Source organism: Phascolarctos cinereus, unplaced genomic scaffold, assembly GCF_003287225.1.
Source record: "Phascolarctos cinereus isolate Bilbo 61053 unplaced genomic scaffold, phaCin_HiC Scaffold_4;HRSCAF=312, whole genome shotgun sequence".
Lineage (NCBI taxonomy): Eukaryota > Metazoa > Chordata > Mammalia > Diprotodontia > Phascolarctidae > Phascolarctos > Phascolarctos cinereus.
In genome coordinates, this window is record NW_027555847.1 from 625,255,385 (window position 1) to 625,327,473 (window position 72,089).

At 40.3% G+C, this 72,089-nt stretch overlaps 1 pseudogene; it reads right to left on the reverse strand.

The window, feature by feature from the left end:
• Positions 1-40,990: 40,990 nt before the first annotated feature.
• LOC110193273 (ATP synthase F(0) complex subunit g, mitochondrial pseudogene) lies at positions 40,991-41,382 on the reverse strand (annotated as a pseudogene).
• Between the last annotated feature and the right edge of the window lie 30,707 nt (positions 41,383-72,089).

The following is a 72,089-nucleotide window of genomic DNA, read 5'->3' on the forward strand; positions in this document are numbered from 1 at the left end:
GCACTTTACAAATATCTCATTTCAACTTCACAACGACCCTGTGGGTTAGGTGATTCTATTATCTCCATTTTACAGTTGAGGAAACTGAGGCAAACAGAGGTTAAGTGACCTGACATAACCTCTTGGTGTCCCTGGCAAATCTCTAAGATTGTAGGTTGCAGATGAGTTGCTGATCTGCATCATGATAGGAGTTTCCACATTGGGAATTCCCTACATCCATGAAAACACAAGACTATGCTCAGAACTGGATTTGAAGTCAAGAAGACTTGGGTTTAACTCCCACTTCTGACATTTTCCAGCTGTCTGATTATAGGCAAATACTTTTTGTTCCGAATGTCAGGTTCACTTAACTTCTCTGGGCCTCAGTTTCTTCATGTTTAAAATGAGGTAATAGAACCTACCTCATAGGATTATTATAGGCTTAAAGGAAATAATGCATCAAGTGCTTTGCAAACTAAATCACTATATAAATGTCGGTTTTTAGCAAGTTCCTCCTCACTGGAAGGCCTTAATCAAAAACTGGATGGCCATTAGTCAGATATGGCATAAAGGAGATTCTTGCTTAAATATCAGTTTGGTCATATGGTCTCTGGGGTTCCTTCTAGTTCTGAGATGCCATGATTCTTTTTCCTTTTATCTTTCTTTTCTGCAAGTAGCCTCTTTGTTATTGCACAGAGGATACAGGTATATCTCCAGTGAGAATCCAGTAACAGAATCTGGGCTTCAATAGTAGCAAGAGGGATTTAGGTTTGATATAAAAAGGAGAAGGCTGGATTGGGAGATAGAGGTCTTGGGTTAAAATTATGGCTCTGTTACTCATTCTTTTTATGTGACCCTGGGCAAGTCACTTAATTTCTCTGGGCTTCAGTTTCTTCAATTCTAAAATGAAGATGACCTCAAAGGTATTTTCTTTAAATCTATGATCCTATGACAGGTGAATTCATGAAGCACTCCATTTCTTTTTTAAACTGAACTCATCTTCTCCCTAAAACCCGCCTCCCCTCTTAGTACTTCACTATTGCTGTTGAGGGTACCAGCCTTCTCCTAGTCACCTAGGCTTGCAAAGTAGGTATAATCTTCAACTCCTCACTTTCTCTCCCTCCTTCCAATTATTACAAAATCTTGTCATTTTTACCTTCATAACGTCTCTTGCATATGCCCCCATATGTCCTCTGCCACAGGCACTTCCACTATTGAGATCCAGGACCTCATCACCTATTTTTTGTCGTTCATGACCCCATAGATCATCGCATGCCAGGCCCTTCACTCTTTCTCAAGTCTGCCCAGGTTCATGTTTGTTGTTCCTATGACACTATCTATCCATCTCATCCTCTGTCGTCCCCTTTTCCTTTGGCCTTCAATCTTTCCCAACATCAGGGTCTTTTCCAGTGAGTCCTATCATCTGATTATGGGACCAAAGTGTTTAAGCTTTAGCTTCAGCGTTTGACCTTTCAGAGAATAGCCTGAAAAAATTTATGGAAGTATTGGCTGAGTTGCTCTTGCTGTCCAAGGGACTTTCAGAAGTGACCTCCAGAACCACAATTCGAAAGCCTCAATTGAACAATTGTAGTCACCTGCTGGTTAATTTCTCTGCCTTAAGTCTCTCCCCACACCAGTAGATCTCCCACTCAGCTGTCAAACTGATCTTCCTGAAGTCTGACCGTGTTGTCCTCTATTCAGTAAACTCCAGTGACTCCCTATCAATGCCAGGATCAAATATAAAATATGTTTGGCAAACAAAGCTCTTCATAACCTGGCTTCCTTCTATGTCTCTAGTCTTTTTACAGTCTATTCATCTCTCTATCCAGGTGGAGAACCTGCAGCCTCGAGGTCACATGTGGCCTCAAGTGCGGTCTTTTGACTGAGTTCAAGTTTTACAGAACAAATCCTTTTATTAAGGGGATTTGTTCTGTGAAGTTTGGATTCAGTCAAAGGGCCACACTTGAGGACGTAGAGGGCCACATGTGGCCTTGAGCCTGCAGGTTCCTCAACCCTGGGCTATACTCTGTGATTCAGTGATCCCGGCTTCTTTGCTATTCTTCACATAAGACAATGTATTTTCTAGCTCCATGCATTTTCTCTGGATGTTCTCCATGACTGCAATGCTCTCCCTCCTCATCTCTGCCTTTTAACTTTCCTGGTTTCCTGCAAGTCCCAGCTAAAATCTCATCATCTGTAAGAAATCTTTCCAAATTCCCATTAAAGCCAGTGCCTTGCCTCTGTTGATTTTCTTCAGTTTATCATGCTTATACCTTGTCTGTGCATGGTTGTTTGTATGTTGTCACCCTCAGACCGTGAGCTCCTCAGCTGTAAGATCTGTCTTTTTTCCCTTTCTTTATCTCCTCAGAGCATGGCACAGTGTGCCTGGTGCACGGCAGGCTCTTATTAAATGCTTGCTGTCTGACTGTGATCCTATAAATGGTTAGAGAGTGATTGAGGACTGAAAACAATTACTAAGAGAAATGATAAGGGGCAGCTAGGTGGCACAGTGGATAGAGCACCAGCCCTGGAGTTAGGAGGACCTGAGTTCAAATGTGGCCTCAGTCACTTACTAGTTACACAAACTTGGTCAAGTTGTTTCATTGTTTGCCTTCCCCCTCCCTCCTAAAAGAATAATGGTGAAATTACCCTTTTGAAATCATTAAGAACCAGAATAATATCTGTCTACCTAGAATGGTTTAGAAAAGAAACATAGTATAGTGAAAGGTTTTTGTGTTAAGGGCCCCTTTGGCATTCTGGCAAAGCCTGTGGATTCCTGCTCAGAATGATATTTTTAAATGCATAAAATAAAATATATAGGCTGACAAAGGAAAGGAATTATATTGAAATACAGTTATCAAAATATTAAAAAAAAACAAGTTTGTGAACCCACGGTTATGAACTCTTGCTATAGTAGACATAGAATTAGAAAATGGGGTTCAAATCCAGTGGGACAGTAACTTCACCTCTATTGTAAAATAAGGGGATTGGACTCAATAAATGACCAGTAAGGTCTGTTTTAGCTCTTAACCTTATGATGCTCTGATTGAAGGCAATAGGATAGGATAGATGACCTTAAAAGGTTCATTGGATACTTGTATACCTATTAGCATAATTTCCCCCACCACAGTGTTGCTATCCTTTGAGCTGCCCTGGCCTGGAATGATAAATTTGGCTATTAGAAAAACCACCCTGATTTGCACTGCTTTTCCCTAACTTCCTGCAGGCAGATATTTGAATGCAGATGTTGACAGATGCCTTCCTGGTAGAACCAGAGATGTCTTATGGCAGGAATCCTATTGGGTTTCAGAATCTCTACCATGCTATATAGCCACAGTCAATGGAAATGATTAAATGTCTACCTATCCATGGTCCACAGGAAGAATTCACAGGAAGCATCACTGTTCTTCAGTGAATGTCAAAGATCCTAACCTCAGAGTGTTAGAATCAGAATAGGCCTTAGAGCTGGAAGATACCTTAGTTCTTCCTTCTCTTTTAATGAATGAGGAGACAAAGGCCTAGAAGTAGAGATGTGTAGGTAAATGGGTCTCTGGAAAAACAAATTGCAGGACACACTTTTAAGTTGAATTGGCATTTTTCTATCACTTTCTTAGGACTAGACAATCAAGAAATCAAGAAATCAAGCTGTGCTTTGGAGCATTGGTCAATTTCCAAGGCATGGGTAGGAGCTGGCTCTAGTATGCTCCTGCGCAGAGATGAAGTTATTTGCCTAAAGTCACGTCATTAGTAATAGAATCAAGAGTACAACTCATGGCTCTTTTTACACCACAAATTGTCCTTTCTCATGAGCAGCAAGAGAGCCAGCCACTAGTCAAGAATAGTGGAGTGGCCCTGAGATTGAATCCTTGCATAACCCTGGCTCAGCCTCTTAACCACCTTTCTGGGCCTCTGTTTCTTCATCTATAAAATGAATGGTCTGGACTAGATGACCTCCAAGGTCTCTTCTAGCTGTTAGCTATTACAGTTCTACATTTTTGTTTTAATAGGAGATGTCAGTACTTTAGCTGAGAGGAGATAATAATGGTAGAAATTCTGCTCTGTGTGTGTGTGTGTGTGCACATGCATGTTTATGTGTATATGTGAGACAGTGATATAATGTATATGCAAGAGAAGAGAGGGACAGAGAGAGTGCATGTGAACATGTGTATATTTGTGTGTGTGTATGTGTGAGGTACAGAGACAGAGAAAGACAGAGATAGAGAGGAAGGAGAAGCAGAGATAGTGATATAATGTATATGCAAGAGAAGAAAGGGACAGACAGAGTGTGTGTGAGCATGTGTCTATTTGTGTGTTTATGTGTGTGTGACACAGAGACAGAGAAAAACAGAGATAGAGAGGAAGGAGAAACAGAGAGACACACAGAGACACAGAGACACAGAGTGTATTGGGGAAGGGGGAGCTTTCTAGACATAAGCAGTTATTCACTTGTTGACATATACACGAGGCTGTCGATTATATAGGGCAATGGACAAAATCACTTCTCCTGTTTCTGCTGTGATTACTGTTTTAATTTTTTTAAAAAATAGGTCCTGAGGCTCTATCTCCTGTGAAGATGCGGAGGAAAGTGCATCAGAGGAAGCCACCAAAGGGAATGAGGAGAAACTGCTGTGGCCTTCATGAATCATGGTCGTCTTCAGAAGAAGAAATGGGAATGCTTGTTATTGCTAATTTCTCCTGCAGGTCTATGAGGGCACTAGATAATGTTATAGAAGGGAGAACCACAGACTCAGAGTTGGAAGGAATCTCAGAAGTCAGCCAGTCCTGCCCCTACCTGAATAGTAATAAATAGACAGCCAACCAGACAAACAGACACACCTGAAGGTAAATGGAAAGATCAGCAGGCAGACAGACAGACAGGAAGACAAGACAGGCAGAAAGATAGACAGACAGATAGGTAGATAGGTAGACAGACGGACAGGTAGGTAGGTAGATGAGTGGGTAGGTAGATAGATAGACAGACAGACATAGGCAGATAGGCAGATGCATAGATAAAGCAATCAGGAGTGATAAAGAATTCAAAATCCCAGAAAGAGCTGAGTTGGTTCCTCCTACCCCTCAGTTGGAGGGGCTTGTAGAGGATCCAAGAAAGATGAGCAGGTCTGCTTAGAATAGATAAGATGATAATATGAGATGAAGGGGGAAAAGATAAATTACTCCTTTTTTATTTGTGGTTTTCTCTACCAAGAGGAATAATCCATGCACTGGGAAGGAGAGAACAATCTGTAGCAGGGAGTAGAACCCAAGGCAAATGAGGAAATGGTAAGATAAGGTTTAGCTGTTCTCATCGAGTTCAGACTCACGTCATCTATGTTCTAGAAAACAGAAAGATCTGGCTGCAGTGAACTTCGAAAGATCTTGGAGAATGGAAGAGGTGCAGGGTTGGGGAGGGGAAGCACTGTCCCCATTTTCAGAGGGAAGAGAGCTAAGTCTGCAAACTATATACCAGGGGTGGGGAACCTGTGGCCTTGAGGCCACATGTGGCCTTCTAGGTCCTCAAGTGTGGCCTTCTGGCTGAGTCCAAGTTTTACAGAACAAATCCTTTTATTAAGGGGATTTGTTGGCTAAAGTTTGGATTCAGTCAAAGGGCTGCACTTGAGGACCTAGAGGGCCCGTGGACTTGAGGCGGCGAGTTCCCCATTGCTGCAATAGACAATAAACTACAGCATGATTTCTATTCCTGTCAAAATTCTAGCACCATTATTAAAGGGGTGACCTGTGAGTCTTTAGAAAGGGAAAATGTAATCACTTAGAAGTCGGCATGACTCATCAAGAGGACATCATGCCAAGCCAACCTCATTTCCTTTTTGGACAAGGTAACTAGGCTGGTAGATGAAGACAATGCTGTAAGGATTACCACCCTTAGATAATAATACTTAAATTTTCGCAAAGCATTTAATATTGTCACTTTTTAAAATTTTTATTATTATTATTTTTTTAAATATTCTCTCTCAGGTTATCCTTGTGGGTAAGAATGGGAGATATGCAGCAGGTGATGGTATAATTAGGTTGATTCAGAACCTATTGAACAGCTAGACCCAAAGAGTACTTATTAATGACTCAATGTAAATTTAGAAATTCTCAGTGGAGAGTCCCAGGGATCTGTGCTTAGCATCATTCTGCTTAACATTTTTATTAATGAATTGGATAAAAGCATAAATGCTTTGATTATCAAATTTGCAGATCACATAAAACTAAAAGGGAAATCTCACACATCGGGTGACAATCAGGACATGAGAAGATCTCAAAAGGTGAGAAAATCTAGACAAATGAAATAAGAGGCAATTTAATAGATAATGAGAAGTTTTATACAAGGATTCCCCCAAAAGTTGGGCTGTCCAAATACAAAACACCTAGTTCTAGTTGTCTGGATTGATTTTATTTGTTCAGGAAACTAAGCCACCCACAAGTCGGAGAGACCCTGACTCCACTTGGCTGGGACTTTTTATACCCTAAGCCTGGAAGCTTCATCAGGGAAGCTGGGGCAACCAGATTACCCGGAATTGGGGTGTGTGTGGAGAGGAAATCAGAGAAGCTGGATCATGATAACTCTGGTTCTATCAGAATAGGGAAAGTAAGGTGCTGGGTTATGCGTAAGCATCGATAAGTATTAATTAGGGGACTCCCTTGTCTCCTCTCAGGGAGCTTGTGCCAAGACCTTTTGCCTCCTTTTGTGAAACAGGAGGTTCATAGGATTATGCGATTTAGAGCTTTAGCATCTTAACACCTTTATTTTACCCACAAGGAGTTTGTAAGGGTCTGTCTGCTAAATCAGCCTTCTCTGACCTGATCTCCTTCCTAGCTGAGTGTTATCTTCACATCTTTAACCTGGAATTTTTGCATCTGTGGCAAGAATCACAAAAAAGTGGAGATGAACACAGTCAGGCAATGCACCCTCACCCAGGGAAGGAGGAAGCAGATCCCTGGGCTGGGTGAGGGGATGGGGAAAAAGGAACTCCTGTTTTTAGCACACTGGTATTCCTGCTAGCTAGAAGCTAGCTTGGTTGTGCTAGAATGTTCAGGCTTCATTTATTGGTGGGAGGCAGGCAAAGACCTTCAACCATCCATAGTCCTGGGCTCTCTCTTCTTTAGGGAGGCTTGGCCACCAAAGGAAAGAGCTGGGTGGGACTTTTTCAAAAGGATGGGAGATCAGGATGTAAGCCCCCATGTCCCGTAGCAGTCATGCTGCAAAGTGCTCCATACTCCTGCTGTTTCAAGAATCCTATAATGCTAGCCACCTCCTGCCAAGTCAGTTTCCTTTCTTGCTGAAGGGAGTGAAACTGAGGCTAGGGATGCTTACTGGAATAGAAGTTCAGGTGGACTTCCACTCCCAACCCTCTCATCATCATCATCCTCCTATGTGTAGCTCTTTAGAAACTCATCATGTCAGTGGACTGAGTACTAAACTTGAAGTCAAGAAGACCTAGTTCAAATCCCTCCTCAGACTCTTACTAGCCAGGTTGCTATTGGTCAGTCACCTAACTTCCCCGTAATATGATTTTCTCATCTGCAAAATTAAGGTCCTCTAAGATTCGGACTGGATGACTTCTAAGACCCCTTCCATCGCTCAAACTATGATCCCATCACCTCAGGGAGGAGGTGCTTGGCAGAAACCTTTGAAATTTGATATCCTCTAAGTTCTGGAGGGGCTGAAGTAAAGAGCCTTGTGTCCTACCCTGCATCCACTGCTCTGGTTCTCCCTCTTCTTATACTTTCCAGAGTATATTGTACCTTTCCTTCACCCCCATGGCATTCCCCATTGTATTATACTTTTTGTATATGTGCTGTATTCTTTTATGATGCTGTAAATTCTTCGTGGGCAGGGGCTGTGTGCTTTCTATCTCTATACCACCAGAGCCCAACAGTGCCTTGTACACAGCATACTTTTAACAGATGCTTGTTGCTACAGAACCATGTGTGTGTGTGTGTGTGTGTGTGTGTGTGTGTGTGTATACATACATACATATATACACATATATACATATATATGCATATATATACACATATATACATATATACATATATATACACATATATGTATACATGTATATATACACATATATGTATATATATGTATATATATATTTATATTTATATTTATATGAAGTTTAAATAACATCGATGGGGTTATGCTAATCTTGGAGATAGAGGTTATGCCAACCCTTTGAGAAAGGGCAGAGTCTGGGCTACAGGAAGACAACAGCATTTAGTCACCTCAAGCAAAGACTCAGAGGCCCTAGCTCTCCTCCCTAATCTTAATCCTGCCTCTGGCAGAGCCTTACCTCTGTTTACTAAGTTTCTCAATCTGTGCCTCAAGGCTCCATCTGCTAGTCATGGAATTGAAATAACAATAACAACAACAACTAGCATTTATATGGCACCTTAAATTCACAAGAGTCCTTTACTTATATTACCTTATTTTATCCTCACAACCATTATGTAAGATAGGTAAGATGGATGATCACTTCCAGTTTACAGATGAAGAAACTGAGGCTGAGAGAGATTGAGTGGTTTGCTTGGTCACTTGGCTAGGAAGTGTTTTAGGCAGGATTCCAACTCAGAGCACAATCTAGCCAATACACACCTAGCTTCCAGGTACATTGAGTTAAGAACGGGAAGGGGCCTTATTGATTCTACATTCTACCGTCTTATTGTACAGATGAGGAAACTGAACCGGGAAGGGGTTGTGATTTGCTTGAGGTCACACATTGAGCTAGTTGCAGAGCTGAGACTGGGTCTGAGGTCTCCAATCTCCCAGGCCAGAGTCCTTTCCAAAGTTCCAGGTCACCTATCTCCCACATCTGTCCTGAAGGGACATCTTGAGATGACTTCAAAGGCTCTTTTCTTGCCCTTGGGGTGAAGGAGAGTAGGCAGTCAATTGGAGACTGTGAGAAGGAGACTGCATGTAGAGAAAGTCTCCCCCACTTGCACTGGTTCAGTGTCTGGGCACCATGCCAGCTGTGTGGTAAAGAAAGTTAGGATGGCTTGTGGTTGGGAGGGATGAGAGAGGAGCCAGCTAGCACAGGTTTCCTGGTTACCTGGAGGCACCCTCTGTGGTGTGTGTCTGCTTGAAAAAGTTGTTGAAGCCCAACTGTTCACAGTTAAATCCACCACCTACCTGTGGTTTCTCGTTTATTAAATGGTTATAGAAGCACTGGCTCTGATACTGTTGTGTCACCTTAGGCAAATCACTTAATTTTTCTGAGCCTCAGTTTCTTTATTTGTAAAATTAGGATAATAACGCTGTCACAATCTCCCTTAGAGGGTTATGAGGATCAGGCAGTCATTTGGTCAGTCAGTAAGCATTTATTAAGCACCTACTGTGTGCTAAGTGCTGGGGTTACAAAGAAAGGCAAAAGGTAGCTCACAATCTAATGGGGAGGGGACAATGTGCCAACAACTATATACAAAAGAAACAGGAAATAATCAAGAGAGGGAAGGCACTAAAATTAAGAGGGATTGGGAAAGGTTTCCTGTAGAAGGTGAGATTTTAGTTCTGATTTGGAGGCCAGGAGGCAGAGATGAGGAGAGAGAGCATTCTAAGCGTGACAGAAAAGATATGAGAAAATGGCCAGAGCTGAGAGATGGAGTGTCTTGTTTGAGCAACTGCAAAGGAGGCCATTGTTAGTGGGCTGAAGAATATGTGGAGGGTTTGTAAGAAGCTTAAAAGGTAGAGAGTGGGAGGCTGGGTTATGAGAAGCTTTGAACACCAGAGGATGAAATGAGATAATGCACGGGAGGTACTGGGTAAACCTAAAACTGATATATTATTGTCTGCTCTTATTGTACAGATGTGAGTTATTATTTTTATTACTGACCGGCTATGAAGGCAGGGTGACCTAGTATAGCAGCTAGTGTGCTCGATTTGGGGTCAAAAGAGACCTGGTTTAAATCCTGCCTCTCACACTATTGGCTGTGTGACCATAAGCAAGTTGCTTAACTTCTCCAAACCTCAGTTTCATCATCTGTAAAATGGGGATAATAATACCCATGGTACCCACCTCACAGGGCGGTTGTGAAGATCAAATGAGATAATGTTTGGGAGGTGCTTTGTAAATCTTTAAGTGATAGAGAAATGTCATTTGCCTTTCCTTAGGCCAGAGATGTGAAGCAACTTGCGTTACATTTAGTAAGCAGTAGATAAGGAATTTTAACTCGGGCACTCAGTGTTTTCTTGATGAGGCCACACATAAAGTATCAGAGGTGGAAGGGACATTAGAAGTAATCTAGTTCAGTCATCTCATTTTGTGGATGAAGAAACTGAGTCCCAGAGAACTGAAAAATGTGCTCAAGCTCTCAAGACTTAATTCGGTGGATTGCTGAAAGCCTCGAGCTCTGGCTTCCAGGCTAATGGGACCCTGCATGGGGCTAATGTGTTGTCTTTGCTCCCCATACAGGCTTAACCTAAGGTGATGAGGGTGCTTCTTAAGCAAGCTTGTGAAGGGCAATGCGGCAGAACTGAAAGAGAAATGCACCTGGACTTGTAAGACCAGTTATATAGTTTTAGCTCCTTAGTTCACTATCCCATGTGACAGTGGGTGAGTCACTTGCTGAAACCTCACTTTTCCCATCTGTAAAATGGGGATAATAACTCTTGCACTGCTTACCTCCCAGGGTTGTTGGAAGACAGGTCCATTGTAAACCACAAAGAGCTATTAAAAAAAAAAAGGTGAGGTAATGTTAGCATAGGATGTGGTGCTGGAAGGGACCTTTGTGACGATCTAGTCCCACAGTTTCATTTTTCATCTAAGTAGTCATTTAGGTTTCTTGAACGTCTTGATTTTATCTTTACTTAGGAAGCTCTGACCCTGGGGAAATGCATCCCTCAGCTCATTTGCTTTCTGGTAGAAAATTATCTAAAAGGAAGAGGATTTTCTAAGCTGGAGTTGGTATTTCTGGTACCTCCAAACACAGATGCTCAAGGGGCTCAGTCATGGGAGATAGCAATATTGTTTTAAGAATGACTTCGAGTGAATGTGTCATTTTGACCATTATAATTGCCCAAATTAACTATAAAGGACATATGAAGAAAGATACTATTGGCATCCAGAGAAAGAACTGATAGATAGAAGTATGTACAGAACAATTTTACATATATGTGTGTGTGTGTATATATATATATATATATATATATATATATATATATATATATATAAATATACACACACACACACACACACACACACACACACACATATATATATATACCTATATACCTATTTGTGTCTAGTGTTAGCCATCTCTAGGGTGGAGTGGGGGGAAAAAAGATAAAAAGGAAAAAAAAGAAAAAAATTACATAATAACTTTATTATATATTTAAAAGGAATAGTAAGCTGTATGTAATCGAACTGCAATTTCATGTGCAATTATCTTTTTTATTATACTATGTTATAAAAATGCTTGTTTTATTCCACAAATCAAAAATTAAATAAGGAAGTTAAAGAAAGAAGATAATTTAGCTATCAGCCAATGTAATCATTTGACAGAAGAAGAAACTCAGGCCCAAGTTGGAAAAGCAGCTCTAACTGACTCTTTTCTGGAGGAGTGGTCCTGGGGAGGAGTGGGGGATAACTGTTCCTCCCTTTCTGCTATAGCCATCAGACTCACCCTAACATCCGTGAGTCCATGCTGGAGGGCAAGAGTCTGATTCCTTCTCATCTCTTGCCCTGGCCCGCTGGCCTGGCCTCACGCTGTGACTCAGTTTAGTTTTTATTGGCCCCTTGGCACATTAAATGGTTAGCAAACTTCACTGGAGTTACAAGTCTATTCATAATCACACTTCAAGGCCTAGTGTACTTAGAAAGTATCAGTGACACTTGCCAGCTTTAAAGGGGACCTTTCAAGTGGTGAGAAAAGGGGGGGTGTGGGTTTGACAACTGGGCAGGGAACTTGTAATTATTGCTATGTAAATGAGTAGCTGGGGCCAGCTTATGCCATAGCTTGCCTGTAGGCCATTATTCTTTGCCCTCCCTCACTGACACTGGACTACTTAACCCCTGTATAATTTTGTTTTGTGTTAATCTCTGAGGTCCTTTACCAATTAGGGATCTACAGGCCAGCAAACCTTTGAAATCCCAGCAACCCTCTTTCACCAGAAATATACTGTCATGGTTAGAAACATAGTTCTCCAAGCCTTAGAGTCTAAAGTGTGCTTATTTTATCCAAGAAACCCCAAGTGCATTTTCCCAGGGTTTTGCATATAGAGATTGTATGTGGGTCTTTGGGAAGGAAACAAGATGGGGACTAGTCAGTCAGTCAGTCAGTACACTTCTATTAATTACCACCCATGCATTAGGCACTGTGTTAACTGTTGGATATGTGAAAAGAGGCAATAAATAGTCACTGTCTTCAAGGAGCTCAACATCTAATGGGGGAGATAACAAACAAACATATGTACAAACAAGTTAAATACAAGAAAAAGTAGGAAATAATTAAAAGTGGGAAGGCCCTAGAATTAAGAGGGATTGGGGATAGAAATTCATTCAATATCTCTGAATTCATCATAGTGGTCAACAAACCTTAACTGAATGCCTGCCATAGGGAAAACTAAATTATTGATGTAATTTAGGTAGTGCTAAGCTCATATACAGAGGTCAACCCATAGTAACACTCTACCTCCATCATTAAGACAAAAAACATCTCCCCCTTGAAAAACTCCCTCTTCCCCCCTTTTCCTTTGGTGATGTTCATCTCTTCAAAGATGCCCCTGGGGTTTATTTTAGGATAATAGTTGTTTTTGTTGCTGCTGTTTGTTGGTCCTTCTCAAAGAGGAATTGGGAGGATGATGCCATGATGTGCAAATGAACTGGATTTAAGTGAGGGAGGACTGTGCAAAGTCACCAGCCTCACTTTCTCCTGAAGAGCCAGGGTCCATTGGCAAGATATAGATCAGGATGACTGGAGATGGCCCCTAGGATCATAGCATTTAGAGCTGAAAGGGATCTTAGAGGTCATCTAGTTGAATCCTGCTCATTTTACATATGAAGAAAACAGGCCTAAGTGATATGACCAAGATCGTACAGGTGTGTAAAGTGGCAGATCTGGGATTTGAACTCAGGTCATTTTAGCACTCTTTCTACAAACCCACACTGCTTTCATTTTCTTAATAAAGAACAGGCCCAGAAAAGAAGTAGCCTATGATAAATCACAAAACCAGTAAACCCTGATGCCAGAATTCAAACCCAAGCCCTCTAATTCCAAGTCTGCTGCTTGTTTCAGTAAGCTGCTCCCTCTGAATCAGGTTTCACCTGGATATACATTTAGGAGGAGAAGAAATGCTCCATGTGATTTGCTGCAGGCCACACAGCCCCTTCCCTACCCAACTCCAACTCCCTTGAGAATGTCCCCTTCTCAGATTCCTATCTCCACTTTTGTGGCAGGCACCTGAAGCTATGCCCAGGGCACATTCACACTTCTAAAATAGATTTTATTTAGTATCATTTAATCTTCCACCAACTGGGTCCCACAATTACTCCCCTTCACCTGCTCTCTCTGTTCCAGTCAAACTAGAGTACCACTTATTCCCCACAACGCCTTCCATCTGCTCATTCTGGGCCTTTCTGCTGGTGTCCTCCACCAACACGTAGATAGATAGATAAATAGAGGGACAGATGTTGGGACCAAATAAAGTAAATCTAAGGTGATTTCTGGAGAAGGAGGCCTTAGCAAGATCAAGAAAGGCCTTTTGAAGAAGGTGGTGCATGAGCTGGGCTTTGAAAGAGGGTGAGGAGTCTATGAAACATAAGTGAGGGGGAAATGCATTGTTATAGGCATGAGAAACAGCCTGGACCAAGGCATAGAGGTAGGAGATGGGTTGTTAAATGTGAGGGATGCCAAGTAGGTCAGTTTGTCTGGACGGTAGAGTTCATGAAGGGAAATAAGATATAATACACCTGGAAAGGTAGCCTGGAAGTTAGATTGCAAAAGAAGGGTTTTAAAGAAAGTGTTTTAAATGTTACCCTTGAATTAAACAGGTAGATGAGCAAATTCCATGTTGGAAATCTGCACTCTCTTCCTGGTGGCTGTTGAGTTGTGTCTGACTCTTCATCATCCCATGGACCTTATGGTCCATGGGGTTTTCTTGGCAGAGATACTGAAGTGGTTTGTCATTTCCTTCTCCAGTGGATTAAGGCAAACAGAGGTTAAGTGACTTGCCTAGAGTTATACAGCTAGTAAGCATGTGAGGCTAGATTTGAACTCAGGTCTTCCTGACTCCAGGCCCAGCGCTCTCTCCATGAGCCATCTAGCTGCCCCTCTCTTCCTGGTAGGTAAATGATAATAAGAACAGCCTCTTGCATTTCTGTGGCTCCTCAAAGGCTACAGAGTACTTTCTTTACAACAGTGTGAATATTATAATTATTTTACAGTTGAGGAAACTGAGGAAAGTAGTATGAGAAGAGAGTAAAGTAGTATGAGTATTATCCCCCCTAACATCTATTCAGATCTCATTGTGACTACTGGTTTTTATACATTAATAGAATCTTAGAGTTGGAAGGGACCCCAAAGGTTATCTAGTCCAAACTCTACTTACAACAGAATTTTGTCTAAAATACCTTCAACAGAGGTTAATTGGCTCTCAATCAATCAGCAAGCATGTACTAAGTACCTACTATGTACCAGGCACTATGCTCAAGGAAGCATATTTTTTTACTTCCTTTTTTTTGTCTGTGTGTGTTTTCTTTTGCAACGTGGCTAATATGCAAATCTGTTTTGTATGACTTTGCATGTATAATCAATATCAAATTAGTTTTCTTCTCAAGGAGGGGGGAGAAAATTTGAAATGATTATTCACATTTTTATATGTAAATGGGAAATATTTAATGAAATGATTAAGGAAATCATCAAACACACACACACACATATGAATATATATGGGTAGCTAGGTGGCACAGCGGATTGATTGAGTGCTAGGCCTGAAGTCAGGAAGACTCATCTTCCTGAGTTCAAATCTGGCCTCAGACACTCATTAGCTGTGTGACTCTGGTCAAATCACTAAACACTGTTTGCCTCAATTTCCTCCTCTGTAAAATGAGATGGAGAAGAAAATGGTGAACTGCTCCAATATCTTTGCCAAGAAAACCCCAAATTGGGATCACAAAGAGTTGGACGTGACTGAAACAAATGAACAACAATATATATTGAATATATGAATATAAGTGTCTCTGTGTCTGTGTGTGCATGTATACATGATCCTAAGGTTGCAAACTTGGGTGACTGGGAAGAGGGTTGTACCCTTGAAAATAATAGAGAAGTTTGGAAAAAGAAAGGTGAATTTTTGAGGGGATGCAAGCGGATTTTGTTTCAGACATATTGAATTTGATGTGTCTGTAGGATACCTAGTCTGCAGTGTTGATGAGGCAGCTGGTGATGCAGAACTAGAATTTGGAAGACAGACAAGGGTTGGATATACAGATCTGGGAATCATCAGAATAGAGGTGATGATTAAGCTCATGGGAGTTGGTGAGAGAGGAAGAAGAAGACAGACTTGGGAGATGCAATAGTTAGGCTGCGTTATTCAAATGAAGATCTAGCAAAGGAGACTGAGAAGGACAGTCAGACAGTGGAGGAGAAACACTAGGGAGCATCCCATTGAGTAAAGGCACACATGGGAGTTCTTGAATGTTCTATCAGTGGAGCACAAAAAAAGGTCCCTTCAAGTTGGAAAGGCCTTGAGTGTGTCTGGTGAGCAACTATATGTCTTCTGTCTAAGCTGGGAGAAGCTTGTCATTACACTGGTTTCAGGGTGATGACTTTTCAGGCACCATTTCTCTTGAAGACCATCTGCCAGATCAGAGAGAGGTTATGGTCTACCTTGAGGGAGGGAATATCCACCCTGATAAAATCCCAAGGAACGTACAGTGGAAAAAGCACCTGCTTTGGAATCCAACTTTGAATCTTGGCTCTATTATTTACTACTTTTGTAACCCAGGGCAAATCACTCAACCTTTGGTTGTCTCATTTGCAAATCAAAGAGGTTGGATTACATGCTCTTTCAAGTCCCTCCCAGCTTGGAATTTATGGTCCTATGAAGTATGGAAATTTAAAGAAGAGGAAACTGAGGAGCAGAGAAATGTAATGACTTGTCCAAAGCCATCTATTTTATAAGTGTCAGAGCCAGGTCTTCCCACACCAAGTCCAGTGGTGTTTTCTGTTCTGGGCCTCCAGAATTTGGCTTCGAAATAAGGCCATCCTGACCTTGGTTAAGTAACTTGCCCAGGGTCACACAAGCAGTAAGTATCTGAGGCCAGATTTGAACTTGAACTGTGCCAACCTCACTGTACAGTTTAGGGCCCCCATTTCTATTTGGGCTTGATATTACTTCTCTAAAGTACCTTCTAACTCTGAGATCCGAAGTAGTGTGCTACTGTGGAAAGAATAATCAACTTGGAGTTAGATGATCTGGATTCAGATCCTGACTCTGACACTTAATAACTCTGTAATCTTGAGCAAATCACTTTACTCCTTGGGGACCTAGTTTCCTGATTTACAAAATAATGATGATGAGAATACTTGACCTTGCAAAGGGTGTTATGAAGAAATTATTTTGTAAAAGTAAAAGTCCCATGCAAATGTGAGCTATTTTTATTTTTCTTATTATGATGAATCTGTTTCTATGAATTATTTCCTCATCAAACTGCAAATATACTAGGAGGGAGGGATAATCCTTTCAGCCATTAACACTCACCATCAGTGATTAGTTTATCAGATTAGTTAACAGTCACTGGGCCCTTAGGGAATCATGCTAATACCTTATATTTACATAGGCTTTAAGTTTATCAAGTACTTCTCTGAAGGAAGATAGGACCAGTATTATAATCACCATTTTACAGATGAGGAAACAGAGACTAAGTGAGACTTAGTAGTCTAGTGGTAAAAGCACTGGCCTTTTAGGTAGACGATGGACATCCAAATCATGGTTCTGCAGCTCAGGCAGATCACTCAACCTTTCACTTTTTGGTAAAATGAGGGAGATTGAACTCAATGAGATATGTCACAAACAGCAGCCTTCCACTCTGCCTACCCACTTGCAGAGGAGAAGCTAAAGGAAGGCTGGAGAATGCTCACTAGAAAAGTAAAGAACAGAAGAAGAAACTGGGGCAGGGTATCAGCATGTATGCATGGGGGCTGCACCAGGCCTGAAAGAAAGAGGACTGACATCCTTCTGGGACTAATCCAGTGATGCTGGTCTTCTGCTCTTTGAACAGGATGCTCAATCTCCTGACTCCAAGAGTTTTCACTAGCTGTATCCCATGGTTGGTGAGACTTACCTGAGATTATACAGCTAGTATACTAGTTGGGTTTTGAGTACATGATTCCTGACTCCCAGGCTATTCAGTTTCCCATAGTGCCACACCCACCAGGTGGAAGCCAGTCAAGGTGGTTAAGTTTGTATGGAAGATAGAGGAGGGGGAGGTCTTCCACTGGCCTAATCAGGGTGGTATATTGGGAGAAATGAGGCAGACAGTGGACATCAAGAGGATCCTGGGTATCTGGAAGGATTGGAGGCTCTGAGAACAGACTTCAACTACTCAACTCTGTTTGAGGCTCACCCTGCATAATAGCTACATTATGTCCCAAACGCTTTGCTTGGTTTCCTCCCCACAGACAGGGAGTAGTAGCTGAATGATACTTTAACAGGCAGCACATAGTTTTGGAAGGAGAGCGTCTGCCAATAATTCTTCTGTTTTGCTTGGTCAGTCAGCATGCACACGGATGGGAAGTCACAGTGCTGTTCCAAGGGGCTCTGGAATGCATGATTAGGGTCAACCAAGGAGGAAAGAAAACACCTGTCTGGTGCAGTGGACAAGCTCTGCTGCCCGTTGTTGGCCTCAGTTTCCTTGTCTATAAAGATTATATGACCTTTAGGGGCCTTTCTGGTTTTGATGTCTACAATCCTCAAAACTCTGTGTGTTATTTTTTCTTTCAGTATTAGTATTTCAGCAAATAGCATGTTCATAAACCAGTGACTATAGAACTCAAGATAAAAAGGATCTCATATAATTTCAGTGAATATTTATTCAGGTCCTGCTATGTGCCAGGCACTGCGCTAGGCACTGAAGTGCAAAGCATATGAGCTTATAGTCTAGTAAAAGGTGCAAGACAACTACACAGATAATTAGAAAACAAATTATATAATTTTCAACACAGAAAAAGTCCAAAAAAGTATTTAGAATGAAGAATTGAAATATGTTAACATGAAAAAATGCTCCAAATAATTAATAATAAAAGATACGCAGATTAGAAACTCTGAAGTTCTACCTTGCAATTACCAAATTGTCAAAGATGACAAACGACAAAAATAGAAATTATTGTAGGGGCTGTCATTATTCCTCCTTCATTCTTGAAGAGGACCAATGACATCAGGAGGGCGATGTCTTGACTTGCAAGTGAATTGGATTTAAGTGAGGCAGGACTGTGCAAGTCATCAGCTTCACTCTCTCCTCCAGAGTCATTGAGGTCCCTTGGCAAGACATATGTCAGGATGAATGGCTATGGCCCCCTGCGTAAGGGTTATGGGAAGATGGGCACACCAATGCACCATTGGTACAAATTAGAACTCAGGAATGTACACTAAAAGTCACTAAATTGTATATATCATTTGGCCCAACAAAATGGGACATATATCCCAAAGAAGTTGAAGGATCAATATATACAAATATATTCACAGCAACACTTTTTGTTGTAGCAAAGAACTGGAGACCAAGTGGGTGATCATTATTTGGGGGCTGACTAAACAAATCGTAGTATATCGGTGTATTATACAGTAAGTAATTAAGAAAGGGATGGATTCTGAGGAACCTGGGAAGATTTGCATGAAATGATTTAGAAGAAAATCATCAGAGCAGGAGAATGATTTACACTATGAGCACAATAATGTAAAGGAAAACAACTGTGAAAGAATTCAGAACTCTGACCAGCGCTACGACCAATTAGGACTTCAGATAAATGATGACGGAGTATGACTCTCACCTCTTGGCCGAGAGGAAGCTGATAGAGTACAGGTGCAGAGTGGAGTATGCGTTTTCATCCATATCCCATGTGTTGATTTATTTTGCTTGACTGTTCTCTCTCTCTCCCTCTCTCTAACACACACACACATACACACACAAAGGAGGGCTTCTATTTGTGGTGCTAGGAGGAGTTAGTGGGTATTCATAGAGACTTTAAAAATAATTAAGCAACAAAAATACACAGTAGAAAACAAAAAGATATTAAAAAGTGAACATGTAAGGGCAACTTTATTACTTCTATGTTAAATTTCAGATAAAAAACTGTTTTAATAAAACTTTATGGTTTCATATACATTATTTTTTTTTGTATATTCACAGGCTCCCATTAGATCATGTTTTTAAAGTTTATAATAAGCAATACTACTTTTTTTAAAAAAAAGATAATATCTTGCTTGGGAGGTCAGGAGAGGTTTCATAGAGAAGGTGGAATTTGAGCTGGACTTTGAAGGAAAGATTTGGTGGTATATTGAGAGATGATTTTAACCATTGAAAACACAAAGGCAAAGAGGTGAGATGATATTGGAGAATGAGGAGTAATCCAGTTTAACTGGAATGTGTGAAGGGTAGTAAATTGGGTTAAATGATAGCTACAAGGTGGGGGAACTTGAATGCCAGGCTAAGTAGTTTGTACTTTATTCAATGAGCAGTTGAAAGTTATTGAAGGTTTATGAGCAGGGGAATAACTCACTTAGACCTGTTCATTATAGAATCGCAGAATCTCAGAGTTCCAAGGGATCTCAGTGAGCACCTAGTCCAGTTTATATCTGAATAGGAATCTCCTTGCCAGCATCCTTGACAAGTGGAAATCAACCTACCCATAAAAGGAGAAGCCACTAGCATCTGGAGGCAGTCCATTTCACTTTTGGACGGCTCTCATCGTTCAGAAGTTTTTATATGAGTCAAGCTGAAGCCCACCTGTCTGCAGTTTCCAGATACTGGTTCAAGTTCTACTGCCAAGCAGAACAAGTCTACTAACCTGGCTTTAATTTGACAGCCGTTCAGACGCTTGAAGATGTGATTGTGGCTTCTCCTTCCCTTCTCCAGGGCATCTCTAGTGCCTCACACAGCGTCTTGGGTGATTTGCGGCCTTGACCTTTCATTCTTGGTCATCCTTTGCACGTGCTCCAATTTGCTGACGTAAATGGCTTGGACACTACTGTTGCTGACTTTAGAAATTCTTTTCATTTTTCCCTTAAGGACATTTGCCCCATTTCCGTACAGAGATGGGATGGATTGCTGGTTTTTGTTAACAACCTGACAGTTTTGCAAAAGATATAGAGCTGGGGTGGGGAACCTCCGGCCAGGCTGCAGGTTATGTATGTGTATATATATATATATATATATATATATATATATATATATATACATATATATATATATATATACACATATATGTGTATGTATGTGTGCATATATACATATGTATATATGTGTATGTGTGTATATATACACATGTGTGTGTATATATATACACACACACACACACACACACATATATATATACACACACATGTGTATATGTGTGTGTGTATATACACACACACACACACACACACACACACATATATATATACACACACATATATTTTTTTTAGGCAATTGGTGTTAAGCGACTTGCCCAGGGTCACACAGCTAGTAAGTGTCAAGTGTTTGGTCTGAGGTCAGATTTGAACTCAGGTCCTCCTGACTTCAAGGCTGGTGCTCTATCTGCTGCGCCACCTAGCTGCCCCTATATATATATATATATATATATATATATATATATGCATGTATATATAATAAGGACATATAGAAATCAATTACATTGTTGTTGTTTGTGCTTTGTTCTTGAAGAAGACCATAACATCAGGAAGGTGATGCCATGACCTACAAGTGAATTGGATTTCAGTGAGGGAGGGCTTTGTAAAGTCACCAGCCTCACTTTTTCCTCCAGAGCCATCTGGATCCAGTGGCCAGATATAGATCAAGGTGACTTGAGATGGCCCTGGATGCAGTGGAGGACCTTGGCCGTTTCAAGCTAAAGTCTTTGACAGGTGTCAGTTTGACTGAGGCAACACCCATTCAGAGATTAAGGTTAGGTAAGCAATGAGGCAGAGGAGGCAGCTAAGTGGCACAGTCAGGAGGACCTGAGTTCAAATACGGCCTCAGACCAAACACTTGACACTTACTAGCTGTGTGACCCTGGGCAAGTCACTTAACCCCAATTGCCTAAAAAAGAAAAAAAAAAGAAAGAAATGAGGCAGAGAATGGCCTCTTTTACTTAGTCAAAAAAAAGTATCAGTCTGGGAGGGGAGGGCACTAGTAGTTGCTGGGAGCTAGGAAAGACTTCATGCAGAAGGTGGTGCTCGAGCTGAATTTTGAAGGAAACTGGGGCACCCAGGAGGTAGAGGTGGAAGTGCGTCAGGAGAGGACTCAGAAGAGACTGAGCAAATTTAGGTACAATATGAAATCACAACATAGGCTATGAATACAGGAGACATCTCAAGCCAGTACATATTCAGGTGATACAGACTTTGAGTAGCATGAGTTCAGAAGTGGGTTTGGCCTGGAGTAGGCTGGGAGGGCTTTCAGAAGGAGCCAGTCCTTGAAGGATGGATTTGGTTAGTCAAAAGCAGAAATGCACTCCGTATGGGAGATGCCATTTAAACAAAGTTAGGGAGGTAGGGTTATGGGAAGAGAGTATCTCTGTTTGGTTAAATTAGATTGTTAGTATAGGGGATCAGTGGGAGACAAAACTAGGAAGGTAGGTTAGTCCTAACCAGTTCTGGGCCTTGAATGCCAAGGTGAGAGGCAAAGGACTTTCTTCTGTGACTTTATGAGGGATTTTGCTAGGGCTTGCTCTTCTACATAACAAAAGGCAGAGAAGGCATCAGGCCAGGCCAAGGAGCCAGTGGAATGCAAAGGAAACACTTCCAACACCAGGGAGTTGTGTAATCCCTAAGATGGCAGCTGGCTGAGGAGTCCAAACTGTGTTAGCCTCAGATTCATCATCCATCGTTTGCCCTCAAAAAACAGCAAACTCGGCAGCTTCAGGTGGCAAGGTTGCGACATGAGGCTGTTTGTGAAATATCTCTGAGGCACAGTTCCAGCCCCACCTGACCAGTTTTTCTCTTGCCAGTTTCTTCCAGTTCCCTCTACTCATAATTAACTGAAGCACATGGTACATGTTGAGTTATCTGAGGGTTCAGAACTTTGGGATAGGGTCAATTATATCACCCCAGTCAAATCAAAATTTTCGAAGTTTTAACCGGACAGCGAATTTTCAAATGAGACTTCCTAAGAGTGGAGGCATAATCACACCATTTATGATGTATTTTTACCCCAAAGAAATTCAATTCAATTTAGTTCAACGAGTGTTAATTGAGCTCCCACTATGTGCCAGGCAATGAGAATAAAAAAGACAAAAATGATATTGTCTCTGCCCTCTAAGGACTTACATTCCACTGGGAGGAAAAACATCTATACAGATAAATAAATAGAAAATGTAGTCGGAAAAAATGGAATCAGAAGGTCTGGGCTCAAATCCCATATGTGATGCTTGCCACCTAGGTGACCTTGGACAAGTCCAATGCCTCATTGAGTCTCAGTTTCCTCATCTGTAAAATTGAGGGGGTTGGATCAGTCTGAAGCCCTTTTTATCTCTAGACCTATTATTTTATGATCCTCGATACAAAATAATTTCAGGGAGGGTGGAGTGGGAGTGGGGCAAAACTAAGAAATATGAGATCAGGTGACCCTTGAATTGTGCTGTAAATGGAGCCAGAAATTCAGAGCCCTAGAAGTGAGAAAACTTCAAGTTTCTATCCAGTTGTTATAATTCAGTCTAGGGACAGTCCTATGAATGCTTTATAGCCACCTTTTGATGGTGAGTAAAGTGAAGAAGCAAGCATAATGCCCTTTAATGAAAAAGCAGCTCAGACTTTGTAATTGGTCTTGGAATGAAGTCAGATATACATACACATATACAGTTATACACAAGAGTGTGTGAACGCATAGGCTATGTAGATGACTGCTTAATATTCAGTTCAGTAGAAGAAAAACATCTGGTTATTCAATGAAAAATTTGTTCTCTTTGGTAGATTGCCTGAATTTTTTTCTCCTACCTCTGAGCTGGCTAATGTTGGGTAGACCCAACATGAGTCATACATGCACTAGGGTGTGCCTGTGCATGAGCACCCATACACACACACACACACACACACACACACACACACACACACTGACTGTCACCCAGCTAGCCCTATCACTGGGCCAGAATGCATTCACATAGTGGTTAGGGATTGACCCCTACTTGCCACAGATCACCTTTACAAGACACTTGGAGATTCTTGAGCACTAACAGTATTGGGCAGACTTACCTGAATTACATTTCTGTCCCCCGCAACTTTAAGAATTCACAGGAGACATCATTTCTCTTTGGAAAATGACACGCAACATACAAGAGTTGGAATCAGTGACCTGGCAGTTGTACCCAGCTCCCTGGAGCTCTGGCTTTCGAGTAGGAATGTATATTGTTTGTGGCCTGTCTGTCCAAATGTTGCATAATGCCTCAGGGTGGGGATGCTTCTTTCTATGTTGCAACATCTTGCCTCCCACCAGGGCAGTTTCACCTGCCAATAAATTCTTGAGGTAACCTGTCTTGACACTGGTGACTGTGAAGGAGGCTAGGAGAGTGTCCTTGGTGGGAAGGTTCAGTTCTCCTAAATGAGTCCAAACTGCCAAACTCACATTGCCAGTCTTTAATAGTTTGTTTTACCTGTTTCTTTTTGGCTCAGTCAAGGCTGTCTCTGAAACATTTCATCAGGGGGCAAATTCAAGTAGTGGGCCAAGAACTTGGGATACTTCACAGCAGCTCCAATTTTACAAGTTCTGGAGAGTGAGAGTGGTGTCACAACTCCCAAGGTGCCACTTCTGTTTTCTTATGTGAGAATTCAATTCACTATGCCCTTATTAAGTACCTAATGACATGGACTTTGTTTTAGGCATTAGGGATACAAAAGCAAAAATGAAGATGCTTTTCTACTCAAGAAACTTATGTTTTGATCACCTTATGTTTTGAAGAAATAAGAAAACTTTCTGTCTTTTAAAACCTATGCAGCAAGTGCTCACAAGTGTTCACAAACATGCCAAAAGGTTTGGTCCAACCATTCAGTCTGGCACTTGGGGTTTGAGCCTCAATTCTGGGAGTTTATGTTCCAATTCAACAAACACTAATTAAATGCTTCCTTGTTCAATAGGCTAGAACAGTTATTGGGGAATAAAAGAACAAAAGGAAAGCCATCCCTGCTCTCTAGGGGTTTACAGCTTACCAGTGGGTAGCAGCTAAATGGAGTTGTAGAGAGAGTGCAGAGTGCCAGGCCGGCAGTCAGGAAGACTCCTCTTCCTGTGTTCAAATCTGGCTTCAGACACTTGCTAGCTGTGTGGCCCTGGGTAAGTCACTTAACCCTGTCTGCCTCAGTTTTCTCATCTGTAAAATGAACTGGAGAAGGAAATGACTAGCTACTCTAGTATCTTTGCCAAGAAAATCTCAAATGTGGTCACGAAAAGTTGGATACACTAAAACAACTGAATAACAACTCTTGTAATAGGTTTTGGTCTATTTGGTCAAAGAAGTGTTGGGTAATGTTTTTATTTATTGTTAAACAGCTACCACTCCAATATCTTTGCCAAGAAAACTTCAAACAGGGTCACAAAGTCAGACATGACTGAAATGACTGAACAATGACAGGGGAACCATAAAACTACTTCACTTTGTGTGACCTTGAGCAAGACACAGATTCTGTCTCCCCATCCATAAAATGAAAGGGTTGGGCCGGGTGTTATGCATAGTCCCTACCAACTTGAAATCAATTATCCTGTGACCTTAATTTTAAATAGCACTTGAAGATTCATGAATCATTCCTTTCCTCAGAACAACCTTGTATTATTATTCACATTTCACAGATGAGAATACTGAGGAAGACAGAGGTTAGGTGACTTTCCCAGAGTCACACAGTTAAGTACAGATCTGAATCAGAATTTGAATGCAGGTCTTCCTGACCTCAAGTCTAGTGCTCCACTCAGTCCACCATTAAATCCCTCCCAACTATGTACATGGTGGAGTGGTGGGAGGTGATTAGAGAATCAGAAGTTTAGAAACAGGAGGGATCTTAGAGCCTATCTCGTGTGACCCTCCTCATTTTTTAATTTTTTAATTTTTAATTTTTTTTTGAATTAAATTAAATTTTTTTTTAAGGCAATTAGGGTTAAGTGACTTGGCCAGGGTCACACAGCTAGTAAGTGTCAAGTGTTTGGTCTGAGGCCGGATTTCAACTCAGGTCCTTCTGACTTCAGGGCCGGTGCTCTATCCACTGTGCCACCTAGCTGCCCCCATGACCGTCCTCATTTTATAGATGAAAATGAGGCACAAAAGTGCCCAAGGTCCCACAGGTATGAGGCGTTTGAACCTAGGTTATCTCAGCTATTTCCCTGAGTCTACGCTACCTTGGTTCCTTACTCTCTCTCGTCTCTCCCTTTCCTCTCCACCCTTCCTCTATACAATCAGTTGCTGAGTCCTGTTGATTCTACCTTTGAGGCATCTTGTGGATATGCCCCCTTCTCTCCATTGCCACTGCCACCACTCAGGTGTGGACCCTCGTCACCTCTTTCTCAGTCTATTGCAATAGTCTCATGGTTGCTTTCCCTGTCCCAGGTCGCTCCCCATTCCAGTCTACCCTCAACTATTAAAATGATCTTCCTAAAGCATAGGTCTGACGGCCTCTCATTGAACAAACTCCACTGGCTCCTTACTGCCCTCGGGATGAAATAGAAAATCCTCTGTTTGGCTTTGAAAGCCCTTTATAACCTCAAAACATGGCCCTGTCCTACCTATACAGTCTTAGGCTTTCCCCAATATACTCTACAACCCAGTGACACTGGTCTCTCTGCTGTTCCTCACACAAGATACTCCTTCTCCCGACTGGGTATTTTCTCTGGTATATATCTCTTACTCCTGGAATGCTCTCCATCCTCGTCTCTGCCTCCTAGCTTCCCTCCCTTCCTTTATGTCTCAGCTCACCTCCCACCTTCTGCAAGAAGCCTTTCTCAGATCTCCATAATGCTAGATAGAGCCCTCCCTCTGAGGTTACCTCCAATTTACCTGGGTGGGCACAGCAGTTTGCATGTGGTCTCCTCCACTGGAATGTCAGCTCCATGGTCACAGACTTTCTTTGCCTTTCTTTGTGTCTCCAGCACTTAGCACAGTGCCTAGGCCAGAGTAAGTGAGAAAATGATTGACTTACTGGGGAGCGGGCAGCAGCACCCAATAATACACCAAGACACACACACGTGTATGTGTGTATATGTATGTATGTATGTATGTATGTATGTATGTGTATATACGTATATATGGTGTGAAAAGAGGAGTTTAAAGTTCATCTCTTAATACCAGTAAATGGTTTGTGTAAAGGGAATTTTGTTATTGTTTGTAGGATATCCTTTTATTTATTCCAGAGTACTGATATTCCCTATTAACACAGACAATAAATTTTGGACATATTTAAAATATGATAGATTGCTTTAGCAATAGGAAACAGTATGGTTCATTGAACAGAGTCCAGGCTTAAAAGAATGTATGCACATATGTATGTATATATGTATATCTATATACATGTGTGTGATATATATATATATATATATATATATATATATATATATATATATATATATACATACATACCTGTATATATGTATGTATACAGACATATAGGTATGTATGGATAGGTATATACATGTGTATATGTGTATATATGTATGTGTGTGTATACATATATATATATGTGTGTATATACATATTTCTATAAGATTTGTTGACTCTGAAGGAACTCCAATATGTATGTTGAAGCCCTTTAACATAAAGAGGGGAACTGAGATGGAGAAGTAGACTTTGGGCCAGACACTGACCTCATAAGATCATAAGATCATACATTTGGAGCTGGAAAGGACCTTAGGGGTTACCTTGTCTAGTCTCCTTATTTTGTAGAAAGGGAAACAGATCTAGAGAGGTTAAATGAAGTCAGGGCTACATAAATAGTTGAATGGCTGAACCCAGATTTGAGCCAAGATTCTCTCACTCTAAGTCGTTCCTTCTCTCCTCTGTGCTGTGATGCCTCATTGAAAAAGGAGGGAGAAGGTACTGGGGATTGGTAGATAGTAACTCTCAGTATTAGCATTGGGTGAAAAATTTGAATCGAGTGAATTCAGAGTGAGTAATGTCAGTGGAAGGTTAGTCTAGATGTGGCAATGAAGATCAAGAAAAAAATCTGACTTCTGCTCTACAGAGCAGAGGTGACTAGAGATACATTTAAGTACTGAAAGAATGGCCAAGGATTTTGTGTCATCTGGGGGAAGTCCGTTCTCTGAGTGACCAAAGATGGAAGATGCCTGAGAAGGAAAGATCTAAAATGAAAGGAAGTTTGTTAATTACGGAATCAGAGTGCCAGAGGGCACAGTGTAGGTAGGATCTGGAGAGGAACACTGATGGGGTAGGGCTGAGATGGATGGAGAGGAGAGACTGGGCAGCAGTAGTCAGAAAATGATTTACTCTTACATAGCTGTGATTGGGAGAGTAAGACTGATAGCCATTGGGGGATAAGTCTGAGGTGGAAACAGGTCAACGGGGGATGGCTGGTGAATAGGACATTCCAAGTCACAGTTCTACCTTATAGGATTGGTGTGTTTAGCGTTGCTTGTAGTCTTGATGTGGCCTGGACTGTCTCATGGTCTCACTGTGGTCTGGCAGGACTTGAAGAACTCTGTCTTTTACAGTGCTTGGTTTGAGTCATGGAGCTGCTCCCAGCATAGTGGTCTAGCCTGTGATTCCAATTCCTTCCTTTTGCGTATAGGACTTTGCATTTATCCCTATTAAATTGCATCTCATTTGATTCAGTGTTCTTTAAGATCTTTTTGGATCTAGATTCTGTAACCAAAATTTTAGTAATCCTGCCTAGCTTTGTAACAACTTCCAATTTTGTGAATATGCCTTGTATACCTTTATCCAAGTCATTGGTTAAAATGTTAAATAGCACAGGGCCAATCACTAAACCTCCTTCCCAGATGACATGATCATCATCATTATCATCATCATAGCTAATGTTTATATAGAGCTTACTATGTGTCAGGCACTATGCTAAGGACTTTACGAATATTATCTCATTTGAACCATGTAACAATCATGGGAGGTAGGTGCTATTATTATCATCCCCACTTTGCAGATGATAAAACTGAGGCAAACAGAAGTTAAGTGACTTGCTCAGGGTCACATAGCTAGTAAGTGTCAGTGGTCAGATCTGAACTCAGGTCTTCCTGACTCCAGGCCTCATGTTCTGTCCACTGTACCACCTAGACGTAAAATAATTAATGAGCACTCTTTGTACCTGGTAATTCAGCAAGTTCAGAATAAAGTTAATTGTATTGTCATCTATTTCTCTGGAGCCTGAGTTCCAATGCTTTGTCAAATGCTTTGAGAAAAGCTAGACAGTTTATATGCACAGCACTTCCCTCATCTTCTTATTTAATAACCCTTTCAAAAATGGAAATTAGATGAATCTGTTATGGCCTGTCCTTAATGAAGACGTACTGGCCCTTTGTGATCATAGCATCCTTTTTTGTATGTTTGTCAACCATTCCTTTAAAAATATGTATAATCCCATCATCCCATGTTCTAGGTTTTCATCAGGAATTGAAATCGAGCCGAGAGGCCTATGGTCTTAAAATTCTGTTCATCTCTCTCTTTCTGAAAACTAGAACAAGGCTTATTCTTCTCCAGCCTTACAGCACCTCTCCTGTTTTCCATAATCTCAGAGATCACTAACAACGACTCAGTGATTATGTCTGCCAATTCTTTCAGTAATGGATGATGTGGTTCAGGTCGGGAGACTTGAAATTATCAATGGTGTGTAGGCACTCTATTACAATCTATCGAAGAAAATATAGCTCTGATCCTGGAGTCGGGAAGACCTGAGTTCTAATCTGGCCTCAGACGCTAGCTGTGTGACCCTGGTTAGGTCACTTTACCTCTACTGTCTCAGTTTCCTCATCTTAAGATCGATGATAATGATAGCACCTACCTTTCAGGGTTGTTGTAAAGAGAAAATGAAACATAGCACCTACCTTTCAGGGTTGTTGTAAAGAGAAAATGAAACAATGTTTGTAAAGAACTTTCCAAACCTTGAAGCATTTTATAAATGCTATTATTGTTATTATTATTATTAATAGTAGTAGTGGTAGTAGTAGTAGTAGTAGTAGTAGTACTATTCCTGACATCCCTTCTAGCTCAAATCCTCTAAGTCCACTGTTTCTAACACTGCTTTATGTGTAAACAAATTCCAGGTTCCGACTGGGATGGGAATGTTAGAGACACACATAATAAACTCTTACATAGAGTTTATGTAGATAAACTCATGTAGAGTCTGTGTATTGATATATAGTAAACTCTTAAATGTTGAAACGCCATGTTTGCTAACTGGCTAGCTATGTGACCTTGGGAAAGTCATATCCCTTCTCTGGACTTCAGTTGTTTCATTTGTAAAATGAGGAAATAGAAGTAGATTATGTATAAGGTCCCAATCAGATCAAAACTCTTGATCCCGTGACAAGAAGCCCCTTCTTCAGCAGTCTATAGCAATAGGAATCAGACTAACTGATCAGTACAAGCAGAGGGCAGATTAAGAATTGGAAGGGATGTTTGTAAATTCATAGATCATAGAATTACAGTATGTTAGAGTTAAGAAGTACCACATCTAATCTCATTTCACAGCTGATAAAACAAAGTGGAAAGAGAAGTTATTTGTTCTTGACTATGCAACACAGTGGGGGTAAAGCCTTGATTTAAAAAAAAATTAGTGATACCTTTGCTTTTTACACTACCTCTCCTCAACAATTGAGCCCTCCCTTGTCACAAAGAAAGTATCTAAACAAAACTGAGAGACACAGGGACCTCTCTGCTGATGTATACTACATTCCACATCTATAGACCCTGACATCTTTATTGAGGAGGATTTTGTTATAACCTTCATGTGCCTTCCAGACGTCTACTCTGGACACCTCCATCTTCCCTGGGACTGTTGTCCTGGCTTTCCTCACCTGGACCAGCACCTTTCATAGATGCTTTCCCAAATATGTACCCATGTCCCCTCAGCTCTGTAATGCCTTTAAATGGAGTTAAGCCATTTTGATCAGTGACGAGTGACTGAAAACTGGTCTAGCGTATTATATCTAGCTGGGCATGGAACAGACCAGACCATGTTGTTTCATAGTCTATCTAGTCATTTACTAAGACTCATGACATCTTCCTAGGCACTGTAGTACAGTGGAAAAATTGATGCATCTGGAGTAGGAGGACTTGGGTTCAAATCCTTGGTCTGTCACTTACTACCTGCATGACCTGGGGCAAGTAATTTTACCTCTGGGAGCCTCAGTTTCTTCATCTGTAAAAATGAAGGAATGAACTCAATGACCTCTAAGATTCTTTCTGGCTCCATATCCATGATCCATGACCCTTTCCATCCACTTTTCACCTCTTACTCTGGGCTTAGTAATCAAATCCCAATGCTTTTAGAAAGGGAGGATCAAATGATTTTTTTGTAGATCAGTGCACAACCCTGGGAGTTCCCGGACTAAAATTCCCTTACCCAGCCACCACTCCCTATAGGCGCTATCTCCCAATATTAGAATATAAACATCTTGAGGCAAATACTTTATCATTTTTTAATTTAGCACACAGCATTTAGCATAATGTCTGGCACGTAGTAAACCTTTAATAATTTTTCATTGGAAATTGAATCATATTTTACCAAGGAGCTTGCTATTTACAGGAAGTTATATTATAAATTATTTTTAAATAACAATGATGATAACAATAATGGAATTAGAGTCATAATCCCTATTTAAAGCCCTGGCTCTGTCACACATTAGCTGTGTGACCTTAGACAAGTCTCTTTTCTACTTCACTTGGCACTCCTTGGGACTCATCTTCTCCCAGATCATTTCCAATCTGCTGCAGACTCACCCTTCCCCCATACCACTTTCTTAATTCAGAAAGGCCAAGGTCTTCCATTGTATCCCTGGCCATCACCAGTCATCTCGACTTTTGTGCTGCCACTGAACTTTGACGACTCAGGAGGCTGATGACTTTGTGTAACTCTGCCTCACTTAAATGCAATTCAAATCAAGCAAGTGAAGACATCATCCTCTCCATGTCATTGGTCCTCTTCAAGAATGAAGGACAAACAACAAGTTTCTGCCTCCTGCTTTGAGTGCTATACTCAAATCCACACTCCCTTTGCCTCTAAAAAAAAATTATTGGGACACCTAGGTGGCGTAGTGGATAGCGTACTGGCCCTGGAGTAAGGAGGACCTGAGTTCAAATCAGGCCTCAGACACTTACTAGCTGTGTGACCCTGGGTAAATCACTTAACCCTGATTGCCTAAAAGAACAAAAAACCCAAGATTCATTGAGGGACTTCCCTCATGGTTCTACTCACTATGTTTGTCACTTCCCAGACTATAACTCCCTTCCTGGCTGCCACTCCTCTTTATGTGTTGTCTCCTCCCATTGGAATGTAAACTCCTGGAAGGCAGGGACTGTCTCACTTTTGTGTTTGTGCCCCACCCCCCCCACCTCCAACCCCCAGCTCTTAGTACATTGCTAAGCACTTCATAAGCTTTTTATGCCCTTTTAAAATTCTTTCTACGGATGCATGTCTTCTCATCTGTAAAATGAGGGGGCTGGCTTTTGGGGAGGCCATATGGTAGTGGAAGAAGGACTGGATCTGGAGTCAAGAGTCACCTGGCTTTGAATACTGGCTTCAATAACTACTACTGTCTGTGTGGCTGGCACCTAGCTATTTCATAAAAGCTTGTTGATTTGTGTGATGCTGGGCAAATCAGTTAATTTCTTTGAGCTTGCATTTCTTCTTCCATAAAGCAGGGACAATAATATTTGCATCACCTACCTCATGGGATCAAGGTGAGGGAAATGACTCATATACCTCAAAGGGCTGCATAAATGTGAGCTATTATTATCTCTTGAAGGTCCCTTCTAACATTCTCTGCATCTCTAGATTTAGGTTTTCATACACTGGAATTCCTTAAAACTAGGTATACCTGTAGCCAAATTAGTCCTATTTTTCTCTTTCAAGTAGGTTTCCATCTTAGTAGTTGATTCTTTTTGGGCAAATCATAAGGATCATTGGATGATAGATTTAGCGCTGGAAAGGATTTTGGATTGGAGTCAAGAAGGCATGTGTTCAAATCTTGCCTCTGATACTAACTATCTAAGTGAACCAGAGCAAGTCTCTTAACCTCTCTCAGCCTCAGTTTTCTCATCTGTAAAATGAAGGAATTGGACTAGATGACCTCTACACTCCTTTTCGTCTCTGTGAAACCATGCTGCCATGCATTGTTCAAACTGCATTCTAGCACTAGAGAGGTGTATTGCCAGGAGGAGATGAATTATTATTATGATTATTGTTTCGGTCCTACCAGCTCAGAAGCATGGGGACATTCAAGACCTGGGTGGGAGATGGAATGCCCGTAATGATGAAATCATGGGTCCTTGAAATATTGAAACCAATCCACATACCTGAAGTTGCACCCTTCGAAAGAGTGGGAAGTATGCAATGTGTGGTGGGAAGAACATTTCTTGGGAAAATCCTAGATAATCCTGCCACCCACTCCCAACCTCTGACTCTATTGCAAAAGCCCTCACTGCCTATGTGGTTATGGAGGCTATTCCCGGAGCCCTTTGGGAGCAGGTGGTCCTCTGGAAGTACAGCTACCCTTCATTCTGGTGGTGGATTCCAACAGCCTGGGTCCAAGGTGATGTTCAGTGCAGACTTATACGATGCCTGCTGAGGAAGATATGTTCTGCCAAAATGAGGGCCTAGGAAAACAGACCTGATATGATTTCAAGGGCCTATGAAGACAGCTGTTTGGACAGGGCTTCTGGAAGAGCAGAGATGTACATCTATAGGTCTGACTGTTTCTGATCTGTCTGCAGAAAACAAGACAAAACACAACAAAGAAGGAGGTTGTGAACTTTACCAAGCTGCAATCTGACAAGCCTGGCTTTAAGACTGGAAGGCTAATCCTTGGGATTAGTCTCTCTTAAGGCAATCTTTCCATTGTTGGAACCACAGTCACTCCCCATTTCTAGTTATCTCAGGAGCAGGTTGAGAAATTCTCTAACAAACGAATCAAAGTTAATTGGCATTAATTATCAAAATTGTCACAGTGTCTTTTAGGGGGAAGGGAGTCATAGATCATAGAATTTTGGAGCGAAGAGAGATTTTTAGAGCTTGTTTAGTACAACATATTCGCTCATTTTACAGAGAAGGAAACTCGAGCCTACCGGTCATCTTGTTAATTCTATCTGCATAACATCTTTCACATTTCCTTCCAGTCTCTTGTTTTCCAATTTCAGTGGCTCTGAATTGATCTCTCTGCTTCCAGTCCTTGCTGAGTTTAATAATAATAATAATAGTTAGCATTTATAGAACACTGATTATGGGCCAGGCATTCTGTTAAACACTTTTATAAAAGTTCTCTTATTTGATCTTCACAGTCCTGGGAAGTAGCTGCTATTCCCATTTTACAATTGAGGTCATTGAGGCAAACAGCAGTTAAGTGACTTGTCCAGAGTCACACAGCTACTAAACATCTGAGGCTAGATTTTAATTCGGGTCTTCTTGACTCTAGGACACTTTCTCCATTGTGCCATGTACCAGTCTCTATAATAACTTCCACACAGCTGCTTGATTACTATGTCTAAAACATGGGTCTGACCATGTCACTCTCCTAACTCTGAAATCTTCAGGGCTCTATATTTACTTCTAGAATAAAATTCAAGTCCTCATCTTGGCACTTAAAGCTTGCCACAAACTAGCTCCCATCTGCCTTTCCCAGACATTTCATATTCTTTCTTTTCATGAACCCTGTCTTCTAGCCAAACTGGCCTTCTAGCTGTTCCCCTTCTTAATGCTATCTCTCACCTTCCTACCTTTGTCCCTCATGCCTTGAATGTACTACATCCTTACCTCCACCCAGGGGAGGCTGGAGCCTCAAAATCAATGAACTCAGTGCTTAATTTATTGTGTCATTGATTGTCTAGACTTCAAGTGATGGAGAGAATGTCAATCATGCAGATTAAACTTTTAAAAAATGTTATCATGGGTACATTTTTTCTTCTTCAGAGATCTGATTGGTAAACATTTATCAGCATCCCCCTGTGTCCACCTCATGCAATCCTTGGCTTCCTTAAAAGTCCAATTTGGGTGCCACCTCTTTCCTCATGCTTTCACTGACTCCTTGACCCCTAAATGTTAGTGAGGAAACTCTCTCTTCCAATTACCTTGTATTTCCTGATCTGTGTACAAGGTGTATCCCCTTAATAGGATGTAAGCTTCATGGTGGTAGTGACTGTTTAACCTTTGTCCTTGTATCTTTAGTACCTAAGGATCATTGTGACCTAGTGAGAGGAGAACCAGAGTCAGGAAGAGATCTGTATTTGAATTCTACCTCTAACCCTACTAGCCATGTGACCTTGGGCAGGTGTCTTGACCCCTCAGTGCCCCAGACATCTCTCCTAGACCATAAATTGCAGAGCACTTGCTTGTCTGTATTGGTAGAGAAACTTTCCTCACTGGAAGCTCTCTCAATTAACTACATCACAATTTTGGGCCCCTCCTTTCCAAATCCTTAGGGCCTGGTAGAGTCTTCTTGCTCATAGTAGTGCTTAAAAGTGCTTGTCAATTTAACAGAATATAGTGTTGCAGAATCAAATCGACAAGCTTAGAGTGTTAGAATTCCCCAATTGTTGGGAATCATTGGTTTAAGAGGAGAGAGGGGCAGGTGCTGAGTTTAGTTTTGCAATGCATTCTCTGGCAGAGGAACAGAAGTGATGGTGGTATCTCTCCTTGGCATGATGGGAATTCTTGAGTCCTCCTTGTTGACTCCATATGGAGGCACTCTGGTCTTGTCAATATCTATTAATGGGGAAACCCTGGTAGTGGGGTGGGCTTGAAAGGAAGCTCAAGGAGGGTTTATCTATGACTCCTTATAGAACTTGACAGCCTTTAACACTGAGAAAAGTCCCATTAATTCTGACTAGAGTTGGAATTTTGTCTGTTTGTGGTTTCGTACCACTGTTTTTTTCATAGGAGATCAGAGGTGGAATCCTGACTCTGACATTGCCTGGCTATGACAGACCCTGGCCACTTAACCTCTCTGGAATTAGGTTATCTCATTTAAAAGTGGAAACAATAATCTTTGCATTGTACAATTACTATGGAAAAAGATGAGTTTATATTATTGTCTTCCTAGACATCCATAGACATGCCATCTGCATTTGACTGGATTCCCTCCCCACTTGAGATTAGACTCCATCCTTCTAGATACCCTAGGATTTGATAAGCCAGTTTCAGTTTTATTTTACTCATCTTCCAGTCTGCCAGAACATACTTCCAGGACTTCTTCAGCTATGCCACTATTGTGTAACTCTCCCTTCCTTTTCAGCTCTGCAGCTTACGGTGCTTGGCACATAGTAAATGCTTAAAATAGACAGTCTATCTTCACCATCACTGTCACCATCACCACCACCACCACCACCACCACCACCATCATCATTACCATCACCATCATTATCATCATCATCTTCTCTATAATCAAGAATCCAAGTCTCTTAGTTGGGAGAACAGACGGGGCTTATATTGAGAGTCACATTTTCAATATGCTATTCAGGTAGTAACATTATAGAACATCAGCATAAAACTGTAGCAAGAGTGCCACCTTGGGAATCTGGAGATGAGGGCACCAGGCCTGTGACTATCATAAACTTGCTTTGTGACTCTGGGCAAGTCATTTAACTTTTCTGTAAAATTAAGAAGTTAGAATAGATGATATGAAAAGTCTGTTAAAATCCTCAAATTCTATGATTCTAAACAGTGGAGGCCCTAGGCAACACTATGAAGGAGGTAAAGACTTTGCTTCTTTTCCTTAATTTTTTTTTTGTAATAATAGTTAATATTCTTTCAGCTCCCAAAGTGTGTTATATACATACAGCAAGTCTGCTTGGCTCACTCTGTCAGAACAGGGCAGACCCCCTCATTATCATATTATTATCATATCACCCCCTCAGAGCTCTAGAGGTACAGCCTCTACCCTCATGGAGTTGTTTCTCTGATGCCGTAAAGGTCAGGTTCTGAAGAAAAGGAATGAAATGTCGAGGATTTATTCCTTGGGGTTTCTAGGCTAAGCAGACAGACCCTACTATAACGTATTTGTAGTGGGTGTGTGAGGGAGTCATAATAGGGCAGGCAGACTTACTGTTTAGATGTGAATAAAAAGAAAAACATGAGCATTTCTTAACTAGGAATCAGCAGTTTAGTGATGCAAAGTCTGTTCTTCCCATATTAGCAATACTTGTGTAGGACTTAGGAATACAGCAAGAATCAGTACTTAAACATTGAACAAATCAACAAATGTGAAAGTTTGCAAAATTTGTTTTAAAATGAACTGATTTATAAGGGAAACATCTACCAGAAAAAATGTCTGTACAACTATAGCCTAAAATGAAGATGAGGAAAAATTGCTTATTTTTCTAGGATCCCACAAATTATGGAATCTAATAATGAAATTTCCAAGTGGAGAATCTCTGTAGGGGTCCCTGCAAATGTGAAGGGCTCAATCTCATCTCAGATGAAGCCCTGCATGTAATGAGAACTCTGGCCTCACTCTCTCTTGGTAAGATTGGCTCTATCTTTCCCTTAAGGTTCTAGGTCCTGAGGGATTGGGGTATCTATTGTCCAGTGCTTTTGGCTCAAGCACTCATTTCAGTGTGTCTTCTCCTCTCCCCACTTATCTGCTAAAGACTAGTGCCCCAGTACCATTTAACTAATTAATATTAACTGGCTTTTCTTTTTAGTGGAAGATATAGCAAGAACAGAAGTACAAACATTTCCCTGCCTCACAAACACTTGGAGGGGAGGACACACTCTCCCCTTTCTTTCAATGTCCAATTCAAATATATCCCCTGCATGAAATCTACCATGATCCCCCAGATTATAATGACTTTTTCCTTTCACATTTCATGGAATCTTTCATTTAAAAATTTTCTAATGCATTTATCATGAAGTATTGTCCTCACGACATTTGTGTATTGTCTCATCTTCCCCTACTAGACAGCAAACTTCATGAGGCAGAAGATTATGCCTCACCTAAATTCCAAATTGACCTGAGCGGCTAGCACAGAGTTTTCCATACAATAGGTGGCTTAATCTATATTTTTATCTGATGGAGTGGAAAGAGTACCCAAACTGGAACCTAAAGGATCTGCATTAAAATCCTGAAGGAGACAGTGGGGTACATTGGAAAGAACGCTGGCTTTGCAGGCAAAGGTTCTGAGCTCAGATCCCACTTTTGAGGTTCACTACCTCTGTAATGTTGGACAGGTCACTTAGCCTCCCTAAGGTTTAGTTTTCTCACCTGTAAACTGAGAGGATTGCACTAGCTGGCTTCTGAGATCCCTTTCAGCTGTGTTTGTGATCCTATGACTTAGTTTCTCTTCCTTCTAACTCTGACTATAGAACACTGAGCAAATCACTTCAGCTCTCTTGGTCTTCATCTGTAAAATTTGAGATTTGGACTTGATAAAGCATTCTCTAGGTCCAAATCTGGTGGTTTTAAATTCCCCTTTGCCTGTTGGAGGATGCTGTACTTTGAGTTGAGGAAAGAAGTAACAATGCGATCTGGGAGTGCTTTGAGGATAAAGCACTGACTAAAGGTCCTAAAGGTTAGAAGGTGTTAAAATAACTAAGTAGCTACTAGATTGAGGATTGCCTATACTGCCTCACCATACCATGTGTAGTCAGATGCTAAGAGGATTTCACAGTGGGAGGGAGTGGAAAACCAAGGAATGGCACAGTCATTTGAGTATCAGCCATGGCTTTACCTTGGGCAAGTCTTTCCTAATGATGTAGGAGTAATACAGTGTAGGACTGTGGGAGAATAAGAGAAACACCCATAGTTAGGGGAGTACTGATAGGCAGGAATGACTTTAGTAGAGTTTCACAGAATGAGAATACAGCTTATCTGTTGTAAGAGAAATAAATAATTAAAAAAAAGATGAGTGGGTTGCTATTTTGCAGGATAAGTTAATGATTCCTCATGTACTGAGGCATGGATCCTTTGAGTAATTTAGGACTATGTCATAATGATAGTAATAATACCCTGGATTTTTATAGCTTCTTTCTTCTTGGAAGCTCAAAGTACTCTCACTTGCTATCTCATCTCTCTTCCTAGCTTTCCTATGAAGTATCATATCCTGGCAAGTATCATTACCCCCATTTTACAGATGTATAAGAAGAATCCTTCACTGACAAAGATATGTCTGCATATCTTTGACTAAGTGCAGATCTATGTGTGTGTGTGTGTGTGTGTGTGTGTGTGTGTGTGTGTGTGTGTGTTTGTGTGTATGAATGCATGCGTACATCCTGATTGGATGGTGTCCAGCTCCTGGGGCAATCCGCACAGCTGTCTCTACTCTGGAAAGTCAGACAGCCTAACCTAAGTCAGTCACAATTCCTGGACAACCAGGCAGACTTGGTTTATTAAAAAAGACTCCAAGGTTACTGCATCTCCTATAAACATCTGTCTTTACTTCATCCTCCCTTAACTCCTCTTTCCTCTCCCCCCAAGCCAATCTCATATAAAAATAAGAGCTAGCTAAAGTTATCTCTGGGAAATCATTGCAAGTTTCAAAACAAAAAGGGAAGGGGTTGTTTAAGTGGGTAGGAAGGTGGAGTGAGAAGCTGGGATGGGGCGGGGAACCTGCGGTCCTGAGGCCGCATGTGACCCTCTAGATCGTCAAGTGCAGCCCTTTGACTGAATCCAAACCTCATAGAACAAATTCCCTTAATAAAAGGATTTGTTCTGTAAAACTTGGAATCAGTCAGAAGGCCTCACCCAAGGACCTAGAAGGCCACATGTGGCCTTGAAGCTGAAGATTCCCCACCCCTAACCTGGGAGGTTCAAGAGAAGGTAAAAGGAACAAAATGCCAGAAATCATCTCTGACATTTCTTGCATTTCCTACCTACTTCACATTATTTTAACGTGTGAGTATGTTCCCTGTGGGACTGTAAGTCCCAGGGACTTGGGACTCTCTTAATGTCTTGTACAGGGTAGGGAGGGACTCAGTAAATGTTTGATAACAATAGATTAATATACAGCTTTGGAGTTTACACAGCACTTACCCCGTGAGGTAAATAGGGCAACATTATTCAGAGCCATAACTCAATGAAACTGCACCTGAGGCCGATTCACCTGGAGGTGAGCACAGAGGGCAGCAGGGTGTGGCTTTGCGGAGGGCAGTAGTGCTGTGGGTTCAGCTGTCACACAGTGACAGGTGTACCTTGTACTTCTGAAAGAGCTCAAGGAGAGGTTTAGACAGAGATAGTGGTCGTTGCCGGGAAGAGTGAAGTGCTGTACTCCAAGGGAGGGAACGAGCCCAATGCAGGCCAGTGCCTGTAGAAAATGCATCATTCTCCTTGTGATAGTTAGAGTTCTGATATTATCCCTATATTAGAAGAAAACTGGGTTCAGAGGGTCCCAGCAAATGTGAAGAACTCAATCTTATCCCAGAAACTTTCATGTAGTGAGTACTCTGGCCTCACTCTCCCGGAGGGAGACTGGCCACATCTCCCCCTTAGGGTTCTAAGCAGTACCTCTGAGAGACTGGGGTGTCTGCTCTCTAATGCTTTTGGCTCAAACTCATTGCAGTGTGTCTCCTACCCAAATTCTCTGTTGTTTAGTCATTTTCAGTACTTCTGACTCTGTGACCTCCTTTGGGTTTTCTTGGCAAAGACACTGGAGTGGCCTTCCATTTCCTTCTCTAGCTCATTTTATAGATGAGGAAACTGAGGCAAACAGGGTTAAATGACTTGACCAAGGCCACACACTTATTAAGTGTCTGAAGCTGGCTTTGTACTCAAGTCTTCCTGATGCCACTCTATCCGCTGTATTAACTAGCTACCCAGTGCCCCAGTACCATTTAACTAATTAGTATCAATTGATTTTTCCTAAGAAATTTTTACTTGAAGATATAGTTAAGAACAAAAGTGAAAACATTGCCCCCATTTCCCCACAACACTTGGGGTAACATACTCTTGCCTTTCTTTTTAAGTCCAATTCAAATATTATCCCTTGAATCTTCTGTGATCCTCTGTGATAAAAGATCTGGCTAATGGAATGGCTGGGATAGGACACATAGGTTTTAGACTATTAAGGAACTTCACATATCATTCAGGCCAGCCCCACTATTTACTTAGAAGGAAACTGAGGCCCAGAAAAAGAAAGAAAATTGTTCCCAAGTTTTCACAACTAAAATCCAGTGCTCTTTTTGTGACATCTGTTGAATTGAGGAAACAATTGATGGCATATGTTCAGCCCCTTCATGGTAGGTTCCCAGGCCATTACAAAGAGCTGCGTTTTCTAAAATAATTTCTTATAGCTGTTATTTGGTTTGATTTTTCCTTTAGCTTCAATTCAGTCATGCTATGGGCACTGCCATATGGGAAAGGATTAGACTTATTCTACTTGGTCTCAGTAGGCAGAATCAATACAATGGGTAAATGTTCTGACCAGGCCTTGGGCCAGTCTCATCTTTCAGTCTCTGAATTGGAACAACATAAGACTTATGTACAACATAACATTTTTAAAAGATTACATAACAATAGGGTAACTATGGAAAGAATATTCAACAAGGCTGCAACATTGGTTCAGCTGGATAGAACTCTCCTTATCACCATAGTGAGATGGGAGATCTGATGGAAATAAGGAAGTTAATAAATAAACATTTATTTATTTATTTTCCACATCATTTCCTCGTTTTATTTAGAAGTCTAGGCATCTACATTCCACAAACCCAAAAAGGATAAAACAAACACTCAGATGCTAAGAGTTGGTCTTCAAACGTCATATCCAATGATGCCATGCTTGCCTATGATCTCGCCAATGTAAAACCACATGCATACTTCAGTGGCTGCCATACTATTTAGCAGAGCTTCCTTAACTGTGAGATTTTCGAAGCTACCAGTTCTAGCTGATGGGATTATTTTTTTCAGGCTCTCAGCGGCTCTGGGGATCTCATCAGGACTTGGAGGAACCAGCTCAACCTTGGCATATCGCCAAAATGTGACCAATCGAGGCTTCAAATAAGTTGCAGCAGTGTTTAGCAGGACTGGAGCCTTCTGGATGGCATTGCGGACCAGCTGGGCCATGGCAGGGCGAGCGAAGGACCACACGGCTGGTCAAGACTGTCCTCACTGGGAAATAAACATTTATTAAGTGCTCACAGTATGCCAGGTATTGTGCTAAGTGCTGGGGATGCAAATACAAACAAAAAGAAAGATGGTTCCTGCCCTCAAGTAGCTTAATTTCTAATGGGGGAAATAATATACATAAAGAAACCAAGCAGGGTTGGGGGGTGTGATGGTGGTGGAAGGTAGCTAGTACAAGGGTATGGCTTTGAAATCCAGAGGATATCAAGAACAGTGTTGGGAATAGAATTAAGGCATGCTGGTCTCAGCCCTTTTACAAAATGGAGACGCCAGGAGGAACTCATTAAAAAGAGAAGGTGGGTAAGCTTTACAAAGAGATATTCCGTCTTGAGTGGGCCATGGGGTTGGTGAACTGTTCCAGGGTGAGGAGGCCCTATGAGCTGAGGAAGTTCCAGAATGAACCAGTAGTAGATGGAGCATGGTTTTGAAATCCATGTTAGGAAGTTGGGAACAAGACCTGGAGGAAAATGTCAGCTGTAAGGCATCTATCAAATATGAGACACCATTGATTCCTCATACACTGGGCTTTTATGCTTAGGTGAATAGGAAATTACACTAACAATCAACAGCTGAGCCTTAGTCATCTGTTTGTCCCTTCTGCCCCCAGCTGCTAAAGCCTTCTTTGAGATTGCTTCCAGCTACTTTGTATAGATCTTGTGTGTATCCAGTTTGCATCCTTTCTCCTTCATTAGAATATATGCTCCTTGAGGATAGTGATAATTTTTTCACCTTTCTTTGTATTTTAGCCTTAGCACAGTGCCCGGAACATAGTTGTTTATCCTTAATTTTTGAAGAGGACCAATGACATTATGGGTGGTATCTTGACTCCTGTGTGAATTGGATTTAAGTGAGGTAGACTTGCACAAAGTTGTCAGTCTCTCTCTTCCAGAGTCATCAAAGTCCAGCAGCAGGACGAAAGTCAGGATGACTTGTGAAGGCCTGGCATGCAGTGGGTGACCTCAGTGTCTTCGATGTCTGTCCAAGCTCTAAGTGCTTCACAGCATGGCCATTGGAACAAATTGTTCTCATCTGCCCATTCCAGGGGAGATATCTTCAACTACCTCACCAAAGGATTTGAAGCCCATCGGTTGCCCTCAACCTGGTTTGGCCCATCTGCTGAGACAGTTTCTTGGGGTGTGGCCACTGCCTTGCTGCAGCTTCTTGGAACTTGGGTGAAGGTGGGTACCAAAGGTGGATGAGCAGCCCTGAAAAGGGCTCTGCAAGCTCTCCAACAAGAGGTGTTAGTCCTCCCTGAACATCCCACATACCCCTTGGAACACAGTAAGGGCTTAATGAATGCTTGTCAATTTACTTAATTAAGTCTCCAGGGCAGTTTCATTGCCTTTCAGGGAAAGATGAGGGTAGCTTACAGAAAACAGATGTTACTTTTGCCCCAATAAAAGTTTCAAAAAGGTCATTGTACATTTGATATAAGGAAAAACTTCTTAATACTTAAAGCTATTCCCAAAGAGGTTAGGCTGCCTCAAGAGCAGTGGGCTCCCTTTCCTTAGAGATCTTCAGGTAGAGGCAGCACTTATGGTAGGGGTTCCTTTTGGGCCAGCTTTGGGATCTATGGCTGTTAAGGTCTCTTCCAATGCTAAAATTCTGTGTGCCTAAATTACTGTCTTTGTGGTCCTGAGGGGTGGGGTGGGGGGGAGAGACAGAGATAGAGACAGACAAGAGAGAGACACACACACACAAAGAGAGAGAGAGGAGAGAGAGAGAGAGAGAGAGAGAGAGAGAGAGAGAGAGAGAAGAGAGAGAGAGAAGAGAACACTTAAGCAGAGAGAGATGTGAGTGACAACTTAGTTGCCCTTTCTGGGCTGAATAATTCCAGACTGGAGGTATGCCTCCCCAGGGGAGCTTCAGACAGAGCTGGCTGACATTCAGAAGGAAAGGAATTAAAAACTGCTTTGGCGAGTATGGGTCACTGGGTAAGGAGGATGGCATTCCAAGGTAAGAATTTCAGTCCTGAGGTTGGGCCCATAAAGCTGGGCTTCTTTTGGAGAAGTCACTGAAGTGATCTCACAGGGCTCAACACCAGTTGGGATTTAATATGAGTAGTTAATATGGATGCAGGAAGATCATCAAAGCAAAGTACAAGGGGTGTTTCCAGAAAGTCACAACTTTCTCTAGAGTCTAGACAACCTTGATGCTGATCTTTTTTTTTTTTTAAATTTTCCACTTAACAGTATTTTATTTTTTCCAATGACATGTAAAGATAGTTTTCAACATTCAATTTTGTAAGATTTTGAGTTCCAATTTTTTTTCTCCCTCCCTTCCCCCTCCCCACAAGACAGCATATAATCTGACATAGGCCATAGGTATACGATCATATTAAACATATTTCCACATTAGTCATGTTGTGAAAGAAGAATCAGGATGAAAGGGAAAAACCACAAGAAATAAAAGGGAAAATAGTATGCTTCGATCTGCATTCAGACTCCATAGTTCTTTCTCTGGATGTGGATAGCATTTTGTATCATGAGTCTTTTGGAATTGTCTTAGATCATTGCATTGCTGAGAAGAACTAAGTCCACCAAGTTGGTCAATGCACAATGTTGCTGTTATTGTGTACAATGATCTCCTGGTTCTGCTCACTTTACTCCATCAGTTCATGTAAGGATGCTGATCTTTCAATAAAAATATATAGTCACAAAGCACTTTGCATACTTTTTCTCACTGGATTCTCATAACAATGTTGTGAGATAGGCAGTAGGTCAAGGTATTGGTATTCCCATTTTACAGATGAAAAAACTGAATTTCGAGACATGAAGTGACATCATTGAATCATGTATTTAGAGCTAGAGGGGACTTTGGGTGTCACCCAATGATGTCTAAGGAATCCCAGAATCTTGGAATGCCATCTTTCTTGCCTGATTATCCCAGGTCACCAAAGCAATGTCTTTCCCGCTTCGTGTTAGCTGGCATCCTTTTTGGATGAGGAAACTGAGGCTGAGAGACATTAAGTGACTTGCCTAGGGTCATGGTGCAGCTGTAAGTGTCTGAGGCTGGATAAGAACTCAAGTCTTCCAGACTCCAAGCCTAGCATTCTACATATTGTACCACCTATCTGCCTCTAAGTTCATACATGGCAAAATTAGGACATAGAGCCAGATGCTTCTGTAGATGCTTCTACCTGAGATTTTTGGGTGTAGTACTGTCTAAGAGTAAATGGATACCCAGATCAGCAGGTGGATAGTAAGAGAGCACCATGGGCTCACTTTCTTCAACCATAGAATGTGGTGGTTGGATTAGTTGGCCTCTAAAGTCTCTTTCAGCTCTGTGTCTATGACCTTATGTACTTAGCTGTCCTTGATCATTGGATCAGAGATCTAGAATCAGAAGGAGCTTCGTAGATCAACTAGTAAAACTCCTTTATTTTACAGATGAGAATTTGTTGTTGTTGTTGTTGTTATTTTAGGCAATGGGGTTAAGTGACTTGCCCAGGGTCACACAGCTAGTAAGTGTTATGTGTCTGAGGCCAGATTTGAACTCAGGTCCTCCTGAATCCAGGGCTGGTACTCTATCCACTGTGCCAGCTAGCTGCCCCCAGATGAGAAATTTGAGGTGCTGGGAGGGTCATGATTTGCCAAGGGTCCTACAGGTAATGAGTAAGTGGCAGAGAAGGATTTTAACCTGTGTCCTCTGACTCCAGAGTCGTTATTTTTCCCATTATACTATGTGTTCAAGTTGTTAGGGGGAAAAACAATGAACTACATACTTTGGAGCTGAAAAAGATGGAAGATTTATGAAATATTGTTGGTGATCTTCAGAAATTCATAAAAAAGGGGAGAAGGACCCTAGGATTGAAGAAGGACAAATGTCCCAGTTCCAAAAAAGGGAAGAGAACAGAGTCTGCAAAGCTTTGGTCAGTGAGTTTGACTTCAATTCCTGGTAAAATTCTAGAACTGATGATTAAAGGGAAGATTAAGTAAAGGAAGCAATGATCACCAAGTACTGACATAGTTTCAGCAAGAATAGATCATGAAAATCTAAATATATTTGCTTTTTTTTTTTGACAGGATTACTAGGCTGGTAAATCAAGAGAATTTTATAGAGAGAGTTTACCTAGATTTACTTAATCATTTGAATAAGTCTCTTATGCTATTCACTGGGAAAAGATGAAGAAATATGAGCCAGTTGATAATCGTTGTATTCTCTAAACTTTGGATGGTTGAACCCAGAGTGTAGTCATTAATGATTTCTATGTCAACCCTGAAGGAGGTCTCCCCCGGATTGCCTCAGAGATCTATGATTGGTCTTGTGCTGTTTACATTTTGTTTTTGCCCAAGGGAAAATCTCTATTCTTATCTTTGTGTCTGTCTTTCTCTTTCATTCCTGAAATAACCTCTGCACATGACTTTAATCCTTGGTAAAAATCTAGAACTGATTTTTAAACAGAAGATTAAATGAAGGAAATAGTGATTATCAAGAACTAATATGGTTTCATCAAAAATAGATTATTACAGACTATAAATATATGCTTTTGTGATAGGGTTATTAGGTTAGTAAATCAGAAGAATTCTATATACAAAGTTTATGTGGATTTACTCCATCATTTGAATAAGTTTCCTATGCTCTTCCTTGGAAAAGATGGAGAGATATGGGGTAGATGATAATAGGCATATTCTAAACTTGTTGAATGGTTAAACCCAAATTGTAGTCATTAATTATTTATATATGTCAACCCTGAAGGAGGTCTCCAGTGGATTGCCTCAGAGATCTGTGCTTGGTAGTGTGCTATTTAATCCGTTTTTATTTTGTTTTTTGCCCCTGAGGAAAATCTCTGTCTTTATCTCTGTGTCTGTGTTTTGTCTCTGTCTTTCTCTTTGTGTCTTTGTATGTCTGTCTGTCTCTTCCTTCCATTCTCTTTCCCTCCTTTCCCAAATAACCTGTGAACCTTGAAAATTTACCCATTTACCATTCTTCTGTTTCTGTTATTTGATGTATTTACAAGTTGAATCTTCTACTCATGTCTGAATGTTTTGGCAGGAATTAACCAAATACTTTTATTTTGTTGAATGTTCACCTTTTAAAATATGCAATTTAAGCTCCTTTGGTTTTTGGAATATATTATTCCATTTCCTCCTGCGATTCCTAGAGGCTTATATTATTTAAATTTCTTGCCCTTCATATTTGAAGGTCTTTCAGCTTGTCTTTTTTAAATTTTGTTGCTCATCATTGAAATTTTTAAACTTTTTCACAAGCAGTCATGGGGTTTGAAATGTATTTTCTTGTGACAGAGTTTGTAGATTTCTCAAATGATGCTTTGTTGTCTGTATTCAGATATTCCTGGCAGTTTTCCTGATTTCCTGAATCAGAGTATGCAGGCTAAAATTTTTTTTTTCATCATTTTTCATTGAGATTTTATCATCTTTTGTATTTTTGCATTATAAATCTGTTAATTTCCCTTTTACTTCTTAAAGGAGATCCTCTACCATGGATTTAATTTTTTCTTATTTGCTGCTTGAATTTTCTAATTCTGCACTGAAGACTCTAAATTTTGTCCCATATTCACTCTTACTGTCTTCTTTTATGGATTTTATGTCTTTTTTGAACCATTCTGGAGTTTATGGCTGTTGCGTCATGTTTTCTTGGGAGACTACAGGATTTTATATTTCATCAGGTATTAGTTTCTTTTTCTGGATAATTTGGTAAGAGATTTGTGATCTCTTTGTGGATTTAAACATTCTTTTTTTTTTTTTTGGATTATAGCATCTTCTCCATTGGTTTATCTGATTGTGTCTGGAGCTTTTTATTGAGGCTTTTATCTTGAAATTTTTGGTGTTTCAACCTTTTAAAAACATTACCCTATCATTCACTTTCTAGTCTTTCCTCTTTGCTTATGGATAGACCCCGCCTTCCCCAAAACCCCTTTCCCACTACCAATCAAAGCTACACTGTAAGGCAATCTCAGCCATCTCAATATCCTATTGTATAGGATAGCCTGGCCTGGGTTCCTGTCCTGAGTAGTTCCTAAGTAGAGAAAAGAAATAGCCACAATTGGGTTTGAGACCCATTTCCTTCAGTCCCTGAAATCACCTGCTCTGGCCTCTTAGCCTGATTGTGCCTTCAATTCTGTTCCCTTCTTTCTGATGGCATGGCAGAATTAGCTTCTGCCACTTCATTTGGAATGATGTTCTGTGTAGAGTCTCTGTAGCCTTGTGGCCTCTCCACTCTAGTGTTGAAACTCAGTCAAAAAGCTGCTTAACATTTTTTTATAAATTATTTGGTTCACGAGAGAAGACATACTAATCAAATTTCTAGATGAGACAGAGGTGAGAGGGATAGCTAACATGCTGAATAATAGTCAGGATTCAAAAAGATCTGGATAGGCAAGAATGTTGGCCTGAATTGAATGAGATGGAGTCTAATGGAAATACATGTGAAGTATCACACTTGGCTTCAAAGATTCAACTTTATAAGACTGAGGAAGTTTGTGATTACAGAGCAATTCATCTGAAAGAAGTATCTGGGCATTTTAGTGAACCAAAGGCTTCAAATAAGTCAGTAATGTTAGATGGCAGCCAAAAAAGCTGATGTAATCTTAGGCTGCATTAAGAGAGGCCTAGTAATGATCCAGGATGAGGGAGGTGATAGTCCGGTTGTAGCCTTTTGTGGCAAGACTGTACTTGGGAGTATTGTGTTTAATACTGAGTGCCATCTTGAAGGAACGACATTGATAAATTACAGTTTCCAAAGAAGGGCGTCCGGGATTGTGGAGGGCCTTGATGTGATGCCATATGAAAGACCTAGGTAAATTAAGCCTGAAGGAGAGAAGGAGAACATGATAACTGGCCTTAAATATGTAGAGGATTGTCACACACAAGAAGGATTAAACTTGGCCACAGAAGGTAGAGCTGGACTAGTGAGTGAAAGTTGAGAGAGGAAGATTTAGGCTTGATTTAAGGAACAACTTTCTAAAAATTGGAGCTATCTAATAGCAGAATGGGTTGCCTCTGGGGGCAGGGGACTCAAGAAAAGGTTGTACCCACATTTGCTGATTATGTTTTGAAAGATATTTCTGTTTAGATGCTAGGTACAATACATAACCATTGAGGTCCTTTCAAACCTTAAGATTCTGTGAGATGTTTATTCTATAGAATACTTTGGTTGAACAAATGATCCCTTAAAAGGAAGGAAGAAAGGAAGGAAGGAAGGAAGCATTAAACACCTACTGTGTGTCAGGCATCATGCTAAGTGATTTGCAAATACCTCATTTGATCCTCATAACAACCCTGGAAGGTAGGTATTATTATTATCCCCGTTTTACAATTGAGGAAACCAAGGCAGAGACAGGTTAAGTGACTTGCTAAGAGTCACACAGTGTCAGAGGCAGATTTGAATTTTTCTTCCTGACTCCATTTCCAGTGCTCTATCCATTGTGTTTTAGACTTCCTCTCAATTTTTATTTCTCACTATTAAAAAATCATGCCACCTACCACGTGTTTTATATGAAACACAAATAAGGTGATATCTGGTGGGGGTTTTTAATCAGAAGTTAATTATTAATGTATGCCAGAAATAGAATGAGAAAAACTTTTACATTATAAACATTTGGACTACAATAGAATAGCCAGCATATCACTTGGGGGGTATTTAGTTGTAGTGATAGGACTCATATTCATAAACTATGGAAATTGAAAGTACCTTAGAAATCATCTAGTCGCATTCCCTTGTTTTGTAGATGAAAAACCAGAGGCTCAGAGAAATTAACTGCAAGATCATACATGAGTATCAAGTGAGGACTTGAACCCAAATCCTTTAATTAACAATTATTATAATTTACTACATTATATTATAAATTAATTATAAAACATTATAATTCATTATAAATTAATAAAGTTTAATTTAATTAATCCTTCAATTTCAAATCTCTTGCTTTTCCCACCATGCCATGGTACAAAGACTAAACCTATTTTGAGAACCACTACCATAGACATCCCTTCTGCGAAGTTTGTGATCTCGTATGGACTCAGCTGAGGGAAGCAGAATGTGATAGAGAAAATGCTAGGTGGGGAGTTGGGAGGTTCTCAACCCAGGTTTCTTATTGATCATTGTGAGCACTCATATTCTATGCCTCAGTTTCTGGATCTGTAAAACAAGAGGTTTGGGAGATTTCCTGCTAATCCTAATGTTCTATGATTCTATGAAGAGATTTGATGTAATGAAGGGGGAGATTTGTCACAGGAATGACAGCCAGGACATGGAACCCAGTAGCTGATGGAGACAAAGCCATTCCTGGGGGTATAGCAAATCAAAGTGATCAATCTGGCAAAAGCTGAGTGAAGATAAAATTGTGAGAAGAGAAAGGACTTTGGGATTCCAGGTAGCTGAAAATGTGGTGGTGGAAGAGGAGTGGAAATGAGGAAAGGAGGAGAGGGAGCTGTCACAATCACACTGTCAACTGGTTCTAATCAAGACCCAAGAGAGTATTGTTCAGTGAAAAGAGTCAGAAGGTTGTGAAGTCAATCAGTTTCAAGTCAGCTAGCAAGCATTTATTAAGCACCTGTGCCATGTGCCAGGCATTGTGGTAAGTCCTGGGGACACACACACAAAAGGCAAAAACAGTTCCTGTTCTCAAGGAACTCACAGTTTAATAGGAGAGACAACATAAGAATAACTGTGTAGAAACAAAATGTGCATAGGATAAATTGGAGATAGATGGAAGGTAGTAACATTAAAGGGTTAGCTTGTATGGCAACAGAAACTTAGTATTGCTGAGCCTCAGTTTCCCTATCTGTAAAATGGTAATAACTATGTTTTGCCTACCTCCCTCACAGAGTTGTTGTGAGGAGGCACATGGTACAGGAGAACAGTATTGACTTTTGCATCTAAAGACCTAAGTTTAAATCCTGGCTCTTCTACTTGTTACCACATGTTCGACCTTGGGCAAGTCAACTACCCTTTCTATGACCTTGAGTTTCCTCATCTGTAAAGTGAGGGGCTGGGATCTCTACTGTTCCTCTGAGCCCTAAATCCCATGATCCCATTATCCTCAGAAGGAGTGGGAGTGAATAACATCTTCAATGCTTTGCACTCAAAGTTTTCCATGCCCAGGTGACTTCATGGGCCCAAACCTTCTCCTTCCCCCTCCTGAGAACAGGTTGGCTTTCGAGGCCTAGGAGTCTCTTCATGTTATTGCAGACGGGCAGTCACTGTGTGATCTGGCAGGCCCTGGAGCCGGCCCGGATTCCGGGGAGGAGAGGAGTGATATAGCCTGACGTAAGGGAAATGAATAGGTAATTGTTATAAGAGATAATCAAGAGATGAAGACAGTCGTGGTTGATGTCCAACAGGTTTCCAGGGCTGGATATCGCCAAGTGAGATTCAAAGGGCGGCATTTCGTAACTTGGCTGTGTGCTCAGCCCCAATAAAACAAGAAAAGTAAAGTCCTTTTCTGTGGGCACTGGGACCTGTATCATTAAAAAAGGCCTAAGCCAAGTAAGGGAGTGAGTCATCTTCCAAGGAACAGCTGGGAAGGCAGCCTAATTCCAAGGTTCATCTAGTTAGCTCAGAGGTATTGGTGCAAGCACAGCCTACCCGTTTTGAATCAGAAAGATGATCCGCAGCTTGTCAAAACATTGTCATGCCCCATCACACTCCTCCTGCCCAAGCTTTGCCTCAGCAGGAAACAAGAGAGATACAGGATTAAGCTGAGTATGTCATCCTGCCTGTTCCCTCTCCCTGCTCCCCTCTCCTCTACAGTTCTGACATTTTCCAAATGCATCATGAATGGCACAAAAGATGTTTGAGCTGAGGCTCCTTTGCCCATTGTATAAGTCAGCTAAGTGAGGCACAGACAGGACCAGTATGCATTAATAGGCTTGGCAACATAGCATGGCTTGAAAGACAGAGAAAGCATAATCTCTCCCTTGCGTCCCTAAAATCTAGAAAAACGTTTTCTACTGATGGGTCCAGAGAACGCACCAGAAAGGGGGCATTGGCTGCAGGAAGCCACTATTAGAGTGCATGTCATCCAAGAACTAGCTTGCCAGCCCTCTGCCATTAGGGCATTATGTGAATGATAGAATCACAGGATGTCTGAGGTAGAAGGTACCATGGGGATCAATAATTCTTAACCTGTGAACTTAAAAAAAATTTTTATTACTGTATTTCAAGAGAATTAGTGTCCTTTGTAATCCTATGCATTTTATTTGATGCATTAAAAATCATTATTCTGAGAAGGGGTCCGTAGACTTCAACAGGACCTGGGGCCTTTTCACTCTGAATCATTCTTCTGCCATGTCAGTCCCCTTTTCCAATAGAGAATTCCTTCCAGGGGCCTCCATTTTGGGGATGGACCCAGGATGACCATGATTCATATTTTGTTCCATTGTTGACTGCTTCTGATTCTCCTTAGCTCTTCATCCATCTCTCTTTCAGTGTTTCCCTCCAGCCCTCCTCCCTCCCCACTTCTTTTCAACTCCCTTTTATATATTGTCTTCCTCCATTAGAATATAAGTCCTTTGAAGGCAGGGGCTGCCTTTCCACAGCTTTTAGCATAGTGCCAGTGGCCTGACTGCTTATTAGATTGCCAACAGGATCAATGACACCAAAAAGGTTAAGAAACCCTGGTTTAGTCCAACTCTATCATTTGTCGATGGGAAAATTGGGGTCCAGACTGGGGAAATGACTTGCCAGAAGTCTTAGAAGTAATAACAGCAGAGGTGGAATTCACACTCAGGTCTTCCTTCTCTGAGCCATGTGGTTTAGTGGATAGAGCACTGGGCCTGGAGCCTGAGTTCAAATCCTGCCTCAGATGCTTACTACCTCTGTGGACCTGGGCAAGTCACTTAACTGCTATTTGCCTCAGTTCTTCATCTGTAAAATATGGATAGTAATAGCACTTACCTTTTACCAGGGTTGTTGTGTAGATCAAATGGGATAATAATTGTAAAGCCTGGCACATAATGGGCATGATATAAATGTTAGCTATTATGTAGTGCTCTGGCCACTCCATCAAGCTTTATGGGGTCATGAGAATATAGATCTGGAGCAGGAAGGGATCTTAAGGGTTATCTGGTTCAAGGCCTCATTATACTGATGAGCTAAAGCCCAGGGAAGTGATGAGGCTGATCAAGGTCATACAAGGAGTAAATAACAGCGTGGGCAAATCACTTCCCTTTTCTAGGCCTCTGTTTTCTCATCAGCAAAATAAGTACATTGGATTTGAATGTTTCTAAGGTCCCTTTGGACAATCCTTCTCTGATTCTAAATTTCAATTTGTTGTTCAATTGTTTCAGACTCTTTGTGACTCCATTTGGGGCTTTCTTGGCAGAGATGCTGGAGTGGTTTGTTATTTCTTTCTTCAGCTTGTTTTACAGAGGAGGAAACTGAGGCAAGCAGGGTTAAGTGACTTGCCCAGGGTCACACAGTCACTAAGTGTCTGAGACGGGATTTGAACTCAAGATGAGTCTTTCTGATTCCAGGGCCAGCACTCTCTCTGCCACCTAGCTGTTCTAAATTTCTATAGAGAGATCAAAAGGAGAGGATGGAACATTATTATTTGTGTGTGGCCCCTCAAAGGCAGGGGTCCCATCTTGTACTTCATACACAGTAGGTCCTTAATAAATGCTCACTGATGACAATGATGGGTCAGACATTAGAACCAATGAGGAATCTGAGATGGGTTGGGAGAATAATTCTAGACCTTGAAAGGCCTCAGAACTCACCTAGTCACCTAGTCACTTTATTTTATAGATAGGAAAACTGAGGTTACCAGGGCACACTGACTTGCCCAAAATCACTTAAGGAGTAAGCAATAGAACTGGGATTTGAACTCAGCTCTTCAGATTCCCAATCTAGTACTCTTCTTCCTTCTCTGAGTTGCCACCCATAACTTGCCTGAAGTTGCACAACGTATTAGGACCAGACCCAAAATGAGAACAGGAGGGCTCCTATTTGTATAGTATTCTGTCTATTGTACCAGGATGAGTCCAGTGACTCATTGGGGAAGAAGTGTCCCTGAAGAAAAGCTTTATCTTCTTTACCTTTGCAATTTTGCCAAGGACTGGCTCCTATCCCAGAGAAAGAGCCAAATCCATCTCTCGGATTCACTGGGTGAGTCTGGAGCCCCACTAGGCTTAAGAGGTGGCAGCTTTTAGTTCCTGGGGCAGGATTCCATCACACTAATGGTGCAATCAGATTCAGAAACTTTATTTGATCCACCCAGAATGGTAAGGATGGTGATTGCTGGCTTCAAGGGTACAGTGGCATGCTCTAACCAAGACAAAACAGCTGGCCCCAGGGACAGTCAGGCAGTACTTCTGGGCAGTCAACGAGCAACAGCCTACAGTTATCTTGTCTCCTGAAACAACTTAGTGGCCCTACTACCTGGATGTGTCAGCCTTTATCCTATAAGTGAAACTACCCTTAGCCTTGACCAGGACAACAGGGAATGGGAAAGTGCAGGCTTAGTAAACATTAGAGGCAGAAAAATGAGACTCCCAGCAGATTGCTATGGGGAAGCCCAGGCTATGGGTGTGGGGATATTGCTCTGTGGGAACAATTGGGTGGATGTTTAGGAGAGCTCTGTTAATGGAGGAGTAGACTTCAGTCAGACATTTAATTTGACAAGCACCAACTGTATGCCAGGCACCATGCAAGGTGCTGGGTGATACAAATACAAACATGAGATACCCCCTGCCCTCAAAGAGCTTACATTTTTCTGGGAGATACAACAAACACATAAAAGTGAATATAAAACATATATATATATATATATATATATATATATATATATATATATATATATATATATATATAATTTTTTTTAACTAAACCTATGATTTTATTAGTACAAGGAGTTTCTCATGAGGAAACTCCCTCTACCAAAGCAAATTAGTACCTGCTCTGCAACTTAATCTTAGACAGTTACCTCAGGCCCTGAAAGCTTAGGTAAAAGTATTTAACTTTAATTTGCCCAAGGTCACACAACCAGTATGTTGTCAGAGGTGGGAACTGAACCTATGTCTTCCTGATTCCAAAGATAGTTCTCTATCCACAATGCCATGTTACTGCTCTTAAATACAAAGTAAATCCTGGGTAATTTGGAGGAGTGGCAAGCACTAACAGCTGAGAGATTACACTCACAATATTCTGGGAGGTAGGTGCTATGATCACCTCCTTTTTATAGCCAAGGAAGCTGAGGCACAGAGGCTAAATAACTTACCCAGGGTCACAATCTATCTAGTATTTGTGGCTGGATTTGAACTCAGGTCCTCCATACTCTAGGCTCACTACTTTATCCACTGTACTACCCAGCCATTTGGTATAATAGGAAGAAAAATTGACCCACTCATAGGGAAGTGTATATCTCAGGGAGATCAAAGAGGGAGGCAAAGGACCTACATGTACAAGAATACCAACAGCAGCTCTTCTGTTATAGCTGAGAACTGGAAACTAAGGAAGAAGGTGCCCAATAATTGGTGAATAGTTGAACAAGTTGTGATGTATGAATGTAATAAAATATAATGAAAGAGGTGGTTACAGAGCAACCTGGGAAGAGTTAGATGAACTGATGAAAAAGAAAGTGAGTAGAACCTGAAGAAGAATTTATACAGTAACAACAATATTATAAAGAAAAAAAGATACTTTGGAAAGATTTAAGAACTTTGTTCAATTCAATGACCAATAGTTACAGAGAACTTATAATGAAGCACATTACCCACTGCTTGGCAGAGAGATGACAGACTCACGGTGTAGAAAGAGACATCCAATTTCAGACATGGCTAAAGTGAGGATTTATTTTGTTTGACTGCATAGTCAAGCATTTGTTTTTCATCTTTTTTCCCACGTGGAGTGGGTGAAGAGAGAGGGGGAATATTAATAAGAAGAAGCAGGTATGTCAATTGATGTAAACATTTAAAACTTACTCTAATTTATTATAATTTCTTCTATTTGTGCAAATGCACTTTAAATTCAAATAATTTCAAGCATATATTACAATTTTAATTCCAAATACAAAATTTCATTTTATCTTCATTTTTTTTGCCTAATTAAAAAATGCACCACATTAACTGATGCAGCTTGGCCCTTCCATGTATTCTTAAATTCCAGTCTTTTTTAGTAATAGAGTTGCAGAGAGAGACAGAGAGAAGAGAAAGAAAGATATTTCTAAAAATTCATGAAGAGAACAGAATTCATGAAGCAGACAGACAACTTGGTCAGCTTTGGAAGTTACCAAGTTGAATTTATCATATATTTCTAAAAAGCTGTTTGTAGTAGAGATTCATGGTTTCTTGTACAATCTTCTTTTTCCCATACTACTTTGTATATGGCAATGACACTTTATTTGGTGGTTGGCAAGTTCAGAATAAGAAAAAAGAAATAAAAAAAAGAATATTGGATTTGGAGTTACGAATCCCAGCTATGTGACTCTGGGCATGTTACCTCGGCTTTATGGGTCTCAGTTCCCTCATCTGTAAGCTAAGCAGGGTGGGACACATGATCTCTGAAATGTCTTCCAGCTCTGAATTTTATGCTCCTGTGACTTTCTCCAGAGCTGCTCCAGACAGGAATGAGGCAGTCTGGGTCATGGGAAACATGACATGTCCAGAGACAATTCAAGTTTGAAATGTGAGAGCACCAAACAGTGTTACAGTACTTCTCAATAATTTGTATTTATTTAGAGTCTTCCTTCCCTTGAATCTTCCTTGAATGCTTCATCCTGACACATAAATGACCCTGTGCTTCTGAAAGCTAAATTTCTAGTGTGTGAGCTCTGTCAGGTCTTACTAAGATGCCAGTGTGGTCCCAATAAGGGACTGCATGACACATCAGTCATTTGAGGACCATGTCCCACTAATTGTGGAGAGGTGCATCTCCAGAAAGTCGGCCACAGATGGAGGAACTTTTCAATTACAGCTTCCCATGAACCCTGTCTATTAAGAGAGAGGAAATCAAAATCTACATCAGTGGAAGGAGTAGATACATTGATGAAATCCCACATCCTGAAGTTTTAAACTATGCAACATTTCAATATTTCCAAACTACTTTTCTCACAATCATCATCTTCATCATCATCATCATCATCATCATCATCATCATCAATGTAGTGCTTTTTATCAACCCTGTCAAGTTTTATAGAGCAGGGAACTAAGGCTGAATATCATCCTTGATCTAAGGCACTACTTCTGGACTCCTTTGGCAGACAGATGAAAACCCATGAACCCCTTTTCAGAAGATTTTAATCATGAACCATGTAGGGTTACAAAAGAAAAAAATGTATCAAAATACAGTTATCAAAATTAAAAAAAAATAAATTCACAGACCTTAAGTTAAGAACACCCAGTTTAGAGGATGATAGAGAATATTTAGTTAACTCACCCATGATCACACAAGTTAGTGGCAGAGCCTGGATCTGAAATCCAGTTCTCCTGGATCTGAAGCCAGCAAGCATTCTTTCTATTAAATCTCTCTTTCCAAGGTGATTGGGGATTCCTTATGGGTAACACAGTTCCCAATCTCTGTGATAGTGTTGTTTTCAGTAACTCAGTTCTGCTGATGAATAAAGAGATTAAATAAAAATAAATACAAAGTAGTTAAACACAAGGTAGTTAGGAGGGAGGGCACCAGTACAGATACATATATGGAAGGGACAAGCTAAAGATTTAAAACTAAGTGCATTCTAAGTGCATGTCTAGTCCTCTATCCTTGCTCTACCACTTCTCCAGCATCTCTTTGTGTAACCGTCGTTACCCCCTCCCACTCCTGCATGCCACTTCCTTTAATAACTCACACTTATAAAGGACTTTCAGGTTTACAAAGTGCTTCCTCCCAACAATTCCGTGAGATGGATATTGCCAGTATGCTTCTTCTCATTTCATTGATAAGGCAACTGAAATTTAGAGAGATGAAATTATTTTCTCAAGATTACACAGTAGTAAATGGCAATTGCAGAATTTGAACCCAGGTATTCTGACTCCAACCTATCTGATAGCATCAGTGTACATTACTCGCCCTCCCATACTTTAGCCAAATAGTTTTTTTCTCTGTTTCTCATACATGACACTCATTCTGCTAATTTCTGTGGCCTGTAGTCCCCTGGCCCCCCATGTATACTCTCCTTATTGAGCTCAAAGTGTTTTTGGATTTGGACCTACAACCATGCTTTATAGAAACTGAGCTGAGCTATGAACCCAGTTACTTCCACTTCCCTATAGGATGAGGTGGAATAAGTGAAGTGGAGGAGCATTATGCCTCTTATGTGTTAGGGGAATAAATCTGCATATTTGTGATTACACTTTTTGAAGTAATTATTCCTTTGAAAATGCTATTCTGACTGTTAGTGGCTAATTGGAACTGAGGTGCAGGGGACCATCCCCTGCAACTGAAGGGTCATCTTTGGTGGGGTCTGGAATCATTTGTAGAGAGCTTGGACAACCATCCACCCCAATCCCCTTAAGGGTACCAAAGAATCCTAAAGGAGAGGTGTGATGTAACGTACTTGGCTTTCAGTATTGGAGGCCAAGGTAGTCAATGTTATATTGAGGACTTGCCTGGGATAAATTCAGGCCCTTTGCATTTGTGGGGATAGCTGGAGAGATTCTCTGCTTGGAACTTTTGATTTTTGAGATACCCTAGACTGTAAGAACCTATAGAAATTTGGCAAAAAAAATTTAGGCTATGAATGTGCAGTCGATATCCATGCCCCCCCCCCCATCTTTGTTTCCTCATAAGTCAGTTCTGTTGGTTCAATTTTGGCAAATTTTTCATTTTTGATTGGTTGACTATTAAGTACAGGTACTTTTTGTATTACTGAGTTCTGTATAAGTATTGATACATTGATACATTCTACATTATTGAGTCCTGTACAAGTACTGATATTAAGTTTAATTTGAGAGATCTGGGATCACTCTATTGCTACTGTCTCAGTGAAATGTTCGTATAGTTCTTTGCATTTGAACAGACCTATGTGGCTTGATTTTTGTAAACTCAAAAGGCCCTACAGTGTCTCAGGGTGAGATGCTCATGCCTAAAATCTAGACATAGATAACATTCTTTGCTACGTGAACCTACTTGTCTTCTCTCCTGATGGGTGAGTTTACACTTTCATTTGGTTTATCCTAGCAGTAGCAAGGATCCAGGGAGGAATTTTGAGCGCCCTTTGGGTCACTGGTGCCAGAGACACTTTCCTGAACCCCTATGGGGATTTTCTATGGTAGAAGGATTCTGAGAGAATTCTGCTGTGCCCTATGTGGAAAGGGATATTTTTGGGTGCAGAACCCAGTTGGATGTCCTTTAGGAACTGAGGAAACCACTGGAAGAGTTTCTACCCATATCTCTTTTTTCATTTAAGAAAGAAGTGACATCTAGTCAATCCCCACATCCCAAATCCTTGTGAGGAGAAAGGCCAATATAGACAAGGTTTCAGTCCTAGATGGATAACCAGTTTTCTTTGCCTTTCTTTTGCTTGTGGATTGAGAAAGCCCTGTAACGCTAAGATTAAGCAAGCAAAGGTATTTGGCAAACTTTGTGAAATGTCACTTATTTTGTGAATCTGCAAAACTTTAAATTTGGTGATAATTGTGATGTTTATCTGTACATGTGGGATTGTGTATGATCATATTACAATGGCTTTTGAGACTTTATTGTATGACGCTGGGAAAGCAAGTGAATGGAAATTGCTCATGCCTTCCACAGACAATTGTTCTGAATTTGGAACAAGAAAAAATGTACCGGTGCCTATTTGCTAGAGATACCAAATTTCAAACATGGGGAAATTACGTAGTGGGGTCTTTGGGGCATGCCCAGATCTCCTAACATGGAGGCACCCTGTGTCCATATGGCTGGGAGTAGTCTCCTTTGATTGGCTGTGTAGCCAGAATAAGCAGCATCTTTAAAAACTGGAAATACTGAAACTCTCTCTCTTTTTATTCTGTGCTATCTTTCCTGCTGTGTCTAGAAAGCGAAGATCACAATTCGCTCACACAGCTGGTGCCAGCTAAACTAAACCAAACCTGGGGAGGGGTACTCTTCTCCCCTCTCTTATGTTAGACCCTAGAGCCATGGGTCTTTGCCTTGTTTGGTTTCATTTTGTCATTTCAGTTCCAGGTACAACAGTGATCTCCACTGAACCTGAGAGTTCAAGTCAGGATTCCAGGAGACATGTTGTATCCAGCTAAACTAGCAGGGAAGTTCTGAGAAGCCAGGATACCTGGGATTTGATTCCAAGGTGGGTTTGGGATTTGAAACCGGTACTGTGCTCAATAGGAACTCAGCTAAGCTGTTTGTATATTTGTTTTATACTTTTGAAGTGAATTTGTTTTGTAAAAGCTAATACAACTATTAGTAGTTAAATAGAACTGAGGGGAAGTTCCCTCTACATTTGAGGGGATACCATTAGTGCAAGCGGGAGCCAATAGCAGAGAACCTAGACCCTTCCCAGTCCATCTTAAGGATCAGAGAGAACTCTAGGGAAAATGTAACATACTTGGCCTTAAGGCAATAGGTGCCAGGGTGACCAATGCTACATATTTATTCTGTATGTATTTATATATATTCTCATGTCTCGTTTTAGAATGTAAGATCTTTGCAAGTAGGGGTTGTGTCATTTATTGCATTTGTATCTCCAGTGCTTAGCATAATGCCTGGCTCATAGTAGGTACTTGATAAATATTTATCAGTTGATTGGTTAACTCCAAATTTAAGGATTTTTTCATGATGCCATGATCGACAGATGAGAGAGAGATTAGACTTATTCTCTGGGGTTTCTGAGGGCAGACCCTAAACTAATAAATAGAAGTTAGGAGGATAGAGAACTTTAGTATAAGAAGGGACTTCCTAATAATTAGGATAATCTAACTATGGTAGAGAGGCAGGACAGTGTAGTGGATAGGGTGCTAGCTTAAGTCAGGATGACCTAGGGTTAAGTTGTATCTCTGACACAAATTAGTATGATTCTATAAATTGTCATTTAACCTTTTACCCCAGCTGACTCTCCAAGTTTATAAATTACAGATAACTTATCTGTAATTGAATCAGAATCAGATAGAGAGTTGCCATACCAGGAATTCCTTATAAGTAGGGGCTAGAAAAACCACTTGTCAGGTATGTTATAGTGGCGATTTGTTTCAGGGATAGGTTGCACTATGTGGCCACTGATACTGTGATACACTAGTAAAATCAAAGTCGGATCAGGAAAAAAAAAGACTACAGGTTGCCTTGAGAAGCAGGGAGTTTCTCATCTTTGGAGAGTACAAGCCAGGTACAGAATGATTGCCTATAGGCACTGTGGAAGAAATTCCTACATGAGGCACATTAGAGTAGGTGACTTCTAAAGCCCCTTACAACTTTATATTTTATGATTCCATGAGGCCATGGTTTCATGAGGCAAATGATTTACTGGCAAAAGGAGTGATTTCAAATCTATTATGGAGGCACAAACAAGGTGCTTGGGACAGCCAAAGGAGTGGAGATGAGGTGTTGGTCAAGTGAATGATCACTTTGTCCAGGCTCAAAACCCAGCAATTTTTCACACTTGGGGTAAGCATCTCAAAAATATCTGGGAAAATCTCACAAAACCCTCAAATAAATTTTAAAGAGAAATTCAGGGTTTTTTGGGGTGGGTGGGTGAATGTTGGGAAGAATGGGAGGATGACAGAGACTCTGGAGACATTGAAACGACTGTTATGTGCAAGATGGAGGGGGAGGGCTAACTTTCTTGAATGGGCACGGGTGAGCGGAGGAAGCTTGCTCTCTGTCAGCTGCCTTTTTTAACTTGATATTCTTGTAGTTAGGTGCTAAGCTCAGTAGTTTTTGTAATGCTGAAGAAGTGTCCTCTAAATTTTCAGGCATTGGAGCAAAGCTTTCATCCACTTGTCCTAGTTATAGCTCTGTCATGGTCAGTGACTCATTGAAGAGGACACTAGGTTCTTCTCTAAGCCGTCATAGGTCATAGGACTTAGAACTGGAAAGGACCTTATAGAGCAAGCTTTTCATTTTATGGATAAGTAGGCTCAGGGTCAGAAAGGGGTTTAAGGGATGATTCCCATTGTGTCTTTTCTCCTTCACTTTCTGCCCTCCTTCCTCATGTGGTTAAAATTAGGCAATAGTGAATAGTAAAGGAATCATGAAGGCACTGTGGCCTTGAGGAGAGTTCTTTGCTTGTGGGGAGGGACCTCTGAATCAGCTATGGTCAAAGAGCCTCAGGCTTTGTTAATATTAGATGTCTTCAGTCAGTTAACTAGTGATTATTTTTTATAATTTCATTTCATTTTTTCTCAATTACAGGTAAACAAAAAATTTTAACATTCATTTTTAAAAATGTTGAGTTCCAAATTCTCTTCCTCCCTTCCATTCCTCTCCTTTCCTTGAGAAGGTAAGTGATTTGATATAGACTATACATCTGCAGTTATGTAAGACATTTCTGTATTAGATATTTTGCAAAAGAAAACATGGACTAAAAAAGTGAGAATAATAAAGAAAATGGAAAAAAAAAGCATGCTTCAATCTGCCTTCAGGCTCCATCAGTTTTTTCTCTGGAGGTAGATAGTATTTTTTATCATGAATATTTTGGAATTGTTTTGTATTATTGTGTTGCTGAGAATAGCCAAGTCATTTACACTTGATCACTGTACAATATCGTTGTTATTGTGTACAATATTCCCCCGGTTCTTCTCATTTCATTTTGTATCAGGTTGTATGAAAACTGATACAAGGTATATATGAAACCTTTTTTCCAGGTTTTTCTGAAAGTATTCTGCTCATCATTTCTTGCAGCACAATAGAATTTCATCACAATCATATACTACAACTTATTTAGCCATTCTCCAGTTGATGGACATCTCCTCAATTTCCAATTCTTTGCTACCACAAAAAGAGCTGCTATAAAAGTTTTTGTACAAATGGGTCCTCACCCCACTTTTAAAAAAATCTCTTTGGGATACAGACCTAGTAATGGTATTGCAGAGGCAAAGAATATGCACAGTTTTATAGCCTTTTGGGGGTAGTGTCAAATTGCTCTCCAGAATGACTGGATCAGTTCAAAATTCCACCAACAGTGTATTTCAACTAGTGCCAGGCACTGTACTAAGTTCTGGGGATACAAAGGCAAAAGGCAATCCCTGTTCTCATGGTGCTTACAAATGTAATGTCTTCCTGAGTCATTGGCCAACCCAGTCAGTGTAGGGCTCCCCAAAGAATGGCCTAGAAGCATTATTTCAATTGGCTTTAGAGTTTTTATCCTAGAGATGACTTTGGATAGGGCTAGTATTTGAAACAGGATCATAAGAGGAAGTGGAAGATGTGAGAGCTCCTGGAACCCCAAGGGGAACTGTCAGAGAGCCACATCAAACTTTTGTCAAGTCCTTCTTTTTCTGGGCCACTCTAAATTTGTGACTCATAGAATCATAGAATCTCAGACTTGGAAAGGACTTTAAAAGTCACTTAGACTAGTCTAATCCCTACCTCACCTTACCTCATTCTTAACCCTCTACAACAATCATTTTTGTGTCATGGATCCCTTTGGCAGTCTAGTGAAGCCTAGGGACCCTTTCTCAGAATTATATTTTTAGATGCATAAAAGAAAATACATGAAATTACAAAGAAAACCAATTATAATGAAGTACAGTTCTTAAAATATAAAAAACACAAGTTCTTAGGTCTTAGATTAAGGACACAAGTGTACAACATCTCCAAAAAAGTGACATTCAATTTCTACATGAAGACCTCTAACTAAATCTATGATTCTATGCCATCTAGTAATGGGGAATTCACCCCATCCTAAGGCAGCTCATTCTATTTTTGGAAAGATCTGATTATTATACCCCCTTTCTTTTTTTGAGCTAAAATTTCCCTTTCACTTGTTTGGTTTTATGTCCTAGAATCATGTATTAAAGACGTGCAGTCTGGTATAATAAAAAGAGCACTTGACCTGGAATTGAGTAACCTGGGTGGAATTCTAACCTTGATTAGCTGTGGGACCTTGAGTAAATTACTTAATCTCTCTTAGTCATAGTTTCATCACTTGTAAAAAGGAGATAAAAATATTTGCACTATGTACTTCACAGGTTGTTGTGAGGAAAGCAGGTTATGATATACATGAGGAAAACACTATACTATATATGAGTTATTATTAGTAATAGTAGGACAGTGTTGAGGTGTAAAGGAGCAAGGGTAAGGGTGCAATAGTTTGACTATTAGTCAATAATAATAATAATGGTGTTGATGATGATGGGAGTCCAATATATTAATGGTATAGAGAAAAGGGCATTTATATTGAGAGCCTGGGGTTGTTGTTATTATTGCTTGACATCAATAGACTGAAATGAGGAGGCTGGACATGATGTTCTTACCAATTTTAGTTTTCACAGAAATAAAGGGAGATTATTGTTCTCTGGAGGTAGATAGGTCAGGCTTTGTCAATATCATAAAAAAAGAAGGAATTCTATTTCATGCCTCCATCCTGTAGAAAAGTGGGTGGAGGGGCTCAATACACATATTTTATCATCAAGGCCAGGAAAAACCAATTAAGAAGTCATATCCATGAACAAATAGTTTCCAAAAAAACCTGCAAACCATGTTATCTATGAACAATTTTTAACAGTTAACAATATGGGAGGTCAGAGCCAAGATGGTGGAGAAAAAGGAGGAACTCGCCTTAGCTCTCCCAAATTCCCCTCCAAACAACTTTTAATCATGCCTCAAAATGAATTCTGGAGACAGAACCCACTAAAAGACAGGATGAAATAATTTCCCAACCCAAGATAACTTAGCAGGCCTATAGGATAGGGATGCCTCACTTGGGTATAAAGGGTGCAGCCCAGTGTAAGTGGTGCATGAGCATGTCAGTTGTCTGTTCCAAGCCCCAGCACAGATCATCAACCAAGGCCCCGTGACCCCAGTGTAAGCCAGCTATGAAGCCTTCAGGCCCTAGTGCTATAGGCAACTGGCCAGGCCCAGCAGGCCCCAACATAGCAGGCGTAATCAGTTGGCACAGCAGACAAGCCACCAGGCCAGGAGGCCCTAGTGCAGCAAGTGAGCCACCAGGCCTAGAAACCCTGGCACAGCAGACATGACCAGGACTGATGACTCCAGTGAAGCAGGCAAGCTGGCAGGCCTGGAGGCCCCATGCAAGCAGGTGAGGATTAAGGCCTAGAGAGGATTCAGGCTTGCCTGGCACAAGAAGCCAGTGGCTAAGCCCCTGACCCCAGGTGCAAGAAGCTTGGAAGAGTGTCCCCTGTACCCCAGGTTCAGAAGAAGACAACAATGTTAAAACACCTACATGTGAAGCTGTAAAGAGAAGTATGAATTGGTCTTAGGCCCAAGAAGACCTGAAAGTTATAGGAGGATTTTAAAAATTAAATAAGAGGTAGAAGAAAAATTGGGAAAAGAAATGAGAGTTATGCAAGAGAATCATGAAAAAAGAGTCAACGGCTTGGTAAAGGAAGCACAAAAAATGGGAAAAGATTTATGAAAATTTACTGAAGAAAACAACTCCTTAAAAAGTAGAATTGGCCAAATGGAAAAGGTTGTACAAAAGCTAACTGAAGAAAATAATTCCTTAAAAATTAGAATTGGGCAACTGGAAGCTAATGATTTTATGAGATGTCAAGAATCAATCAAAAGAATGAAAAAATAGAAGAAAATGTAAAATACCTCATTGGAAAAACAACTGACCTGAAAAATAGATTCAGAAGAGATAATTTAAGAATTATTAGACTACCTGAAAGCCATGATCAGATAAAGAGCCTGGACAGTTTCTTTCAAGAAATTATCAAGGAAAACTGACCTGATATCCTAGAACCAGAGGGTAAAATAGACATTGAAAGGATCCACTGATCACCTCCTGAAAAAGATCCCAAAATGAAAGCTCCCAGGAATGTTATGTACAAATTCCAGAACTCACAGGTCAAGCAGTGAGAAAGAAACAATTTTAATACTGAGGAACCGGTCAGGATTACACAGTACTTAGCAGCTTCTACATTAAAGAATTGGAGGGCTGGGGATATGATATCCTGGAAAGCAAAGGAGCTTGGATTACAACCAAGAATCAGCTACCCAGCAAAACAGAGCATAATCTTTCAGGGGAAAAATGAATATTCAATGAAATAGAGGACTTTCAAACATTCCTGATGAAAAGATCAGAGCTAAATGGCAAAAATCAATTTTCAAATACAAGACTTAGCAGAAGCATAAAAAAAGTAAACAGGAAAGAGAAAACATGAATTATTTAATAAGGTTAAACTGTTTACATTCCTATATAGGAAGATGATACTTGTGACTCTTAAGAACTGTATCATTATTAGACAGTTAGAAGGAATATACATAAACAGAGGGTACAGATAAGTTGACTTTGAGGGGATGATATAACAAAATTAAGATGTGGGAAAGATGATTGCACTGAGAGAAGAGGGAAGGGAGAGGTATAATGGGGTAAATTTTGTCACAAAAAGAGGTACAAAAGACCTATAACCACAGAAGGAAAGAAAGTATGGAGGTGAACATTGCTTGCATCTTACTGTCATCAGCTTTGGCTCAAAGAGGAAATAACATACACACTCAGTTGGGTAGAAGAATCTATCTTTTTCCCACCAGGCAAGTAGTAAGGATAGGGGAGTTGAAGAAGGGAGAGAGAAAATTTGGAACTCAAAATTAAAAAAAAAAAGAATGTTAAAATTATCTTTATGTGTAATTGGGGAAAATAAAATATTATTTTAAGAAATTAACAACATGAAAGAATGCTCTAAATCATGAATAATAAGAGAAGTGCAAATCAAAACAAAACTGACGTTTTACCTCATACCCCATAAATTGGCAAAGATGACAAAAGATGGGAATAGTGTTTGAGGGGTTGTGTGAAGATAGACACACTGGTGCACTATTTGTGGAGCTGTGAATTAGTACAACCATTTTGAATGTACTTTGGAATTATACAAATAAATTTACTAAAATGTCAATATCCTTTGACAGAGACATTCCATTACTAGGCTTATGTTTCAAGGAAGCTATTGATAAGAATAAAGTCTCTCTCTATATAAAAATATTTATAGTGATAATTTTTGTGAGAGCAAAGGATTAGGCACAAAACATATGTCCATCTGTTGGGGAATGACTAAACAAATTGTGGTACATGAGACCAAGAAAAAAAGTGATTTTTTTTGATTCTTAATTTATTCCTCTGCAAAATGAGTGAGTTGGACTAGATGACCTGTAAGGACCCTTCTAGCTCTGAAACTATGGTTTCATGAGCCTTAAGTTCTCTTCCATCTTTCAGGTTTGATGATTCCCTAAATTCCCAGTGGTTGATTGGGATGAACTTATAGATATTTATCAAGCTCCTTCGGTCAGGGATGGTGGGCTGTGCTGTGATTGAGGGTGAAGCTCTGTGGTTCAGAACTATGGAGTGCAGCCTTAGAAAGGGCTATGAAGATATATGGTAAGGAATTTCTCCTCCTCCTCCTTCTTCTCCTTCTTCTTTTCCTCCTCCTCCTTAATTTTCATTATCATCATCATCATCATCATCATCATCATCATCACTGAAGTATAGCAGGGAGACATACGAGTGAGAAAACTCATATGCCTAGGGTAGCTCATAATACAAGCTTAGATGTCATTGATCTTTTCAAGATAAATCTATACTATAGGAAGCCACTTGTCTGTATCTACTCCTCTTCTGGTTTTTACCATTACCCTACTGTGCAAAGCTAGTCTTCTTCTTCTTTTTGACCTGATGTAGCAATGACAAGCTCCTTTATCTCACTTCCCCCCTTAACAGGATATTGTTAGCACACATATTTTAGCATTGTGTTTGTTCAGGGACAAGCAGTTCCCTTAATCCAGAGAATTGCAAATCTCTTAAGGCTGGCTTTCTGGGTATTGCAGAAAAGCCCATCCAATTCTTTGGTCGAAAAAGATTCTGTTTTCTCAAAGCTATCTATATGAGGAAAAATGCTCTAAATCAGTATTGATTAGAGAAATGCAAATTAAAACAACTCTGAGGTATCACCTTATACTTATCAGCTTGGCTAGTATGACAAAAATGGAAAATGACACATGTTGGAGGGAATGTAGGAAAACTAGGATGCTAATGCACCATTAGTAGAGTTGTGAACTGATCCAACCATTCTAGAGAACAATTTGGAACTATGCCCAAAAGGCCATAAAACTGTGCATATCCTTTGATCAAGCCAGACCACTACTAGGTTTGTAACCCAAAGAGATACAAAAGGGGGAAAGAACCTATTTGCACAAAAATATTTATTGAAACTCTTTTTATGTTGTATAAGAATTGGAAATTGAGGGGATGCCCATCAATTTGGGAATGACTGAAGAAGGTGTGGTATGTAGTTGTGATGGAATATTATTGTGCTATAAGAAATGGTGAGTAGGATGTTTTCAGAAAAACCTGGGAAGACTTACATGAAGTGAGCAGAACCAGAACATTGTATGCAGTAACAACAATATTGTATGACGATCAACTGTGAATGACTTAGGTATTCTCAGAAATACAATAATCCAAGATAATCCCAAAGGACTCATGATGAAACATGCTATCTGCCTTCAGAGAAAGAACTGACGTTGTTTGAATACAGACAGAAGCATTCTATTTCTCTCTGTCTCTCTGTCTCTATTTCTGTCTCTCTCTTACTCACATGCCTTGAGAATGATCCCTCCTCCCCGCTCACTCTTCAGCTTATTCTACCTCTACATCCATTATGTTGGCTGCTGAGGATGGCGCTACCCTGAAGCCAAATCACCTCTATGTATGGTCTTCCTATGTTTGATTGTGAGTTTTTTGAGAGCAGGGACTGTCTTGTTTTCTTGTTTTTGTTTCTTCCCTCAAATTCCCAGTGCTTAGCACGGTGCCTGGCATATAGGAAGAGCTTAAGAAATACTTTAACTAGATATCTAATACCCTCAAAATTGTGTCAAGTGCAATTTGTATTGTCTCTGCACTGTTCTTGGCCTAGTTCAGCTGCTTTCCTTTCTTTGCTCTTTTTAGTGAAATTTCTATCTTTTTAATAAACATACATAGGACATATTACAAGCACTCTACTGTCCTTGATTATGAATCAGTTCATCGATCAACAAGCATTTATTAAGAACCTACTATGTACCAGGCATTATGTTTCATTCCTTGGAATACAACACCCAAAATGAACTAGTACCTGCTCTCAGGGAGCTTATATTCTACTAGGGGAGACAGCATATATATAAATGGATATATGCAGAACATATAGGAAATAAATACAAGGTAATTTGAGGAGGGAAGTCAGGAAAGGCCTTATGTAATAGGTGGCCCCTGAGTTGAGTAACAAAAGAAATAAGGGTTTTGGGGGGGGGAGGCGCAGAATTTATGAGTGTTCTAGACATTGAGATAGCCAGTGCAAAGGCATTGAGATAGGAGTTAGCAAACCATATGCTAGTAACAACAAAAAGGCCAATATGTCTGAATTGTAGAGTGTGGAAAGGGGTAATACTGTATACTGAGCCTAGTAAGGTAGATTTGGGACAGGCTGTAAAGGGTTTTAAATGCCAGTAGGAGGAGGTGATAGAATGAATTTTTGTTATTAAATTAAAAAAAACCCATAAAACTACAGATCTTTCCCATCTTTTAAAAAAATCTTGTTTCCAGATTTATGAGGAACCATGGCATGATGAAAAGAGAGCTAGCTTCATAGATAGGAAGACCTGGTTTTTTCACATTGGGACTCTAACACATACTAGTTCTGGGGCATGTCACAGTCTTTCTGTCATCTAGGCAACTAAGACTGTAAGTGTCAGAGAAGGTGCCAACTTTCATTAATAGAAGGAATTTCATTATCCAGGAGATCCCTATGTCAATGAAATCAGAGGTCCAGTCCTTCTACATATCCCTTCTACCATATCTTTAAATGCTTTCAGGATGCTTTTAATTAACTGGTTTTCTTGACAAGCTTTCTTTATAGTAATTTTACCCTCCGCTGCTTCTTCCTGTTTAATGAGATGCTATTACTCACAATCTTACACTATCCTTACCCGTAGTATTTAATAAATATTTCAAACTAATGTGGCCTTTGACTGCTATATCTCTTTGCTTGTCAAGTAGGTGAGGCATTTGCTTACTAGAGTGGTTTTAAGGCTCATTTAGTCTCTTTAGTATGGTACTATAATTAATGTTTATCAGTTACATTTCTATATTAGATTGTTGTAATTATTGTAGCTATCCTTTCTTCCATCCACATCTCCTTTTTTCCTGTGTAAGCAAATTGCTTAAATAGGTCAGGTTGGAATTGTTAAACTGCATACCATATTATTTAATTTTAATTTTTCTTCTATGTATTCTGATCTTTACTCTAAAAAATTGTTGGTTTGACTGTTCACAGGCAGCTGATTGGAGAGTGACTCACATCAGTAACAAGTAATTTCCTGTCCATTAAAATATAATTAATTAACCATGTTCAGTATCTTTTATTTCTTTTCTTGAAGAAATTATTCATGACAAAGTTGTGTAAGGCTTCTGTGTAGTCTACAAGTTATTGGCCTTTCTCAATCCTCGTTACAGATGCAGGTTTTCCACCATGCTTTTTTTTTTTAATATCCTTGCCTATTTTGCATTGAAGGAACTGAGTAATAAAGTTTATATTGATTTAATCTGGAGGTTTTTATGCAGGTCTTTGTAGAATACATTCCCCTACCTCTCTATCCTCTGCAGTTGGCTTAGAAACCACATATATTTTCATGGTAATCTTTTTGCAAATACCACTTACAATAGGACATGACCAAATTATATTTCTAGTTGTCTTTGGACTCACAATAAAACCAACTCTGAAGACATATGAGTCATCCTTCCATGTAGTGGTAACTTCCTTCTGTCTTCTGGTTTCATTTTCAGCAAGAATGTCCTTGTTGTGATTTAGTTCCTCTATTACAGGGGTTTTTAACTTGAGGTCTACCTATCACTAAGGGATTCATGGATAGATTTCAGGAAATCCAGGAACTTGGATGGGAAAAATTAAATCTTTAATTAATTATTTTTGATTTCCTTTGTAATATTACATATTTTATTTCATGCATTTAAAAACATTATCCTGAGAATGGCTTCACCAGATTGCCAAAGGGGTCCATGACATAACAAAAAGTAGTAGTATTGTTTCCTTATTGGTCATTGGACTAAGATATTGCATATAGAGAACAAACAGAACCAATAGTTAAATTTTTATAGATGGTCTGCTTCCTTTCCCATTGCTCTGCCACTGCAAAAGTGGAAGTCAGCTACATGGGACTGAGGGCCATTGTACATTATTCTTTGTTTCATGGGTTGTTATGGCTCAATATTTTATCACCAAATGGTGGGCCTACTGGTGAATTGTCTGTATTTAGCTAGGGTGGTGCTCAGAAACCAAACTCCATCTGTTACTAAGATTGTAGTATCAATCAAAACATAAAATAAGGAGACATGCTTAGTAAAGGTAATTTGCCATTGTCATGGATAGTACCCAGTGTAGAGATTCTCCAGATGTACTTATTTGCAGATGCACTGTGCTTATTGCATTAATTCCTGGAACACTGCAAAGCCTCTTAAATAAGATCCACAATCACTCAAACAAATCTATCCTAATTATCCACACAAACAGCGGTATGCTGATAAATGTTTAACAACAAGCTCCCTGAAAAAATAAGTTCATACAACAACTTTTTGTTTGATCTGTAATATTAACATTTTCTCCATCATTTTCTTAAGTCTATACAATCAACAAAACAATAAATTGAGCCCTGATTTGTAGTATTTGTCAATTTCTGAAATGTAAATACTCACACTGAAAATTAATAATCGGCCCCTGTGAGTCAGTTTGAGCTGACTCCAGCATAATCTTGTCAGAGAAATAATAGTAGATATAGAATATCTATTCAGGTTTTACCATGCAGTTGGTTAGACAACACATAAAGTCGATCCATTTGTTTAGACATCTCGGATAGATACTGTGTAGACATTGTCATTGGATAATGTATTGGTCCCAGAATAAGCAGACTTTGGGAAATTCCGCAGCTTCTGCATTGACTACAAGCTTCTCTCTGGAACCAAAAGCCAAGATTATACAGGTGGTAAATAGCACAGGTAGGATTTAAACCTGACTTCTCTTATTCCAACTCCAGTGCTCTTGTGAAGCCAAGAGGGCTAGAGACTGGATGAACGAGTTCTGAACTGCTGCTAGCACTGGGGGCAGTCAGGGTCAGTCTTGTTTATAGAAAAAATAGGCTGTTATATATAACCACCCCATGTGGTTTCAGGCATGGCGAGGCCCTGACAACCTAAATAATAAATAACTTCCATCTGTGGACTCTTGAGGGAAAATGTACAACTTTATACCTACCTGTTAGCTAGTATTATTCTGAGGCAAGTGTGTAGTAAATCTTAAAGCACTATATAAGTGTCAGTTATTCTTCTTATTAGTTTAATATTTTGACCACTGTTAAAATGCAAATTCCCCCCAAATGCTGAAAGACTTGGTAGATGTGTTGCTCTTAGTATTCTTGGGAAAATTATGGAAAATGGAAGTGCTATCATATTGGGAAAAGGACAAGTATTCTGATAATCCAAAACAGACAAGAGAGTTGTCTTCTCTATAGCCTGCTCCATTTTATTTTAATATCTGGCAAAATTCTTAAACACAATTTTAAAAGGAGGGTTTGTGAGCATTTAGAGAGAGAAAGTGGTAAACAGGAAGTCAGCGGTGCCACATGAAGAGCAGGTCACGACAGACTAACCTCATTCCCTTTATT